This window comes from Pecten maximus, chromosome 19 (genome assembly GCF_902652985.1).
Source record: "Pecten maximus chromosome 19, xPecMax1.1, whole genome shotgun sequence".
Lineage (NCBI taxonomy): Eukaryota > Metazoa > Mollusca > Bivalvia > Pectinida > Pectinidae > Pecten > Pecten maximus.
This window is the reverse complement of record NC_047033.1, coordinates 10,070,625-10,142,713: the sequence shown is the minus strand read 5'-3', so window position 1 is coordinate 10,142,713 and position 72,089 is coordinate 10,070,625. Positions and strand designations below refer to the sequence as shown.

The 72,089-nt window shown below is 35.8% G+C and overlaps 2 protein-coding genes across 2 annotated transcripts; both read right to left on the bottom strand.

Annotated features, from left to right (window-relative positions):
* Nucleotides 1-63,235: 63,235 nt before the first annotated feature.
* LOC117318114 lies at nucleotides 63,236-64,783 on the bottom strand. Its single transcript, XM_033873116.1, has one exon. It carries the CDS (start codon nucleotides 64,781-64,783, stop codon nucleotides 63,236-63,238), a length of 1,548 nt encoding a protein of 515 aa, XP_033729007.1.
* LOC117318002 lies at nucleotides 64,765-67,403 on the bottom strand. Its single transcript, XM_033872972.1, has 2 exons — nucleotides 67,282-67,403; nucleotides 64,765-65,957 (listed from the first exon to the last, which is right to left on the bottom strand). The coding sequence occupies exon 2, from the start codon at nucleotides 65,943-65,945 to the stop codon at nucleotides 64,794-64,796; it is 1,152 nt and encodes a 383-aa protein (XP_033728863.1). The 5' UTR covers nucleotides 65,946-65,957; nucleotides 67,282-67,403; the 3' UTR covers nucleotides 64,765-64,793.
* Between the last annotated feature and the right edge of the window lie 4,686 nt (nucleotides 67,404-72,089).

The following is a 72,089-nucleotide window of genomic DNA, read 5'->3' as shown; positions in this document are numbered from 1 at the left end:
CATAACCTTATATTCGGTAGATATGTCTTTATATGCGGTAGATATGTCTTTATATTCGGTAGACACTTCCTTATATTTATATTTCTATTCGGTAGTTATGTCCTTATATTGCGGTTACGTTGTTCAATGTTTATGTTACGCTGAATTTCACATCATTTATCAATAACAAATGTGCGTATACTTATTTTTCGAGAGGATTTGGAAAAATTTAGTTTCGAGTTATATACTTATATCTGTTGTGTATATTCATATGATATTTCGAGTATGCTGTTTAATTCAATTGATATGTCAACAGATCTGTTGTTATTCGGTTCTGACATGCTTTCTGAAAACGAAAACCGTACTTATTTTGATTAGTCTAATACTTTCTTGGCCATAGTAAACGTGTTGATTAATTAATTCAGCTTATAGACGATTAACCCTAACATCTTGTTGGTATTGTGATACTATGTTGACATGGTTCACCGCGTCCCCACCAGCAAGGAGTTTAAAGCTCGGAATTACAGGAGTCGGGATCTGTGATGTGGTACAAGTGTAAAGAAAGAACAGACATTCATGGTACGGTGCTATTTGTGTAGTGAGTTTCTGGATGTGTCTAGCGGTCTGCGGTGTACTCGGTCAATTGGCTATCAGCATGCAAACTAATGAATAGGTTATTTTTGATATGTAATTTACTGATAAAGTTGATTAGTTATTACAGCACAGGTGCAAAAACTATTTTCCTTATGTTAAATGTAATGTATTTCAATATTCTAAGTCTATCGAAGCTAGCAATCTGTTGTTATATTTGTTTACATTATCTGTAATTGTATACATGTATACATATGAATATGTTAATCAGTAATATAGTCATTAACTCTGATACTTGAAGTTTATTTGTTACACATGCAGCACGTTTTGTGTATATGTGCAGCCACAAAAAAAACAACAACAAAAAAAAAACCAAAAAAAAAAAAAACAAAAACAAACATGCGGGTACAATGACTTCATAATATGACAAATGTATTTGGTAAATTTTATCTTATAGCTATTTTTTACATGGTCACATTATCATCAATTGTCCTTATTATTTTCGGTCATGTATATTCATTTAAGCATTTATGTTATACGGGAAAAGACGGATTATAAGTTTTATACTTGTGTCTTATCCCATTTGTGTTTTGACAAATAAAATATGTTTAAATCAAAATGCATTTATCTAAAAAAAAAAAAAAAAAAAAAAAACGGAGGAAAAAAACCCCAAAATAAACCCAAAAAACACAAAAAAAGTTTCGATGTATGGAAAACCTACTCATATCTTCATTACATTTGTCTCTATGGACAATATCAGATATTTTTGCACTTATAATGACGAATTCGAATCAGCTAAAATGTCAGCTACAAAATGGCCGACTAAGAAACCTTGAAACAACACCCCACAAATGTTATGTATTGCTGTCGTTCGGGCCTGGCTTCCGGTTTCATTTAAGTGACCACCGTACAGAGGATGTTTATGAACGGAGGACGGAAACGGACTCCAATCCTCTGTCGTCAAGGGGGACCTTTAAAGCGGGATCAGCATATGGTATTTATTTAGTACAAATTGTTTTACGGCGGAATCTAACATCCGGTAGTCATAGCAACGATGACGAAGTGAGGCCGATATATTTTTTTTTGCTTCCGAGATGGATTTTCCGTCGATGTTGCTGCAATAAAATGCTGCAGATTTCATCAAGTTGATGACTTAAAGCACCATCTACCGAAGACTGAACCCGTTCGTGTTATTGAATTATAAACATAACTGTTTAAAATAGACCAAAAAAATCAAGTCCGTCTGCGAAAACAGAGAGAACTCTTCCGGTGTTGTTCTTTGCCTGTTGCCTGGCGACCGCACGAGCTGGCCGGGGGAGACAGAACACTTGTTTACACCGTGCAAATAGGTGACATCTTATCTTTTGTTTGATTTGCGTAGCCAGACGCACTCCCTTGAATCCCTTTTTTCTGTGATATTTTTTCATATTTGTTTCCACATACTAAAGTTAATGCGTTCTTTTAATGAGCGGTATTTGTTAATAAACAGAGTTAGATGATGTACATCAGTATTTAAACTTTTTAACTCAATAGTAATTGAAACTATGTAGCGTATAAAAACATACTGCAACGCATGCATTTGAAAAACGTGCTTTCACCTGAAGGCAACGAGGGTGGGTGGGGGAGGGGGTGGGGGTTAGGTACATTGTAAGTTGTAAGTGGAGGGAAGCCAGCTGTCTTTTCTAGGGTGCCTCAGCTTCGCGACCCTCGGCTGTTCGCAAATACACTCATCCACATTCGCTTTCGCTACACGTCTTGTGTTTCGTCGTTATGAAAGTAAAAATGTTCATTTTTTTTCATTATCTAAAAATATCTCACTCTTTGGTGTTTTCTGTAAATATGAATAATGTGTACAAGTTGAGTTAAACTGATTCCTTCTGATGGCCCAGAGGGATCACCATTTGGTTACCATGTCGACGGGATATTTAATTCCGGTTTTGTTGACCAATAAACGTACAGCAGACAGGAAACAAACAATGATAGATAAAATATATTTCGTTAGGAAATGACAAGTGGGTGTATTTCCTGTCACGAATGCCGAAATAAATATTGCAAGGAACAGTAACGATATTAGTTAGACATGGCGGTTATAGACGATATCAAATCGAACATAACACTAACGTCTAGACAGATAGAATGACTTAATAACAATCCATGAAATAACAGTGACATGTGCTAAAGTGAAATACTGATAGTGGTACTGTTGTCCACCCCAAACCTGCTAATTTGTCCGGGTTCGTGATTATAAAGATTCAACTATAATTTCATGTAGTGCTAAATCCCATTGCTGACAAACGCACTAACGTCGTCTGGGTTCCCGATCCTCCGGGTGTCTATCTCATTTACGCTTGCACGCAATGGTCAAGATAGCGATGACCACAGAGTAGATCCTGGTCAACATGGATTTGGTGTACTGCTACTTAAATTATAATATGTATTCAAATGTATTTTTATGTTCCTAAAGTCCGTTGTTTTCTGTATAACACAAAATCGGCTAACAAAATTTAACAGGAAACTCGTTTTGAAATGAATCCTCAATGCTGTGCTTAAGATTTTTTTCCTAACTATCAAATTTGAAAATAATTTAAGCTACAATTTCTATGATGACCTGTCCTGCAGGTAGCTGCAGGTAGGGTTTACCTGCTTTCCAAATTGCATGATTCATTAGAGACGACTAAACTTTGGATCTTAAATTTTCTCTTTATTCGAAGGCACTTTCTTCTTCCTAATGATTCTTTAACCGCTGTCTCACTTCTGGGAGCGTCGGCTAAGTAACCAAAGGTGAAGATCCGGGGTGTGTGGTTCCACGCTCCCTATCCATGTCGGTTTTGGGGTTTTCTGGAATCCAAGAAACTCACCGGTCGGTGCTGGTGGTGGTTGTGTACTTGACCAAGACACTATTACCTTTATTGGCGACAGTTTAGTCTTGGGGATTTGTTTTAATCAATAGTTTAGTACTGAATTTTGTATTTTTGTAACTAAAGTACATAATTTGCACAAAGCTTTATTACATGCACAGACACTAGGTTGAATTAAGATCCTAACTATTTAGCTGTTCAGCTCGGAAACGTTAAACGTCGATAGACTTGTTTTTTTGTCCCGCCTGCGGCGTTATAAATATTTCACTTTAAACTTTAACAGTTTATATCCGTTACTCAAAAAGTCTAAATCCAAGTTCAACCAAACTTGGCGTATAGTTAGACCACTTAGCGGACATTTTATTATATCCCCCTCCATTTACAGAATATCATCCAGACTTTGTGGTCCAGTGACTCTGGACATTAGGGCATATGGACTATAATAATTGTGTTTAGATCAGCTTCTCAAAACGTGTTACTCTAATCGAACCAGGACAATAGCTGTATTGCAGTCTAGGTGTCTCGACACACCCTGCAGATTACAATGCTTCTCCAACTGATTTGCAAATATGACTATAGCTAAAGTGAAATTAATAATATAATATATCAGATTTATTATCTTTACACCTTTACACCAGAATGAGTGATTTTCGGTGTAACAATGACTATTATTAAGGTGAATTTTGAGAATTTTTGGGTTTGAGATTTGATGTTTTTTCTGTTCCGAGTTCCTTTTAAGAAAAACTAGGAATTGGTTCCTATTTCCGTTTTGCTTTTTTTTACTCAGAACTCGGAATAACTTCAGACTCTCGGGGGATAGTGATGTTTTGGAAAAACTAAAACTTATTGTACTGACAGAGCAGGCCCAGCGGGACATATAATAGCATTTCAATCTTGTGTTGACATCGGTTCTGTATTTAACATACATACGATTTACAAACATAATTACATTAAGTACATACAGTACCTGTTGCTTACCTGTACGTAGATAATTACACAATTGAATAAATGCGCATGTGGATCTTGATTTTTTATCTAAGGTTATTCTTCTCTTACATACTTGAAGATGCCATATGTAAGTTTTCATTTAACAAAATTACATTCATGTAGCGTTATTAAGAAGAAGAATGGTTCCTGGTAGGGGACATCGCATCCTCAGACTTCCATTAACGCCAAGCACCTCTGGGAGTACTGACACAAACGACTATTTTTGTTGCAGACTCTTCCTGAAATACACGAAAACACCAGAAACTAATTACAGACGCGTCAGTTAAACTGGAAATTAAAACAAATACACATGACAAATATAAGCATATATTTAACACGTAATTCTCCTTCAAAATAAATCTTGTTTTAGTGTCATGTTTTTTTTGACGAAATTCTGTCGGCGATGGAATTAAAATCCTGTAAAATTAAAAAAAATCTACGACTGTAAGAGAAAGCCGTTGGAGTCAAGCGTACTTCGTAAAAGTGATGTGCAACGGCTTATCTGCAAAAGTGCAAAAATATTGTGATGGAAGTGCAGCCAAACTTTCCGAGCCTGAAAAGATCATGGAATCAAATCGAACCTGGAAGAAACTTTTACATAAAAACAGCAATATTAAGATATCAGCAGTATTTTCTCATAATGAAATATGGTAAATTGTCGATGAAGGATTTTTTTAGTTTTTTTTTTTTGTGTTTTTTTTTTAAGCCTATTGGAAATCATAATTTTTAAGAAATATGCGAACGCTTGGAATGAACGCTAAATCCGACTATGCATACAGTGAAATCTCGTTCATCCCGGATTAGAAAGAAGGAAGTGCCTAGTAATGATGTAGAACATTAATATATTTTGAATTTATAACGTTGGAATAAGGTTGAAGTTCGCCCCTTTGAATATCCAGCGTCATTTTGAGCAGCTTCCCGAGAAATGCAAACCGACACGGGCAAGGAGAGTAGAACCACGCACTTCGGATATTTACCTTGGGTTGACCTGTCGCGGCCTAGAACTTTAAATGAGAATATTCGGATTCGAGAAATTTCTGTCTCGTCTGTGACGAGAAGACTCAAAAGCGAGACTGTAGTGTTACTTTCTCGGCTTCGATTATCACAGCATCGTCGTCGTGGTCGTGGTCGTGGTCGTAAGATTTTCGTTTCAAAATGGATATTACGCATTTAGACTGCTTCCATACAGTCACTCTGAGATTTGTTTCATTGTTTTAGGAAACGATAAAGATTTTTTTTATGGTTTGCATAATAAGCACTTTATGATAACATCAGCATCCGGTTTAAGATGGAAGACCTTTGGTTTGGGACAAAGTAACTTGATAGAATATTTCGACATTTTTGGTTAATCTCATTGAGAAATGGCAAGATTTATTGAGCGAATAGAAAGTGTATCTAAGGGTAACATGGTCCATATCCTGTTTCACACTTTGATGACATGGTATTGTTCATTACTGAGATCAACTTTGCATTTCCATGACTTGACGAAACAGAGGACATTTACCCTTTCATATACCATGGCTTTAATCTCACTGCACTCTGTTTCCTTCGGTTTTTGATCCAGTTCCCTAATTAATTTATCAACGAAGAATGTTTTAAACGATAAAACCATGTTTATTTTATGTAAAAGGAAAGCAATATAAATACACAAACACTTATATATCAGATTTAAGAGAAAAAGAGGGGCCGACTGTCTTTAACTAGTCAATAACTGTTCCATGGAAGCCACCCAGAAATAGATCGTTTGTTACCTAGTGACAGTTATTCTGAGAAATTGTCTGCCGCTGACGTAATTAGTCCTCAGACACGTTTTACTGCGTTTGTCCTGCTAACATTGAGTCTGTTAGTGGTTATTTATCATTTAAAACGCTCCGCTAATTATTTCCGTTTGGCTATAAATAGTTTTTCAGCAATTAGATGTGCACTTCCTGTTCCACTGTTTTATGGTAAGATTTTGGACTGTACAAATGACACATGATATTAGCATCGTTTAAAACAAATTGAGAGTTATATCTAAATGAGCCAGAAACGAGAATTGGGTACAGTAGAAACAAAATTAATTATATGGCATCATACATCTGTTCCGTCCTTCTAGGATTCATAATTGATGTTAGGGACATCCTACAGCTGTTTCGTCCTTCTAGGATTCGTCAGTGATATAAGGGCCAATACATCTGTTCCGTCCTTCTAGGACTCGTCATTGATGTTAGGGACATCCTACAGCTGTTTCGTCCTTCTAGGACTCGTCAGTGATGTTAGGGACATCCTACAGCTGTTTCGTCCTTCTAGGACTCGTCAGTGATATAAGGGCCAATACAGTTGTTTCATCGTTCTAGGACTCGTCAGTCATGTTAGGGGCAATGCAGCTGTTTTGTCCTTCTAGGACTCGTCAGTGATGTTAGGGCCAATGCAGCTGTTTCGTCCTTCTAGGACTCGTCAGTGATGCATAGGGCTTAAGGTGACCATAGAAACCGCCGGTAACAGATTAAAAATGTCAAAATCTTCATTTTTGAATATTATTGTTGTCTAATATTTTAATGAATAAATATTTACTCGCGAGATAACAATAAATATCAAATACTTTCAAAAACGTACTTTCCAAGTGTTACTAGAAATATACTGCGTAAACGGACATATTCTCAGGGATTTTTATTTGTTATTTTGACCATTATGGATACCAGTCCACTTCCAGCGAAGCCTGAGATTATTCAGAACACGTTTGGGCTCGTGTTTCTGACACTATTATCGAAATCTTCTTCAGATGGTTTCTGATTTTCTTGACAAATTAACGTCGTGATAAAGACGGACATGATTGAAATAAGAAAGGAAATCAATTTTGACTAATACAATACACCACCTATTCAGTATATCGGTGTAAGTATCACAGAGCTGTGATTATTTCCTTTTCGATGAACCAGTAAAAATCTAGATGGTATATATAAAGCAACAAATAACTACTCGGATTTGAGGAATATTTATCAAAACGTTCTTGTCATCCAAGTAAAAAGTAAATATGTAACCTCACTGGCGATATTACATATACACAAACAACAAAGCCCAATGACATGATAACAAAATAAAAATCAAATTAAGAATTGATTTGGGCAAAATACAAAGAAAAATATAAATTGGCATGGAGACTCATGGAAAAGTATTAAGGGAGGGAATAGGATCAGGTGCTTCGTAATGTTAACCGTCTTCTGCTTCATCGATGGCACCCGTCGTGCACAGCTAGGTCAAATCCTAGATGATTAACAATTGGGTTGCAATTGATAACAAATGAACTACTAAGCATATCAACAAGCATCAAACATGTCTGATGTCGTCATATCGCACACGGAAATAGACTTTGTCGAACATAAAAGTTCCACGTCGTCATCATCATCCTGTATCTATTGAAACCTTGTTTGTTAATGTCAGCAGTCGACATCTGCAACGGAAATCGTGACAATCGAAGCGAAACCTTTCCCAAAATAAGGACATCTTAAGAAGACGAAGTAATCCGAATGAGAATGCAGCACATACGTTGGTCTGTTGTTGTCTTTGTCATAGAAACTCGACAGCGTTTGCCATTTTGTTTTTAATAATTATAGGATTTTCAGGGGGGAAAATGAAACTCGATTCTATATATAAAGCATCTCCAATGTACCAGCCATTTCATTAAAACTCTGGAATCATCAGAATTCCAATTAAAATACGATATATTTGATCTTCCTCTTTTGATGTCAGAAAATACAATTATTGAACGACATCGAGATCTGGTGTTTATTGAATAAACGAGAATAAACGAATACACGAGAAATAGCCAATAGCTAAAACTGTAATTAAAATACTAAAAAAATGGTTAAATGAAGAAAACAAAGTTGTATTTGTGTTAAGGTTTCTGTTCCTGATTGTCTGTGGAGTAGTTCTTGATAATTATTACCGTAGGAAGCAAAACAACATAGAAATGTAGAAATCCTACAGTATATTGTAAGTGACATACATGATCTCAAACAATATCTAGCGCTGCAACATCACGTATCAATACAAGAATTTATGAAAAAAGTTAATAAAAATGCTGATAATTAAAATTCTGCAGTTTAAATTTTCTTCAGATATCTAAAGGAGAAATGTTAATCGTACTAAGAAATATTCAAGAGTTTCATTGACTTGCAATTAAGATAGAAGTTATGATCCCAAAATAGTCACATTTAAAATGCATTCTATGAGGAAACAAATGTTGTTGATTAAAAAGCAATTACTATTGCAAATCACGTTTACGAAATGTTAATGAAATATTTAGATTATTAGCAGAGCACATGTACAGCAATGCATAAGCTTTTAATATGTGTGGACCGTATTGACAGATTTCTTCAATGTTTAAACTGTACACCTACTGAATTATTTACTTTGTACTTTTTATAGACTGTGCTTTACGAAATATATTCCTTCTGTTCACTGTAAAAGAGAAGCCATCATACGATCACCTGCCATTTCCCAATAACGATCGAAATAAGCCAAATTGCAGATGCACTTTTCCTCCAAAAAATAGGTTTTAAAGGAACATATAACACCAATGGACAATGACATATCTAAAGAGACTTCAGAAATAGACTTGCCACTTCTGTTCGAAAACATAAAAAATAAAAGGATCATTATAGGAGAGTGCATTGACAAATTTTAATCAGCAGAATAACGTGTAATTATAGAAATCATTTGCCTCCACCTGTCAATAAATCCGGATTAGGACACCCTCAGGGGTTAGCAATACGCCTAGAGTTTAGCTTTTTTTTAGATATTTCAGTGCATGTTTAATAATTCAGGAACACTGCAAATAACGCCAACTTCATAAAGGTAAACAATATTTTTTGTCTGTGTGTGTGTGTGTTTTTTTTTTTTCTTTGTTTTTTTTCCCTAAGGTATCTCGGCTAACATTTACGGAGTCAGGCTGACTATATATATATATGAATACATTGTTTGCATACAGTGTACCTCGCTCCACAGACGGTGAAAACCCCCCAGAGAATTACCGCATTGGAACGAAACTGTAGTTGTAACAAAAAAGAATGGCTATGCGGGGCCAAAATATAATCGCACGAACTTGAGGCTATTAAAAATGTAGAAGGTATAAGACCAGACGTTCATAAAGATTAAGCGTCCTCTGCTTCATGAATGATACCCGCCAGGAAAATATAGGTCAAACCCGGAAAAGTCGCATTCTCTAAATGAAAAAATAAGGTTGGCGGCGGAACCAATAGACATATTAACAGACATAAATCATGATTGACGTCATATCGAACAAATAAATAGTATATTTAACAATCGGACAAGAAGTCGACTATAACAATTCCCAAAGGTCTTCATCAAACTATAGTAGAAACTGCTGAATAGAACATTTAGATATAAATTTAGTGATTAATCAAATCTAAATGCAGAGTATGGCAAAATTAATGACCAGCGGGTAGCAATTTAACTCGTTAAACAATATACCCGATTCCAGTCTCTTGATGCTAACAAAGACGTCCCACTGAAATATGCATGTAAATGTTACTTTTGTATATTTGCCGCCAATATGTCCCTTTTGTCTGTATCAGAATTATCATAACTTCAGCACAGGCTATTAGTCAATCCATATCATTTTCAAAGCACGTGTAGGTGATCATGCCAATGAAGCCGAAAACGCTTGCTCTTCCAGAACGTCTGGTTTTTATTACATTTTTAGGCTTTCACAAGGGTCTTGATGGAAATCGTTATTGGTTTGAGCTCATTTTGAGTTTTATTATCCTACAGCTATGTGCATAGATTGGAAATAAGATATCGATGTTGTCAAATGATATTTTAAAATTACACGACATTGACCATTTCTAATATAAGTTTTTTTTAATTTCTTTTCATGCGGCTTTCGACTTCCTGTTCCGACATTAGGTAAGTGATTTTTTATTTATTTTGTTCTCATTGTATAGTATACTGCAATCTCTTTAAAAAATCATCACAAGCCGAGGCTGGGGCAACATTGACCCTGCTCTGAGATGGAAAATGGTCTCTAATGTGGAGTGTACGCGTGGTTTATGGAAGACCAATCTGGTTGTTTTGACATAAAATCGAGAGGAGGAAGACGCTTATCCTTTCGAAACGCAGGACCTTCAGGTGACCCATTATCTGTGGATATACTGATACATGACTTTTTACCATGAAGAACATAACAACTATACATGTACATATGCGATACAAACAAAAGCGACGGAAATACACTCAAAATATATATTCGGAAAATATTTACTGCTGAATGTCTTGCCATTACTTGTGAATTACCTGTTCTTCCACAATAGGTTGGTGTTAATCAAGGCATATAATCATTTTAACTGTTGAATAACAAACAGTATATACCACACGCCAAAATATACTCTAAATGCGTTTTGCTTGGTTGACACAGTGACCGTTGACCGAAACTATTTTTTAAACACGTGGTTCAATGGGTTTTGATTGGCTACCACTTGAAGGCCGCTTTACAGAGTGGGGCAAAAAGTAGTTCGCAACTGTTTTTGTGATCATCTTATATTTTATATTGATTTCTATCAAATTATTGCTTTGAAAAATAAGAAACTTGCTAATTATTTGTTATAACTGACAATACGTTATAATATACCCACACATTTATGAAATTGTCAGTTTTGCTTATTACTTAGCGGCATTTTACTTTAGATCATATCCTTACACCCACGTGATATTATGTAACACACGTTGACAAAAAACAGGTCAATTCATCCTCAGAATATCTTTTCTATTATGGTAAAAACAGGTCACACAAGCTCGTGGTTGTTGTGTATGGTATTTCTTTTTCTCTCGGTACTTATTTCCCCAACGTTACAAAAACACTCGCTATAATAAGGTTTTTTATTTAACTTTTGAAAAATAACTAACTTGAGTGATATAAATACAATATACAGCAACCACTCGCTGTGTAACTTCTATTTAATTCGTTGATACCTTTAAGTAACCCATCTGTTAGCTTATTGCAACATGACATATCATGAAGACGAAATAAACTCCTATATACAATAAATGTTGGTCATATCAGGCGTCCGGGGTTCGATTCCCTCACACAATAAGACTTCTCGCACGCTTCCATCCGGGCCAACAAGAGTAATTAATATAAGTTAATTTTTTTTTTCATAATTGTTTTAAATTGAATAAAGTTTACATCAACAAATAAAAAAAATAATCTTCAGAAAATACCTGTCGCCAAAATTATCAAAAAGTAATCAAACCTGCCTTGTTTGTCTGGGGTATCAAATTCCTTTTTGACATTTCTTGTTAATGTTTTACTCATTTCCGAGATGTTGTGTTAGAAGTTATATAATATTTGCTATGAGGTAATAAAAAGGGCAGAACGCAATTCAGTCTGATTATAAGCAATTGGAGATCATGCGACAAGGGGAATATAATCAGAATAGTATAGATTGCTTCCTGTTGCCAGACATGTAGGCCTCCTTACGTTCAGGAATAATATTAAATTTTCATTCCCTAGCATACCTGCATTTATTGTCTTTGTATCTAGATTCTGTTTGTTGTGAGAAATGTCGTATTAGATGTAATGATTATCGTTTACATTGTATATAGTTGTTAATTGTATCGTTGTATTGCTGTGTTCTAGTTTTGTCGTGTAAGAATTGTGTGATGTAGAAGTTGTTTTGTGTATAAATTGTGATTTATATTTTTCGCGTTCTATTTCTATTTTAATCCGCGAGGAGCGCCAATTGTAAATTTAAGTAATTCGCGATTAACAGTACGAAAGTAAGAACTCTGTTATACGGCCAATTGGGAAAAAAATCAATCGGACTTAGGAAATTAATATCAACATTTCTTATTGATAGCTACCTATCAGGCTACATATCTATTTTCTCGCTTCATAACATACTGGCCAATCAGTGGCTGTCAGATATTTTATCCTTGGCTCAACTTTCTATACACAGGGGCTGTTTTAAAAATCTATGTTTTCAATTGGTTGGTTGTTCCCTAATAAGGCCAAACTACCGGTTACTGTTATAGGAGTATTGCGGGTATGGTGGAGTTCGTGACTCTTACAGTTCAACTTTCGTTAATTTAAAGTCATTTCTAGATGCCCGATCGCAAAATCATGTTTTTGCGAATAAATCTGAAGAGGTTAGTTCGCAAAAATACTTACATTATAAGATAACTTGTATGTTATATGTACACATGTTTTGCTGGGGTTCGATTCCCATAACCTTCCAATATCAGAAAGTTGATACATCTAAATTCATTCTTAGATAACCTAATGCCCCCTCAGCAGCAAATATCGGCAAAGTATGGAGGGACATAATCAGTCCCTTTCGACATTCAAGAAAGTGGAATCAACTCAAAAACGTGAGAGACCACATGTCTTATGCTGAACTTGCCAATTTAGCATGTAAGAGAGTATATTAGCGCCTGTAAAAGACAACATCAAAGGCACTTTTAGAGGAGCCACAGAGCTTTGGCGAGCGGAGGACTTCCCAAAGGAAAACACGTCTGTCCATACAGCTTCGGCAGATCTCAAATGACGTGTCTGTTCACGACTCTGCAAACTTCAGAGCTGTATTCGGGTGCATAAAATAGTCCTAGATACATCTGTCCTGGTGCCAACGGGGACAATTACTCTCTTTGTTAGATTTATTTTCAGTTTCTTTGTGTTTTATATTTACTGTACCGTTGTGAATAAGTCGGTTGGTGTTATTTGTATGGTGTTTTCTTTTTATTTGCCTTTTGTTGTACATAAATTATGTTCTCTATAAGGTGTGTTGTACTTTATATGTGATATGTAGTTTTGTATTCTGTAAAGGGTTATACAAACGACACACACGATATCAACACCTTTTAAAACAAATTCAAGATCAGACATAGCAGATACAGAGTCATACTGAATTAAACTGCTCCGTACGGCTGGTTGTCCTTCTAGGACTCGTCAGTTTCGTGTTGATACATACGAGGCGACCTAAAATCGAAATACAATGTAAACTTTATTCATTTTACAACGATTGCGAAATAAGCTAAATCAACTTTCATGTTAGTCACTCTTGATGACCCGGATGGAAGCGCGCGAGGAGTCCTACTGCGGAAGGACACCAGAGTATCCGGGGAAACCCACGTGGTAGGGCAGTTGACCCCATATGTTTTCACATCCGATCGGGAAGTCGAACCCCGGCCGCTTACGTGAAAAGCAAGTCTGTTACCACTGTGCCATCCGACTACCCATCATATGTCAAGACTTTTTGTTTCGTTGTATATACGTTTCGTATTTTGTATAAGTTTGTCCTGTTCCGTTTTAGTTGTGTTGCATTGTGTATAACATCTGTACAAGTTGTTGCATATTCTGTACAACTGGTTGTCCGTTGATTCATATGATGTTCCATTGAAATAACTTCTGTTCAGCAAACACTGACCAATCAAACGGCGTGTTACATCTCCGCATAAATAGAACGTCGTTTAACTAACTAACTAAATGTTGTTAAGTAGATTTACACGTGAAGTTATAATTGATTTGACATTATGTATAATTTACATTGATTTTACGAAGGTAATTGACAGTTGTTGATTTCCATGTCGATTTCATATACACAGATATCGCTTCATTCGGTGTATTGTAAGTTAGATTAAACATCCATAACAGGTATGAAAGGGTCTCGTGCCTCTCATTACCAATTTCTGGGTCCGAGCTTTTAGTATGAGCAAACATCAATTTTGAAAGTTACTTTCTAAAGAAATATCGAACAAAATGTTTTATTTGGATTTAAATGACTCGATACATTCAATGCGTCTAAAATGCCTTGACAGAATATTCCTGGAAATGATTACAATATCGCTGTATATGAATAACTCCATTACACGGTCCATGGATAACAAGGAAGCGTTTTCCTAAAATTGAAGACGATATTTCAAAAGTATAGTTATCTTGACGGTATCGATTCCAACAGTAAAATAGATTGTGTCACAAAGAAAAAAGTGTACTAGTTCATTTTGCTGGATTTAAAATATAGGTTAATTTCCTAAAGACATCAGTAAACTACCCTATCAACATGTTGAATGAGAATTAACTTAAGTGAAAAGATAACAATGCATTGTATTACTTTTAGTAGCGTTGTTATAAATAGAAAAAAAAAACTATAATTGGAATTATTTATATGCCAATATTTACTTGCCATATTGATCGCCACACCAAACTGCTACCCATACAGACGCTTTTTACCTTTTTGTTTGCACACTAGTGGAAATCGTAAAGCTTGAATATAGCCAACGAATAAAATGGATGGTGATGACGACGCCATTATGATTATTCCCTGAGTTCTACGTTTTTAACCATAGTCAGCCTTTTCGACACGTCAAAAATATAAGTATTTATTTTATAAATAGGTATTCTGATCAAAACACATTCTTGCGGGAAAGGATGATTATTATACTTACATACAAATAGTAACAAATGGCTGGATTTTTTTTTCTTGTTTTCACCGATTGGTCTATAAAGTTTATGACGTCATCCAGGATGCTAATGATTATTTAAACACTACCTGGGCTTGTGTATTCCAAAATTGATAACTTTTTTAGTATTTACGTTTGATTAGATTTCATATTTTGATCTGCATTTTGATCAGCATTTTGATCAATCCACGTGGTACTAGTCAGCGCAATATCAACAGGCGCAGTGATGCACGTGTCACCATTTTTTCTGCTCGTAGATCAGGACAAACGATTCATTGTGAATGTCCCTGGTTGATACGTCTAGTAATTATACAGTCGGGCCTATAATACGCGTCTCCGTTCGTGTGTGTCAATTTCAGCGTTGTGTGAGGTTGTTTCAGAATGAAATGGATACGTAACCCTGGAGATATGAATCAATCAACTGGCCGGCAACACTAATGAGGATTTGGTTTTCCCTATTATTACCTAGACCACGTGTTGATAGTCTTGCGATTGTCTGATAATGTTAACCACCCTAAAATCAGTGATGTATATATCAGCATATACTTCTACTTTAAGGTATGGGTGCAGTCTACATGCAATAAAATGCAATGTATTATCTATATTTGTCCTCATTTAATTAACCGTGTAGGGATTATGTTTTCAAGAAAAAAAAAATAGAATGAGTTTTCCTTGTAGCTGATATGGCATCACAATATGATACTTTAAAGGAAGCCCCAGACACCTAGATTGATAATATCTTTGAATATGGTTTCAATTGCGGATACAGCATATGTCAGATAATGAATATAGAATTGTACTATACAGCTATTTGGTCCTTCTAACGCTCGCCAATGGTACAATTGAGACCGAAAATGTACCGATCAGGTTGTCAATCTGGAAGCCAATCGAGGAGGGGAAAATGGGACAACAAAGAAGGCCTTAACAACCATTGCCTATATGTCGACGAGGTGTCAATGTGAGAACAGGAGAAATGTATATATCATCATCTGTAAACGATAATGATTTCCCCATATATAAAGGTTTAAGATGTACTACAGTCACGCGCATTGTGTCACCAATATCTTTTTATGCCATCATTCACGTGACACAGCGCTTGCTTTCTCATTTACAAAATACGAAAATATATTACGAGGGAGTTTTACCATTAGTGCTTTAGAATGGCAACATCCGTCTTCATTCGAGTTTGCAATGTCACACAGATAGTAAAAGCGAAATGATGTTCCTAATGTTCGTATTATATAAATGAACTTTAGATAACACGTCATGTTATGCCATTGTAATCGACCACTGGTGTATAATGGGCAGGGGCAGGAAGTGAAGGGGCGACTTTATAGACCTTTGAACAAATAGATCCATGGTCAATGTCCTTTTATCATTTTAGGTCATTATCACGTTTCAAAATCAGGTCATGTTCTGTTGCAAGAATGTCTTTATTTTGAGTTTGATCCAGAAAAGATGTGTATATCTTATGAAGGAAGTTAAGGAATAACTTTTATTTAAGAACTTGAGCCTGAATGTCACATACATACATGTATATGTATGTATTATGTACAACATTTCAGCTTTGAGGTTGTTATATTGTGTCGACTTCCCAGGATTAATATCAGTTAATGGGTATCACGTGGTACCGATATATGTATCCGAAGAGGATAGGTTAATGGCATTCATTTTATGAATCGACAAAATAGAATCTGCAGTGTCGAGATATTACACGTTTCGCGTTATGTGAAGTTCAGAACTAATCTAGTTGATTGGCAACAGCACGTGCCTGAAACCTTGTTGTCGATTGTCATCACCGGATCCAATGGATAAGTTATTGACTGTAGAGCTTTTTATCAACATTTGTTGACTCACTTCTGACACCATGTAATTAAAACCTTGATGATGGTTTGTACGCTTTGGATCTCGCCTAAACTCATCAGACACGCAATTCATTTCGTGAAAACCCAGGTGTTAATTACAGATGACGTATAGACGCCTCTGAAAAGGCATAGAGCATTAGGGATTTTTAGTGCTCTTTCCCTATGAGCATAAGAACAGTCTGTGTTGTTATTTGTTGATGAACGCAATAAGTCGCAAAATATAAACCATTCTGTTACAGTTTGATTTGAACGATATTACGTTTATAAGGTCATATCCATTCAACGAAAACCTGCCTTACAAGGCAACCGGTATAATTATAAGAAAACCTGTCTATCAAGACCACTTGTTTATAAGATGGTATGTCTTTAAATATCATTTGTATAAAAAAACTTTTCTCTCCTGCAAGGTCACATGTACATAAGAAAACATATCAATAAAGTACATCTGTTTTTGATTAGCAATGAAACACATTCCGGTGTATTTGAATCCCTATATATTACGACCACCTGACTATTAAGGCCCGTTTAACTATTCTATTTGATAGACAGGGTTGTCTGTAAATCCAATTGAATAATTCCATCACCAGTACGTCTAATTGTTCACTGTGTTTCGTTGGAAACTTGTTCGATGAATCATATAGCGTTTATTTAAATGTGAATGCATCCTCAATATTTTCCTAAATGAAAATATAAATAGCTCTTGTAGCATGGATTTACTAGAACGGGACATAAACGTCCGGTATATGACTGATGATAACTGACGAAGTTTATTTGATTTTCTTTCATCCTAAACACTTCTATCGATTCTATATGAACCTGTGGCACATGTGATAATATCGTCTGCTATCGATGCAAATCTAATAGTGTTTTACTGCTCATTGTCTATACAATTATCCTATGGCGCGGACCAACGCATTCTAACTGGCTTCTAAATACGCAACCTAAAGCGTCAAAGCGGTTGACACATCAGGAATGAACGATAATTATATTTATGAAGCCAGCTCTTCTATTACACGGTATATATAAATACAAATTTATATATACAGTGTACATATCTATATATTATATATACCTATTCCATCAGTCTGCATTAGAGATGCCTATTGTCTAATCAGCGATCACTCATTTGGAACACGCCAGATAGTGTGGTATTTTACGCTATTCCATATCAACCTGAATGTGCTGTTTTCGTTGGTTCCAGTACAGAAGGGATCATTGGAACGCAGCTTTAAGTATAAGCTAGTGGTTTTGTGAGTATGACAATGTATGAAAATGACAATGGTAAATAGAACATTTCAATATCAAAAGTAATAGTGTACAAGAGTCTAAATAAGGAAAATTAAAGCCTAAACAGATGTTTAAATATAGAATGAGGGGTATGATAACGATATTGATATAGCAATACCGTGTACCTACACTTGTACTTCTGTTGAAATTGATAAAAGAATTCTGACATATCTGTCTTCATAATAATATTATGTATTAAATATAAATAATTGAATAAAAAATCTATGAATTCATTGCTTATACTAAAATAAATGATTAGTTTCGCAAATGTATCAAGGAAGATTTATTTACAAATATATTTAGAGTAAAACTCAAAAAATAAAAGCCGTAAAAATAAGCGAACGTCGTTGTGACTGGCCATCCGGATATAAAAATATAGGGATAGAGAAAACATAGTCTGGAAAGGAAACCCACTAGGATCAAACAAAAGGCTCAAGTCCAGAATAGTGATTTGTGATCTTCCTTTCCAACCTATATGACGTCAATACTGTAGTTAGAACCATTAAGAACCATTAAGGTCTTCATATATACATTGTATATATGTGTGTTTAATGAATTGTCAGCCTATTTTGATTCCAATATAGTAGTAGAATGCTAATCACGATAACGTTACATTGATTCACGCTGCCTGAACATCTACTGCCAGCATCACGGGCCTGTACTATTTGTTCACACTGTCGTGACAGGAGAGGATCACCCTTTCGAGTTGTCCAGATAAAAGTTTGTCAAGCTATAACTTTAGCTGTTAGGCTTACTAAGACTGGACATTCTAGATAAGTGGCTTTTTTATATATATAACCGCTGCCGGTATATCAGCGACAAGCGAGACTGAGAGCGTTGGTATTGACCGAATTATAATCTATTTAAAACCTAATGCATTTACAAAAGGTTAATCAAAGTGACGGCGGTGAACAGGTCATTTTACATGGATCGTTACTGTGGACAACAGACCACGAGCAAACATTGTAGCTATAGGTGATTAATTAAATTCACGACACAATCTGATAATCAGAAGCAATGATCAGTTTGTGCTGGGTATAACGTTCTCTGATTTAAACAGATTGGTGTTGGTTTCAGTGGGAGAAGACTTGGATTTTCCATTGTGATAATTAAGTTGTGTTGTGGATAACACTCAGGGATGTGTCATAATGTTGTGCGTCAATGACATTTCTGTTTCTGTGAGAAACTAATTGTGCGACAGCGACAATAATTATATTTAAGGTTACAGACAGATTGGTTGTTAAAAAGTGGCTTGTTGATGGTGAGACCATTAAATTATTTTGATTAAGTTTAATGTGGTCAGATTGAGATTTCAGTCTTTCGCCGTACTGTTGCTGAACACGGCCCCTGTGTTTGTATTTGTATTTCATGAACATAACTGAGAAAAGAAGCCATTGAAATATATTGACCTTTCTCTGTCGTGAGATGCAATTAGTCATTGCATTACAAATATGCAGAATTGATAGATAACGTTGATTGGGGTTGACATTTACACCTACTGTATATGTGACCACATGAATGTCTTCGACAAGATCTGCAAGTGAACAGATAAGCATTCGTCAGAAGGAGGTCACAGAAATGGGAAAAGGCGAGAACAGCGGTAATGGCCAGTTATAGAGCAGCTAGTTACGGTAATCACAATTTGTGGTTCCACGACGAGAATGACTAATGAGTCAGGCAAACAGCAATAAGATCGATTGTCTATCCACTTATGTCGCTGATTGACCTCCAGACACCTGTACCAGGTGTTCATTAATCACGTGATTTCCGTTACTGTTGTCACATGCTTTCTTTATATCGGGACTGTGAATTGTCAGGAATTTTTTTGAAGTGACATTTTCTGGTCTGGATATATCTAGTCTTTCACGCCAGACGCCACCGATGTCTTCCGTGAATAATGATGTCTACCATTATCATGAATTCGTCAATTCATACATCGACTACTTTTGTCTGCTATGTTGATTCAACAATTTTCCTTCAGTAACTTTTTAGGAATGACGTTACCGTAACAATTAATTTTGAAAACAATACGTTCACCATCTACTAGTTTCTAATTTACATTTTATCGCCAGAAAATATATAAAGTGCGGATTGTGTATAAGAAGAAATAAACATACAATCAACAAACTTAGGATGACGTCTTTAATGGTGGAATTTGTAAGCTGCAATGCTTAAATGCAATCGTCTCTAGCCATTCTGCAGTGTCATTATCGCAAAACCATAAATTTGTGTAAAGATGGTTCTGACATTTGAAAACGCAATTTGAAGATAACAAGTCCGGAATTTAAGTGATCCCATCAGTTGCTTTGGATTTAAACATCATTCCAAGAGTTGACATTTACCAATGAATGTCACTTGATAGCACCCCGTGCACATTATTTTAAAAGTGGATTAAACGCGTCGACGTGCGTCGGGTATGTGAAATACCCCTACGTCCGAAAACGGATATAATCAGTTGGTATATATTCCTTTTCAATTGAATTCTTTTGTTTCTTTCCATATGTCACAAATAACTTCCGTAATTGATATCTTTGATCTAGAGATATATACATTTTATATTATCATGTTATAGAATTGATTATAAGATAAAATAACTAACTCAAGATGTACTGATAACTAACATTATCACAGGCTTTGATTATGTGAAAAATCGGTAAAATATTGATCCGCTTATCCAAGCTCAACCGAACAATCGATATCGAAACACCTGAAAAGCACATGTTTTGTTACTTAATCTGATCCTAGAGATCAATTGTTAATAACTCAAATAATTGTTGAAAAGCCAATAATATACAAATTGTTCGGATGAGATATCTTATTTACATAAACGTTTAATGTGTCCTCATTATTATATATCAACGGCAAATAACCATTTTAAAGCGATCGTTAGTAATGTGGGAGATGGCGAGGGTAAATCAACAGCGGCACAAATATTGAATTAATTTTGTTAGCGCATTAACTTCTTGACGGGTTTTGAAAATGCGACAATTCAGGAAATGTAAAAGTTTGTATGAAAACAACTGTGACTTGATTACAAAATCAAATGTGAAAGTTATATCAGTATTCGAGATACAAGTTTATACTTCACTTTCTAGATCAATATATAATTTAAATTATAAGATGTACATTTAAAACGGCTTAGCTTAGAATTATTCGACACACAATTAACATTATTGCAGCGGAGAATAAAAATCTATTAAAGCTGTTCTATAATCGCAATCCTTATTTAATTGTGCGGATATCGTTAGTTTGATTTGTTACTTTAGGTAAATCATTCCATTGTAAGCGTAAGTGATACAAAGAGCACTTTTCGAATATATATAACACCGTTTTGATTATGATATCTGTTAAAGTTTAAAGGAAAGAAATCGAAAATATTATTTTTCCTTTCAACGAATAAGGCAATTTTCACTATTCGGAAATACAGTATTACTATTCACAGTAGGAAATAAAAACATCGTTAAGCTTTCTCAAAGCAGCAATAACTTAAATATCAAAGTTAGGAGAAAACCTTTGTCTTAACAAGGAATGATACATTTACTAATTTAACAGGCTCCTTAAAGGACACTATCGGAAATACAAGTAGAATAAATGGGCTGTTTCTTAATTAAAGAAGAAAAAATCAAACCAGCAAATACCATTACGTCTTTTAAGTAGCCGTGTGCAATTTCAGTTGAAGAATCGTCTTTACAGAAAAAAAAGCCCCAGCAATTTTCCTTACATGCGTTATTTAGAATTGTCCATGGTGACAAATCAATGCCATAAAACTACGAACGTTGCCCTTCCCTTCACCGCTCAATACCTGTAATGTTTTCTGGGATATTAGATCTCAGTGAAATGGCCGGGTCTTTGATACGGAGGTCCATATGAGACATGGCATGGCATTAGCAGTTTATTAAGTGTATTTTTCCGATCAAACACATGGACTGCCTTTGACCGGAAGTTGTCCCTGATTTCTTTTGTGAATGTAGTCCTTGAATCAGTATTTCGCTATAGATAAATAAGTCTTCCAAGTTATTTTAAGCAATTTGATTTGTCGACGTCTAGGGACGTCCATTACGTGTGGGTCCTACTCGTGAATTGACATGGTTAACGTTTTTTCTGTGTCACGGTAACAAATTCAATTCAACTGTCAACAGCAATTACAAAGATTATATAGATATATACACACACCTTGTATGCAATTATCGGATTAGCAATTTGCTTTGTTGTGTTTGAACGAAGATAATTCAAGCGGGTTCAACACAAATTTGTGATTTTTTTTTTCATTTCCTGAAATAGTGTATTAGTTTATGAAACTGCGAGAATATTTTTTGTGTGAAACTGATTCGAAGCGTATGACCTTGATGAAAGCACAAACCATACAGCATGCGCCATCTACGAGAGAAAGATTCGCTTACCGGTATATCTTAGCGGCGTGCATAGAGATATCGATACTACACGAGGAGCTAAGCAGCTCATGAAGTGCTAGCTACCACAGGGGCCGTCATGTATCACAGCAAGACTCAACAGGTGACACGTCTAGCGTACAAGTCTCTCCGTTATCGGTGCCCACTGGTGTGCATTGTAATAACTGCAAAGGTCTAGGAATCCAACTGAGATTTATCTAATGTTGCCGTTTGTTTTTATATGTCTAGAACTCACCAGGCAACTGGAAAATTAATCAGTGTTTGAATAATTTTCTCAAAATATTTTGGATATCGGAATATTTAACGGAAGCGGATTATGTATATGTATAAAAACGCTATTTTTGATAATATTTTGAATAACTTGTGATACCTTGAAAGTGAAATATATATTTTGATAATATTTAGACCTTAAGTGGTAGATCAGCAACAGGATTAGGATTAATAGTCTTGAGAACCGTAATGGATAGCTTCAACATGTTCCTGGACCTTTTTTTTCTGGAATCGAACCCTCTATCACACTATTGAAATCGGAGCGGAACTTATAATGGATTACATCAACGTCCAAAAGTGGCCTTATTGTGATATTAGCGAAAATGAGCAGATTTTCAATCTTGGATTTTGCAGAGCTGCAAAGTAGTGAAATGCACCATATTCTTGCATTCTTCATTGTTAAAAGTGACTATAAATAAACTATTTAACGCATTTGGTATTACGAAACCTGCCTTAACAGGAGATTGTCGTCGTGCTATGAAAACTGATTATCAGTGCACCGAATGCCTGTTGTCTAGTGAAAAACTTAAACTAAATATCAGTGCGTCAAATGTATGTTGTCTGGTGGAAAACTTAAAAAACTGAATACCGTTGCGTCAAGTCCATGTATTATGGTGGAAAACCAGGAAAAGATAACATACAAGTTATGATGACAATCTCTATTCAGAAATAAGACGATCCAAACTTTATTGATGCAGATGAGACGTTTGCGAGGCTTACGGGTTTTAATAAAAACTAATGTGTCACATGAAATTGAATACATTGACATCATTGCCTGCACATGACAGCATTTTATCAAGAATAATATTTCTTGCGAAATAACATGCGTGCAAGCATTTCTGTTGAGTATCAGCATCACGCGAAACAGTGAGGAATTTTCAAATTGTTTTGGAGGAATAACGTCCTTCAATGATTCAGTTAAGGTCGTACAATTGACCAAATCTGTTATAGGAAAATTATTTAAGGTTGTGTCTCAGTGTTTAGAATCCTAGTGACGTTTTCACAATATCCTAAACCGACCATTAACAGTTATCGCTAATCAAAAATCTTTTTTTCCTGCCACTGTGCGCTGTCCCCTGGGTTTGAAGCTGATTCTAGGAGAACATCGAGAGGCTGCAATACAAAATGTTATAAGTGCATAGATAGATTTCTGTGGAGAATTTGTACAAATGAAGCCAGTGCAGTTGTAATTACATTGGCAACTAGTATCTGTAAAGAAAATCATATCATTTCAGTGCACGACTGCCTTCAACTCTTTCTCCGCTGATGAAATATTTTCCATTTGGATTATAAACAAGTAAAAATATGTTGGAAGTATAAAAGGATGTCAGATGGAAGATGGAATATTTTGAGAAATATGTGCTATTAAATCAGACACCAATCTCTAAATTGATGACAAACATGGAATATTAGACTGGCCATTTTTATTGGATAGAATTACAAGATAAATCAAATGCCTGAATCAAAGCATTGAAGCTCATTTCTTTTCCATATTCCACTGCTGTACATGCAGTGTCAAAAGTGTTTGTTTTGAGCTTATTTAATCTGTGTGGAGTTGGTGACAAATGTCACTGCTTAAATGAAGCTTTGACAAAACAAACAGGTTCAATATATTACCATACCATATGATACAAATGAAAAGACATGCAACTTCAATAGAGAAACAAAAAACAACAACAACCAGAATTCACTTTTGCAACGAATATTAACCATCTGGTTACTATGACAACAGTTTTACACTCAAGACTTGTCAGCTTCCCTTGCTATTCTTTTGAGATATACATCACATTTAATGAAACCCTATCTGGAATATGAAATTGTTATAAATGTTGTGTGGCTAGTGTCGTATTAAAAAATGAAATTGATGGAGCTTTACCGACTTCCAAATCTACTCTAATCAGACTGAAATCTTGAACAAAAAGTGCATCGTTTGTGAGAAAATTATTCATACGTTATAGAAATATTACCCCGCCGGTGACACCAAGGAAGCATTGATTTGCAAAACTCATATAAACCCATCTTGTGGCATGTGGAACTAATAGAATAGCGTTACCTAGTGATCAAATCCGTAGCTATAGCAACTACTGATACACACGACACCGGTCGTGACTTTCAGAGCAAATAACACCCATTCAATTATCGAACACGGTGTATGTTTCCAATACTTTGATTTATAATCATTCAACAATTTAGAAACGGATATCTGTCCTGCTAGTGTCTCTCTCATATCGGTCATTGCTTTCAGCAAAACGCAGGAAACCATTTCGAATCTCTTCCGTGACGTTACCTTTCATTAACTCTGAACCAGGTAATAGACATACGCCTGGCGCTTACTTCCGGAACCTGTTTGCGCAGAGGACCAAATTTCGTATGACTAATAGCAGGTCCAAAAGGCTCGATGATCATTAAGTGATTGTGAGAATCGAATTTCACACCATTTCAGTGAGATTATGTTTCGCTTTGCATCAAACAAGAGTTAATGAAATATATTTTAATGCGAAAGCCTCGTATGTAGCAGCAATATTCTGACTGCGGTATCACAGAGACCGTTCAAAGACAGTAATGCCTTCAAGCGCTTTTAAAGGAGTTTTCATTGACTAAATTTATGAGTCGGAAACTTGAAAATGAAAATTAACAAATGCTATTTAAAGTCACCATGAGATTTGGAGTAAGTTGTTATGTTACTCATGCACGCGCTTAAGGGAAATCAACTTCATGCACGTGCTCATGTGAAGACCTCTTGGTGATGTTTTCTCCTATAGATCAAGCTGAGAGTTTATGGTTCAATAACACGCTGAAGGTTCCCGCTCACTGTCTGTTTGACCGAGTTTGAATTAAGCACGCATTGATTTTGGAGAGCACACGCTACGATAAACATACCTACTAAATAGGTTACATATATTGTATTTATTTTACAAAACTGCTGACTAAATACATCCCCATTTCAATTTGAAGACAATAAATCCAGCGTTAAACGATTTTAGAACTAATGAAATAATCACAGCGAGAAATGTATGATGAATATATTTCATAGATTCAGAAAACAATACACAAAATCTAAATTAAAAAAAAATATCAGTCAGACTTTGTTTTACGGCCGTACTTGTCACTTCCTATTTTGTCGATATTACATCCGTATAAACCAAACTCATAAAATCCTAAATCGTTGAGACATTGGGCAGTGGAGGCTTTGTCGGCGATATCGTGTGTACAGGCACATTTCGATTAGACTTGTCACATTGGTAGTCTATTTAAAGATCTTATTATGTACGAGTGCCAGGAACGGAAATAAAAACACTATAAATCGGAAGTGCACTGCCACAAAATGGATTAGAGATATTTATTATATTTGACAGTGGAAGATTATCTTGGAAAAAAGAGATATTTCAAAATCTGCCTTCGTTTTCATACTTATAGCATTCTATTCAGACTTTGTATACAATTGTATGAAATGGTGAAAACAGAAGAGGTTAATTGTATGTATGAACAGTGTAATACATTCTGTGATTCTTGAAGATGAATTTTATAATTGTCGCTGGATAATTCTATGGAGATTGATTCACTTCTTAAGGAAAATGTGTGGAAAAAATTGTCGTGATTTAAATATGTAGTCTATGATATTCTCATATGTTTTGTGAAGCATGCAAATTGGATACCTTTTTATCAGTGCGTGATTTCTGCTACTTCGACATGTGACGTCACAATGCATTACTGTGCATGTGACTACATCGATTTGTTTTGTGTCGTCGTCACCTGACCTTTTACGTCATAAAATGGCGGCCTATGACCTAAGGAAGTTACGCCGGGCTGCGCTGACGAAGGAACGAAATTGCCCCGTCAGCGGAAATGTAGATGAAGCATTTCAAGCGTTCGAGGTAATTTTAATATTTTGTACCGTTTTTGTTACATAAAGTGCTCAAACGACGAAGTCCTCATTCAGCATTTTCGCAACAATCACTACATAGTTACGTAATCACGACAAAGCATTGCAAGAACAAATTATAATGCTTAACAAAGGCTCCGAATTTTGAGCACTTTTTCAGAAATGTTTTAACAATATGAAAATCATTTGTATACAGTAAATTTAGGTCAGGTACAATTCAATTCATCTGCGAGGAAGAGTATATTGAATCAGTGTCCCTGAAAATCGAACGAGCCTTCAGGAAAGAGGTATCATATCAACTCATTGAATGAGCTTGATGTTTGCATATATCGTTGACACGAATGTAAGATATTATTTATCACACAAAGCAAGAGGAATTCACTTTTGACATTTTTATACAGATTTCCCATATAAAGTATTCACATGATACAGTAAAGACAACTTTCACACATACTTACCTATACAGACTACATATACATGTATATTGTCTGAAAAATAACAAAAAAACAAGACTATGCCGCTATGGATTTCTGCCCTTTCAGGCTTCTTCAGGCGACTGAACATGTATATATGTATATATATATTGTATATGTCAAAAATGTTGTAGGTGACAGAGTGCAAGTCATGCCTTGGATTGTCAATTACTATTTTTTGATATATACATATATATATAGAAGGTGAATAATACATGTATAACTTTGTGTTTCAGATCCGTTGACAAAATGCATGAAACAATTCTTTTCTCTCTTTTGATCAAAAAGATTTTTAAAAGCCTCCATTAACGAACTAAAACAATTACGAAATATACAAAATTTGATCTGTGGGAACTTTCATCAGGGACCTATCACCCATGACATCGACCTGGTAGAATTTAAAGAGGCGAGCACTGTGACTCCTACACAGGACTGGGTAGAGGGTGTTACCTTGATGCAAAGAGGTATATGCCAAAACTAGTATTTCTATCGCAATATTTTATTTGATAAATCAATGTCGATACTGACGTCAGAATCAACAGTGTTTTACCAACCAACGTGTTACCAGATAGGATGTACATGTAATTGCATTCATTAAAACATGCGATATAACATATTCGAATATTCCAAGTAGCATTGCTGCAGTGCGTTCTGTGATGCTTATACAATTTAGCAAGAGTTTACCGTTTATTACACCGAGAACGCAATACTCGTATAGAAAGCTCTCGCTAGATTTAGCCTGACATTGTGTCCTTAGACATTTCCGGGATGTTACCTAACGTAGGTCGGAGACGGCTTATGTATTGAGGTCTGGCGTGATAGCCTGGCTGTTGTTTATGGAGTACAGACAGCCAGCAAAGTAGCCACACTTTCAATAGCTAAATAGACAAGACAATAGTCACAGAGTACTGTCAACTTACTCTTAAATAACATGTCATTTTCAATCCTTGCACGATGGGGTAGGGTATCCCCCATCTATTCAGTAAGTGGTAAACAACTAACTAACTAACTAACTAACTGACTGATTAATTGTCTTTAGGAGACGTCCTCATGGTACGCGGATAGATACATGATATCCGCTCATTGTTTATACAGAGATTACACAACGAGTGGTTGTTGTATATATTTCTTTTACTCGAGTTATTTATTTTTCAAAATTTACAAAAACAAGAGTTTTAGCGAGAGTGAAAGAAATACCATTTACAACAGCCACGAGATGTGTGACCTTTTTCTGCCACAATAGAAAAGCTTTTCTGAAAGGACCTATTTGAGTCAACTTGTGTTATTTTCATAATATCAGTAAGGGGTGTAAGGATATGACCTAAATTAAAATCCCGCTAATTAATATCCAAAACTGACCTTTTCGGAAATATGTGCATATACTACAATTTATTGTTAATCGTAACAAATAATTCGCATGTTTATTACCTTGATAGGAATCGACCTAAAAAACATAACCATCACAAAAACTACTTCGCGCCCCCCTGAAGCGGCCTCCAATTATTGGCCAAACAAAACCCATTGAACGCTGTGATTAAGAAATAGTCCCAGTCAAAGGGTCAGCGTGTCAATCATTCTAAACGCTTTTACAGTTTATTCCTTAAGTGGTATAAACTGTTTTCAGCAGTTGTAATGATTAATTCATATCTTTGTACTTGAATAACACCGACATATTGTGGTGGAATGTATGATACATGCACATAAGTTTACAATGGCTGTTGCGCGGAAGTCGATCCCAAATAATGAAAGAAAATACGTTTAAATTAAGCAAATGTAATACCGTGACATAGTCCATGCATATTCATCAAACCTCTCCAACAATTTTTCCATTATAAACCTTGGACGAGAAAGGCTACATTCTTCTCTCAAACCATACCTGAGTGGAACAAGCTTCCTCCAGTTATCGCCTTCAGGCACACAACAGATTCTTTCAAGTCAGCTCTTTGCCTTCACCATACCATTAATGATGTTTGTTACAAAAATAAATAAATAAATAAATAAATAAACAAATCCTTCTGGTTCCATCTCCTTCTCTGACAGTTACCTTTAGATTGTTGAAGTACCCTTTAGGTGTAGAAAAACTTACCATTGTCATTTTATGGCTTTTGTACTAATCAGCTGATGAGAAATTTAGTCACGTGACTCTGGGATTAACCCAATATGGAATTCATGTGACTGAATCAAATAATTAATTGATAACAGGAATTGTGATTAACGTATCTTCGTCTTACTGTGAAATTATCTTGGTCATTTATCCACGTTGGTATTATATAACAATATAGCTTCTTCTGATGCCGGCTTATTTTCGAGTTATGTTTATCACTTTCAAATCATTCTTATTTTCGAGATTAAGAATGTCCACTTTATTTTCATAACCTATGTCATTGTTATAAGGTTGTACTCGTTCTTTGTATCCAACCAAGTTCGTGAGTTGTGTTTCTAGTGGTAGCAAATTGTTGCTTTCACACACAAGATTATTGACAATTTGATATCCATTGAGAAACTTCCAATACATGGAAATAGAAAAATATCCACTTGTTGTCATAGGCATGCTTATAACTTCACATTCTACAGATTTACAAATTTATGGCATATTCATTTATGTATATATTTAATATATTTTTATTTTGTTCAGCATTTTTTTCGTCTTTTTCTCGTTTTCCGCCAATACCAATAACACCTGTGTTGTCACATGAACATAGTGTATTCATACTCAAATCACTTGTCTTTCTTATCTACCAGAGCATACTTTCAATCCTGCATGATTCCATTATCAATGAATGTATGTTTTTTTTTATTAATATGTTAACAATAATCATGCGAAATCATTTCAATCCATATTAGTGACAATAACTGTTATTTTTGCCTTGGTTAATATCATAATGGCAAAATAATCTAAACATCGGTCTCTTTCAATCAGTTTATTTAATGCGCCAAAAGTCGTTTCCAGAACGTAAGCACAATCGTTACTGGTGAGAAATTCGCCACATATAGAATCGTCATTGCGGAAGAACGATTTAGTCTAATAAAGATTTTTCGAAGAAAGCTTTTTACTTTGTGATGACGAATGTCTCATAGCGGTCTCGTTTGGTAATATTTACTACATGTTTCGGCTGTTAAGCTTTTAACTGTTATGGGTTTTAATGAAGCGCGACTTTCTCCTAATGTCGAGTTTTCCGTTTTGCGTCTTTCTTGATGGCGCTGCGTGAACTCAGCCCTAGTATAGATTGTCCGAGGTTCAGTAATGAACAGGTTTTTTTTTTACATCAATAAAAAGATAATGTAAGACTATTTGTAACTTTTATTCCAAATCTCCTCAGTTAGGGAAAAAAAGACTATTTTTTTAAATGCGTGGAAAATGCAATGGATTTCGTTGAAAGTGAAGTCAAGCTGACAGTGCTCAATGTAACTATGTACATTGTAGTTTCCATATCAAGGCTGCCCAGCCCAGTGTCAGCTTAACGACAATCACGTTTACATTTTTTGCTCAAAAACATTCTACAAATTATTGAAAATCATAACTCTCTTTAAATTGCTATCATGAATGAGGTATATGCAAGTTGATACTAAAAGACAATCACTTTACATAGAGCGTACATGTATATTTCGATATAACATATTATTTTGAATTGAAGATTTACGTACATATATTTTCTCACAAGATGAATCGTTTGATTGAATTTACAAAGTCTGAATGTAGAAAAGGTGAAAAAGAATAATAAGCCACAAACTTCAATCGTTTTCCTATATTGGTTCTTAAAAAGCAAGTACATTTCCTTGAAAATCTTTTTGACTTTCTTAAATGTCTTCAGACAACGCCACAGATTAATTGTGTGCCGATAAACTATAAAGATAATAAAAGACAATATAATAAGGTCTAAAAACAATATATTTTCCATTATCAGACGCAAAACAATAAGTCACAAAATCTCGTGCCAGGGGAAAATGTAATTTCGGTGCATGTTTATATAAGGATCTGTCCAGCAATGTTTTGGTGAGTGACGTCCTGATGTGTGGGTGATTTAGGATCTCTCCACATACTAGTATTACCCAACTTAAATTCTTGACCAAAAGACCAATTTCATGATGGCATGCAAGCTACCTAGGCGACATGTTGAAAATATCATATCAATATAAGTGCAATGGTACCTCTTACCATGTTCTTCAGTTTAATGGTTCCAATGGTACATTGCAGAGTGTCAAACCCATCTCTGGATTTGTTCAGTTATAATTTTTTTCTCTAGTCGAGTGTAGAGTAAGGAAGTATTTGTTTTTACTTTCATAGAAGGCCTGATCAATCGAAGCGAATATCAGAACAGTAAACAGGGACAAAAACAATTCGTTATTAGAATATAAGGTGTTTGCTTTCAAAGGAGGCCTGATTCATCGAAGCAAGATAGCAAGAAATCAATTGATCATATCGGTAGGATATGACCCATAGTAATTGAAATCAAGTACAATGTATACTAAAGAGTCAGTCTTTATAACAATTTATTGCAAAGCAATATGATAAGTTTTATGTTTTCGATTTCCCAAATTCAATATTCCATTTCTAGACAATGACATTCCTGCTTCACGAACTTTCTGAGTTAAATTGTCACAGTTCTATATCCTAGGGATTGTTTCCAATATTACAATTTTTGTAATAGATATCAACGCTGATGCAAACAGGATTTCTAGAGGTGGTTTCAAATGGTTTTATCTTCCTTGTACTATTTTAATGATTGTCTTGTGTACCATTATATTTGTTAATGATTTTCTCCTGTTGTATCGAATTAGAGTTAATTGTGGACACGTTGGTTTCGCTTCTTACTTTTGAATATTCAGCTAGAGCTGCATTGTGATATAGGCCATCTACAGAACCGCCCGTCCAGAGGCCAATACTGTAATCCAATACGACTACAATCAGATGTTTATACCTTGTGTGTGCTTTTTACAATTGTTTACCATTCATTCCAGCTTTACCCATCAAGAGGTAGCGAGTTTTACATTACTTCCAAATACAGGATATCATATCATGTTAAATGTTGGATATGACGCGACTCTTAAAGTGTTTAATCAGTTCCATATTGAATTAATAGGAGTGTGAGATTCTATTCTAATATAACTCATTATTTATGAGCAAATATGCGAAATTTCCCATTGAGACAGGCTGAATTCGATTTAAACTGATTTTTTGGGGGGTTTTTTTTGTTTGTTTGTTATTGTTTGTTTGTGTTTTGTTGTTGTTGTTTTTTTGTTGTTTTTTTGTTTGTTTTTGTTTTTGTTTTTGTGTTTTTTGTTTGTTTTGTTTTTTTGTCCAATTGCGATGAGTCGTTGATGTGATCCAGATACCCGTATGCAGTAAGCGCGTAGGTAACTCCGATGGCGTCATTGCTTTACCGATTTCATTTTTTAATCAAATTGTCATAAAATTTCATACACGTGGCCACAGCATCACATTTTGTAGGATTTTGTGTTTCAACTATCTTGGGTAAAAAATGAGGTCACCATTATCATAAAGCTAATTTCGACGCCATCCCTCCACTACTGATATCAGTTTTAATCTGATTATCATGAAACGGCATAGACTTGGTCGCAACATAATCATCATTTAGGATTTGGTGCAACGACCATCTGGGGAAAAAATAAGTTGATTGTATTTATAAATAGAATTTTGACGTCCTTGACCTACTGACTTTCCATGAAACTTCATAACTTCTTTCATTTTCGTTGGCTCTCAGACGCGAAGGGATTAGAATGACGTCTTGTCTTTTGGTTTCACTGACGAGTCCTAGCAGGACGAACGGCTGTATGATGTCCCTACATCACTGACGAGTTCTAGTAGGACGAACGGCTGTATGATGTCTTTAACATCACTGACGATTCCTAGAAGGCCGAAACAGCTGTATGATGTCCTTAACATCACTGACGAGATCTAGCAGGACGAAGGGCTGTATGATGTCCTTAACATCACTGATGAGAACTAGAAAAACAAAACAGCTTTACAATGTCCCTAGCATCACTGACGAGATCTAGCAGGACTAAATGACGTCATTAACATCGCTGACGAGTCCAAGGACGCGATATCTGTGTGATGTCGATAAAATCACTGACGAGTCCTACACTGACGAAACAGCTGTATGATGTCCCTAACATCACTGATGAAACAGCAGTATGATGTCCCTAACATCACTGATGAAACAGCTGTATGATGTCCCTAACATCACTGACGAGTCCTACATTGACGAAACAGCTGTATGATGTCCCTAACATCACTGACGAGTCCTACATTGACGAAACAGCTGTATGATGTCCCTAACATCACTGATGAAACAGCTGTATGATATCCCTAACATTACTGACGAGTCCCACAATGACGAAACAGCTGAATGATGTCCCTAACATCACTGACGAGTCCTACATTGACGAAACAGCTGTATGATGTCCCTAATATCACTGACGAGTCCTACATTCACGAAACAGCTGTATGATGTCTCTAACATCACTGATGAAACAGCTGTATGATATCCCTAACATCACTGACGAGTACCACATTGACGAAACAGCTGTATGATGTCCCTGATATCACTGATGAAACAGCTGTACGGTGTCCCTAACATCACTGACGAGTCCTACACTGATGAAACAGCTGTATGATGTCCCTAACATCACTGATGAAACAGCAGTATGATGTCCCTAACATCACTGATGAAACAGCTGTATGATGTCCCTAACATCACTGACGAGTCCTACATTGACGAAACAGCTGTATGATGTCTCTAACATCACTGATGAAACAGCTGTATGATATCCCTAACATCACTGACGAGTCCTACATTGACGAAACAGCTGTATGATGTCCCTAACATCACTGACGAGTCCTACATTGACGAAACAGCAGTATGATGTCCCTAACATCACTGATGAAACAGCTGTATGATGGCCCTAACATTACTGACGAGTCCTACACTGATGAAACAGCTGTATGATATCCCTAACATCACTGACAAGTCCTACATTGATGAAACAGCTGTACGGTGTCCCTAACATCACTGACGAGTCCTACACTGATGAAACAGCTGTATGATGTCCCTAATACACTGATGAAACAGCTGTATTATGTCCCTAATACACTGATGAAACAGCTGTATGATGTCCTTAACATCACTGACGAGTCCTACACTGATGAAACAGCTGTATGATGTCCCTAATACACTGATGAAACAGCTGTATGATGTCCCTAATACACTGATGAAACAGCTGTATGATGTCCTTAACATCACTGACGAGTCCTACATTGACGAAACAGCTGTATGATGTCCCTAACATCACTGACGAGTCCTACATTGACGAAACAGCTGTATGATGTCCCTAACATCACTGATGAAACAGCTGTATGATACCCCTAACATTACTGACGAGTCCTACATTGACGAAACAGCTGTATGATGTCCCTAACATCACTGACGAGTCCTACATTGACGAAACAGCTGTATGATGTCCATAACATCACTGACGAGTCCTACATTGACGAAACAGCTGTATGACGTCCCTAACATCACTGACGAGTCCTACACTGATGAAACAGCTGTATGATGTCTCTAACATCACTGACGAGTCCTACATTGACGAAACAGCTGTATGATGTCCCTAACATCACTGACGAGTCCTACACTGATGAAACAGCTGTATGATGTCTCTAACATCACTGATGAATCAGCTGTATGATATCCCTAACATCACTGACGAGTCCTACATTGATGAAACAGCTGTACGGTGTCCCTAACATCACTGACGAGTCCTACACTGATGAAACAGCTGTATGATGTCTCTAACATCACTGATGAAACAGCTGAATGATGTCTCTAACATCACTGATGAAACAGCTGTATGATATCCCTAACATCACTGACGAGTCCTACATTGACGAAACAGCTGTATGATATCCCTAACATCACTGACGAGTCCTACATTGAGGAAACAGCTGTATGATGTCCCTAACATCACTGACGAGTCCTACATTGACGAAACAGCTGTATGATGTCCCTAACATCACTGACGAGTCCTACACTGATGAAACAGCTGTATGATGTCTCTAACATCACTGATGAAACAGCTGTATGATGTCTCTAACATCACTGATGAAACAGCTGTATGATGTCCCTAACATCACTGATGAAACAGCTGTATGATGTCCCTAACATTACTGACGAGTCATACACTGATGAAACAGCTGTATGATGTCTCTAACATCACTGATGAAAGAGCTGTATGATGTCTCTAACATCACTGATGAAACAGCTGTATGATGTCCCTAACATCACTGATGAAACAGCTGTATGATATCCCGAACCTCACTGACGAGTCCTACATTGACGAAACAGCTGTATGATGTCTCTAACATCACTAATGAAACAGCTGTATGATATCCCTAACATCACTGACGAGTCCTACATTGACCAATCAGCTGTATGATATCCCTAACATCACTGACGAGTCCTACACTGATGAAACAGCTGTACGGTGTCCCTAACATCACTGACGAGTCCTACACTGATGAAACAGCTGTATGATGTCTCTAACATCACTGATGAAACAGCAGTATGATGTCCCTAACATCACTGATGAAACAGCTGTATGTTGTCCCTAACATTACTGACGAGTCCTACACTGATGAAACAGCTGTATGATGTCCCTAACATCACTGATGAAACAGCTGTATGATATCCCTAACATCACTGACGAGTCCTACATTGACGAAACAGCTGTATGATGTCCATAACATCACTGACGAGTCCTACACTGATGAAACAGCTGTATGATGTCCCTAACATCACTGATGAAACAGCTGTATGATATCCCTAACATCACTGACGAGTCCTACATTGACGAAACAGCTGTATGATGTCCATTACATCACTGACGAGTCCTACACTGATGAAACAGCTGTATGATGTTTCTAACATCACTGATGAAACAGCAGTATGATGTCCCTAACATCACTGATGAAACAGCTGTATGATGTCCCTAACATCACTGATGAAACAGCTGTATGACGTCCCTAACATCACTGACGAGTCCCACACAGACGAAACAGCTGTATGATGTCCCTAACATCACTGACGAGTCCCACACAGACGAAACAGCTGTATGACGTCCCTAACATCACTGACGAGTCCCACACAGACGAAACAGCTGTATGATGTCCCTAACATCACTGATGAAACAGCTGTATGATGCAGTTTTAGATCTTTGTCTTGTACATGATTTTCGGAACTCCATGTAGCACCTCATATGAAAGGAACTAGGAAAATATCTCCAATACAGCAGACATCTTAGAAATGTTTACTGTAGACTTTGCATACATTTTATCAGAATACGAGTTTTGGTGTCCCAAAATTAATCGTCGACAAACGTTTGTTGACCAGTTTTTAGTATTTTCCCCACTTTTTTAAGTACACGCTTGCTCAATATAACTGTCAAGCTGGTATAAATTGTTCTATGGCGTTGTTACTTATCACTCTTATTAGTTTTATTTCATTCTCACTTGTACGTCAATCTCAATCAAGACGTTTACTTAGTTTGACGTCTAATCTTTTTCTGTCTGTCTATTTTTTCAATCTTCCTCACTTTATTTTCCCTAGAGACACCAGTCTTCTTTTGACGCTGTGGCGAAGACGATAAAAATCGAAGTTTTTTTCCCCAAACAAATCAATTTGGATAATGCACACCTGTATTGTAAGCTGCTCGGTACATTGGGGTACATGATAGCATACACCTGTATAGATTGATTAGGTTGAGTTTGATAGGATAATAACAAATTGTTTGGAAAATTATCAGCAAACTGAGTATTGATGCTATATTGAGGCCATTCTTTATCTGGACTTGCCTCAGGATGTGTTACTTTGTTGCTACTTGAAAGACATTTCTTTATTTCTAAAAATCGTATTACTTTGTACATATTATCAGAATCGCTCAACGTTTTGTTAAATTAATCATTTGAAATGGCACATGTTACCCTGTCAATAAACAGTGATAGCTCAGTCGGTTAGAGCGTCGGCCACGTAACCCCAAGTGGAGATCCAAGGTGCGTGGTTCGAAACTTCCAACCGGTGGCGGTTTGTGTTTATTGACAAGACGAGAAACGGGCCACTGTGCTATCGTGGCTGTGTCCACGGGTAAGACACTTTACACTAATTGCATTGGATCTCTCGTACATGTATGCTGTTCATTGAGGTAGCCACTAGCTACTACATGGCTACTTTGTATCAGAATTATCATGGAAGTTAGAGATAAACCGTTCAGATGTAGCTACCTCTGGTGTTGTTTTGATAACGTGGCATTAAAACGATTCCTGGAAGAGCCTCTACTTAATTTCATGTGAATACAATCCACTATAAACGAATGTGTGTGACATACAGATGGACAATTCGTCTTTAATCAACTCTGAAGCGTAAATGAATGAAATACGCAAAACATCAATTGAAGAAAGGGGTTCTCAGAAAGCCTTGAAGCATCCTAATTTATCAATCATTATCTCACAACTCTCATAGAGATTGAAAAACACACAATGACAGATTAATGCACCACAAAACAAGAGGGTTTTGTAGCGTTGCTGGGCCAACGCGACTTAAATTGAATTACAGTTTTCCTGATCATAATGACAATTTGTTTCCCTGTGTTTGAGAACATTACCGATATCCGCTCGAGAGTTTCGCAACGTCCTGGTACGTCCAGCGTTGTAACCGCGTCGTTCGTACGTGCTATGCGCGTGTGAAAACATGATAGATAGGATAAACCTATCCGCTACCTGTCACTCGACAAGGAAAAGCACGTGACCTACCCTTAATTGTATCTACGTTCAGAGCAGAAAGGTAATTAACAAGAAAATGCAGCAAAGCTGCTGGATAGATTCATTAAAAAAAACCTTCAAAGACATGTATGTAAATCATGTAGTTGTTTTATGTATCACTAATGACTAATCTCATGAGATATTTACCATTCCAAATTTTAGTGTCCTACGTATACTCGGACGTCTTTAAAGCCACATACTCCCGAACAACCTAAAATTCTAGTTGTACACATGCATTAATGGCAATCCAAGATGCTCATTCACGCTCTCCTAACATTAAAATGACCACTGGCTTGGACGCTTGACCGATGGTGTCCTTGAGACATCAGAGTATAAAAATAACTCTCCGCATTTCTATTTATAGCGAGATTTGTCACGGAGCCGAGACCCAGGCTATACCATTGTGGACTGCACATAAACTACACACATGGCCGTTGTTTACATATCGAGCATACATAAACTTTGCCTAATAATGCTTTCATTTAAACATATTAACAGAATATTCGCACAATACCCAGGTAACTGAACAAAATAAACAAACATAGTTAACATTTAAATCCTTTATTCTATAATGTAGCAATATGCAAACAACACATTGATAAAATCTTAGATCAATGAAGTTGACAATGTTCAAAAGCTAACCAGCAATCCAATAGACGTCCGGAAAAATCGGAATTCAAGTCTATTCCTTTTTCTTCTTTTCCTTTCCTAAGAAAATACTTGGGTTTTGCCGATTCCACACACTTTTGTGTCTGTTTTTGGCAGAATCTGTCTGCATTTTTGCAGTTCCACCATTTTATATGGACTGTAAAACCCGCCGTTGCATTGTGGGGCTATTTTCAGAGAAACTTGGTCCAGCAACCAGTTATTATTTTGGGGGATTCCCCGTATACTTTCATAAATACACATTTTCTTTCAGTTTCTGATTCACATCAATCTGTTAGGTATATATGCATCAAGTCCGAAAACTGTAAAAAGCTCAAAATATAAACATTGATATATGTTTCTTCGTGGGTATGTGGCTTTAAGTGTATGTCCATCCTGTAATTACAGTTACTTATCTTTTTTGAATTTTTAACTTTGCAAGCATATAAGTGTTATAGTTTAAAGATAAAAATATTAATTTCAAATGATACAAAATTACTCTTTTGATTAATTATCCTTTTAAAATGACTAATCAATAGTGAAAGTATTTCAGTTCTAAACTGTGTATTACCTTAATTTACTAATTATCAAGGATTCTTGCATGGTGTGGTTCATGGAAAGCAATTCTCACAAGTAGATATAAATAATTCCTCCTTTCCTCACAAATTAATTTCGTCAGCACAACCATTAAGCCATTGAATCAATCCATTTAACTAAAACTATCGAAAATTCATTTCGACAATCATAAAACTTTCACTAGCTAAATTTATAACCATCCATTAAAGCTATATATTTAAGAATGGACTAGTATAAAGGCAAATTTTCATAAGCAACAATATTTATCAATATTACATATCCCTTAACAGCATATGCACAAATCCATTTGATAAGGTACTATCACTATCTGCATAGAGAAATCAAGTCCAAATACATGTAGCTACATGTACACCCACTGGCAAAAAAGTGTATAAGGTATATATACTGTATAATCCATCATAACTATTGACAGAATGGATTAAAGCAAATTTCTATTAGAAACAACTGGATATTTATGTAAACCATTGTTGATGCCTGCAGCAATCTTTACAAAAATACTATGTGAGTTTATGATTACATCAGTCAACTGTTGTAAACGCGAGATTGAGGAAGTTGTCAATTCTTCAATTGATGCAACACTACGTATTATAAACTCAATATTCAAATCTTCTGGTTGCTGATAGAAATTGAAGTTATTTGCTCTAGAATATACCCGATTTAGATATCCATTCTCCAATACACCAAAATGCAACAAAAACAACAGTCAAGAACTTCTGGAACAACGAAATTGCCGTCTGTTGACTCCAGTAGTAATGTTCTGTGATGCACACATGATTATTTTCAATGTAAAAAGAATTGTCAGTGTTAGACATTTTAATTAATAATTGTATCTAACAAAGAGTCTGGATGAACATTTTCCCCCGCACTTTCTTGCTAGTTATTATTTCAATAAATAATCTATATTCAAATTACCGCAACTGAGCCTTCCGAACAGTGTATGTAAACATAAATATGATTGGTTCAGTATCACTTCATTCAATAAACTTTATCAATGAACGTTTAAGTCAGCACAAATAGTCTTCTTTCTTACCTGAATAGTCCATGCTATCATTATTTAGATGTAAGTTGCATAAGAAGACCAAAATTAGCTGATATAAACACTTATAAACGAACTTACCTTTCAAATTGTTGCAAAACAAACTCTTTCCTCTCGGTCGCCGAGCGTCTGCTTCCACTTGGCAACCATGATACCTTGTCGATTTCCGGCCTAATCTCGAACCAACTCCAACTGTCCGACAGATATTTCTACTAAAATACTATAGAACTTCAACTACGCATTTACTTTTATTATAAAATATCTATTGTATGAGAATTCTCTCGATTTTAGCACTTGAAATCAGTTTATTTATTTTTTATTCATAAAACCCGCGAGATCTCGAAAACCGCGATTTCCGGTTTACTGTTACTTCCGTTTTAGAGGGGCAAAAACAGATTAAAAGCCTCTCGGCAAAGACCGGCCTCCGGCCGATCTTTGCCAAGCGCGCTTCGCGTGCTGAGGCTTTAAAAAAAATCGAATATTGAATTTATCTCGATATATTATTTGCAAACGTAATTAATTATACAACGTCCAAATGCATTATCATTACAGATAATAATTTCCGTTTGTTTTTATCTACGCTTACATTCAAATTTATACAGTTTCTATCTTCAATTAGACAAACATTGCTTCTGATTAAAGGAAACTTGGTATAAAATAATGATAAATTATTGTGTTAAAGTCTCTGTTCATGTTTTATTAAACTTCTCACGTTTACAGCGGGAAATCAAACTAATTGTTTCATAAAATAATGCTCGAGGCATGCATTTATTTTATTGATATGTTGGCGTAATTGGTAGCGGAGTTGAAGATATCATATTTCTGTTTGTTTGTAATACGTTTCTGCTATCTTTACTAACTGTGTATGGTTACAGCCCTGCATACACGAAGGCCAAAATGGATGTATTAGCAAGGAGGGTATTAGAAAACTAAAACGGTAATAAAAAAGAAAACAGCATTGTGTATTCGAAATGTTGGGATGGGTACAACAGATATTCATTGTTTCCTCTGATATCAAGATGATAACAGGGCGGTCGGTTGGCACAATGGTTACACACTTGCTTTTCACTTTAGCGGCCGTTGTTTGATTCACCGATCGAGCGTGAAAAGGACGTGCATGGGTCACCTTCCCGACCATGTAGGTTTTATCCGGGTATTCCGTTTCCTCTCACATTAAAACTTGTCGCGCGCTTCCATCCGGGTACTCTGGTTTCCTCTCACAGTTAGACCCATAGATAGCGCGCGTCTAGTCTAGTCTGGCGTTGGTTAGTCCAGTAATTTCTCTTCTTAAATGTATATAAAAAAGAATTCAAGAATAAGGTAGATGCTTTAAATAAGCGAGGGAGTGTACTTATGCATGTTTTAATCTAGGATCTTCTTTCGGCGCATGCGATGTTCACACCATTTTGTACTGTTGGCCTGGAGATGTTAACTCCGTACTATATACCTATATTGTTTGTCAAGTTGCGAGTACGTCAGATAGATTAAAGTCGTCGTGTAGAGTGGTCGAGACATAGAAGTTTGTATGCTAATATTGATCTCGAATTAATTTCGATTATTATGATTATCATTAATTACAAGCCCCTGTGATCGAGGGGATGACTATATTCGTCATAGTCGTTCCGATTGGCATGGAACCTAATGTGAATGTTCTCAACCATCACCTCTTATACGAGTTTGTGTATATACCAACTGGGGTAAAAAAATGAGGTCACTGTTGCTATAAATAGAAGATTACATTAAAAGTTCATAAACTTGTTATTTTCTGATTAGTTTTTAGTGTGCGATGATGAATTGATATTATCTGTGATATTTTGTTATCAGAGAATACTTTTGTTTACAGAGTTGCAGTATATGTAGCTGTCTATCATTAGATGTTGTATTTTCATCGCAAGGTTCAACACAGGAATCCGACCCTCTGCAGGGAAAGTAAAATTACATATATCTTAATAGATATTTAATTCAATACTAAATCGCCATATACTGTGACCAGTCATGCGAAGCAGGGTTTGAGTTGGTTTGGTTTGTTTGTTTTTTTTAACGTCCTATTAATTGATTTTTTTTCATGAAGTTCATTAATTAAACAAATCCAAGCGGTTCGTTTATATCGTCGGATACGGTTGATTACACTACGCTACACTCTGCTTGATTAGTGTAGTGTGGCGTAGTGAAATCAACCGTATCCGACGATGATAGGGCCCCAGTTTTTGAGGACGTTATAACACGGCCAAACAAACATCGGGAAACAATTCAATTCAACTTCACTAGCACTCTCTTTAATTACAGATAATGTGATGGGCAAACATGAACAAAATAAAAATATTTACATCAATCTTAATAAACTCTGACTGCGAACAAATTAGCATATACGCAGTGAAAAAAAGGCTCAGCGGATTAGTAAGCGCGGCAATCGGTAACATTATGACGTAGTCTATTTGTGACGTTATCGGAACGTCATTTAGACGGTGCCGTTTGGAAAGGACAGATCAACGCAATTTAAGCTTTTTCTCGTGTTACCCGATGATTTCTGCATGAAAAATTAATGTCAAGTGAGTATTCTGTCAAAATGACAAAATCTAAATGGGTGCATAGTTAACTTGTTCACGAGGTAAGCTAACAACAAATGGCTGAAGCGTACAGTTCCTAGAGAACATTTGACCACATCACTACTAAATCTGTGTCAATACTCGCTGTGCTTGACAACAATAGTTAATCTGAGACGGAAATTGTGGATTGTGAATATATCGATTAATCAAAAACGTAAAAGGTATTAAGCAAAAATGTTGAGTTGTTTCTTTTAATTAAGGATTGAATCTAGATTTGGTCGATTTCATGGGGTCATGAATTGAGTTGCTCTTGAGAGAAATTCAACATGAACTTCGCAGTTCATGTTGAATTTCAATCATGAATTGAGTTGCTCTTGAGAGAAATTCAACATGAACTTCGCAGTTCATGTTGAATTTCTCTCAAGAGCAACTCAATTCATGACTCCATGAAATCGACCAATTCTAGATTCAATCCTTATATTTCAATTTTTTTTTCGAATAAAAAAGTCGGTCTAGATATTAATATCGTGTAGCTTGTGCAAGTCTAAATGCGGAAAAGCCCGAGGAGTTCCGGATTGTGCATGTCTGGTCGGTCGAGTAAAATAGTCCGCTATTTTAGGATTGAAAAACAGTATTACTTTGTCAAAATAAAAGTATTTAGCATATCTGGTCTTTCATAAAATACAAGAATACATTATAAATTTGATAATTTTAATAATTATTCGATGCTTATAACAGCAATGTAGAAAAAGTGAAATAGTTCCGCGGAAGGATTTTAACCATGTATTCATACGCACTGTTTGGTAGTTTCATTGAGTCAAACTTGAGTAGAAATTGAAATTGTTAAGGATTGAATCTTTATTTGGTCGATTTCATGGGGTCATGAATTGAGTTGCTCTTGAGACAAATTTAATGAACTGCGAAGCAGTTCAACATCGCAGTTCATGTTGAATTTGTCTCAAGAGCAACTCAATTCATGACCCCATGAAATCGACCAAATCAAGATTCAATCCTTATATTTCAATTGTTTGGTGTTTTTTTTTTAATAGAAAAGTCGGCCTAGAAGCTTGTGCAAGTCCAAATGGGGAAAAGCCCGAGGAGTTCCGTATTGTGCATGTCTAGTCGGTCGAGGAAAATAGTCCGCAATTTTAGGATTAAAAACAGCATTATTTTGTCAAAATAGAAGTATCAAGCATATCTGGTCTTTCATAAAATACTAGAATATATTATCAATTTGATAATTTTAATAATTGTTCTATGTTTATAACAACAATGTATAAAAAGTGAAATAGTTCCGCGGAAGGATTTTAACCATGTATTCATACGCACTGTTCAGTGTTAATCTGGTCAAATTCATGAGCAAATGAAACAGATTAAGTTTGGTAGTTTCATTGAGTCCAACTTGAGTAGAAATTGAAATATTTTTGTATGAATACTGGTATCTTTACGTAGATTAACAGGAACTATATCATCTTAGCAACTACGACTGCCGTAGTTACCAACGTCGCAACACACCCTGAAATTTATTTTCTTCGTACTGTAACTAAAGGATTTGTTTGATGTTTATATAAGGATTGTACCTCGTTTTGACTGCGTATACGGTAGTATGCCCGCAGTTGGCAAAGAACCTTTTCTTATGGTAGACCATAGGAAATGTTCGTTGCCAACTGCGGGCATACTACCGTATACGCAGTCAAAATGAGGTACAATCCTTATATAACATTAAAAGGTATACAGAATACTAAACTTAAAGCGGGCATGTCTTCCTCAGCTGAAATCACCCAGGTTTGGGTTAAGGATATCCGCAAACTGGAGATAGAACTTGGATCTAACAGATTGATGGGGCAAAGGAAAAGGACCTCAATTCATCAAGTGAACTACAGTTTTGTTGATAATCTACCTTTAGTTATTTCAAGGTCATGTATACATAATCTTAGTTAGCTTTTAAGATTAAAGTCGTGTAGATTAGGTTATACTTCTCTGCTGTAGTCATATTTAATCGGGTTTTATAAAATCAATCTATACAACTGCTGTGATTTAAACTGGTGTAACGTTACTTATTTCTCTTCACAAACTTAGGCGTACGGAGAAAAACATATTTGCAACAATGTACAAAGCAAATTTGATGCATATGGAACACAAATTATGAGACTTTTTGAAATATAATTTTGATATATATCTACGTAAATTCCTTAACTTTTTGATATTTTGTGTGTTCATTATTTCTGAAAATAATAACATTTGACAATTCATATGCATACTTATCTTTATATCGTTTTCTTTCTGTATTCAAAAAAGACATTTCAATAGATAATGAAATTTATCACCAAGTTCGTGTGTGTTACAATAGGGAAAAATTCTATTTTGATATTCAATATCATCCCATCTCCAAGTTGCCACTATAAATTTATAATAACAAGTTCTAAATTTACACAATAACATTCGCTCATTGTCATTTGATAATTCTAAATATTTTTCAAAATCACAATTATATTTTATATATTCTATAGAAACAAGAAACGCCGTGTTTACTCTGTCTGAAAATTAATTTGTCTTTTTTAAAGTTGCTACACTGTACATAAATAGTGGATTTGAATTACATCACAGTGTACCTATTTTCGTTGTATAAACGGGTGGATAATATCACATCAATATTAATTGGTAAATTACTGTCAAATATTTTCCATGCTTTTGAAACATGACGAGCAATAACTTTGATTGTTAGAATATCTGATTATTATAAGAATTTGTTTATTGAATATATTCCAATCTATTAGCTTACTTTTGATTGTGGTGGTGTTTAAAAGATAAAACAATTGAAGAAAATATTAACCTCGGACATCTTGCGACTCAGAACCATTCCACTTGTACGTAGCAGCGTCACCAAAAAAGATAGAACGCAATCAAGGAAACACTGGATAGGCTGCCTCTCCGCAAGGCTACACGCTTCGAAAGCACAAAAGTACACGTGCTTGTCAATCAACGGGGTTGCAAATAGAGGCTTATAGTTGATGACTCAATGATTCCCATAGTTGGCAGGGCCGCGATAGCTCAGTTGGTTTGCTAGAACGCCGACCACGTGACCTCAGGTGAAGATCCGAGTTGCGTGGTTCGAAGTTCCGTGGCGGTGTCCTTTTGTGTTTCATGAAAAGCTGAGAAATCGACAAGTCTATGCTCTCGTAGTTATGTCCCTTATAAAATGCTTTACCCATATTGCTCTTGATGGCATGTGACGGGCCTCCCGTATGTCGTTGAGTGAGGTAGTCACCAACTACTTCAACTTACGTGAAACCCCGCCTCTAAATGGCACTGTCTGTTCATTGGGCTTTTAACTCAACAAACAAACAGACAAACAATCAAACCTCCGTAGTTGAGGCATTCGTTAAGGCGAGGTAACAATCGTAAAGCTAGGGTCGATAATGATAATAAACTACACAGTAACCAGTGTATGCCCATCCCCTGTAACTAGCGGGTTTGAGAGAAGTCATGGCTACACCTCTTTGTCATTCATGCCGGCATTAATTTGTCGTTAGAAGCAGTAACGTCACAGACAGACGCCCACAGCTAGAAGCTCGGTGATAGGTATTGAATGACTTACTTTTTTGTAACTGTTCTGCACTACATTGCCTGTATCAGTTATCACCATATATTTACATTTACACTGCAGCCCCACTATATAACTTTACCAAGCTCACTTGGAAGTTATGAGTCCATAACTTCCAAATCTTTATTATGACGTCATTATTATAGTGACGTCATAATTGTCACGTCGGCGATAACGAAAAATGGCTGTTGAAAAGGCTGTTCCGTCTTTGACGATAATAAGTTGTTCATTCATTATCAGAGTAAAATTCCTGGATATAGTCTTTCAAATTCGTTGTCAAATGTAAATATAAGCATTGAACTGCTTTCATTTGGAAGTTATAGGCTGATGAATGCCAACTGGACAAAGGCAAATTCAACATGAAGCGCTAGCACGCGTCATGTTGAATTTGCCTTTGTCCAGTTGGCATTCATCAGCCCATAACTTCCAAATGAAAGCAGTTCAATGCTTAAATGTGTGAAAACAAACTGTTAAGGCTCACCTAAATAGCAAATACAATGAATCTCACAAACCTATAGCTCACTACAATGAAAAATGGGCAACTTTATCGATTGTTAATATGTATCATGGCAAATCCCGGGCCTTGTTGTTGACATGTAATTTGTTAATATGCTTAAGAAAAATCTTGCTAACAATGCATTTTTCATTGAACACAATTAGCTCATTTGCATTATTTGTGTAATATTATTCACAACCGCCATTTGCATTTCAATGACAAAACAAAATTAGTGTTTATGCATATATAAAGTCAAATTCAGTCAAACAATTGCTTCTATTGTGTTAATTGTTTGTAACATGAGCATGATAGATGCTGATTTTGTTTATGTACTTTAACGAACGATTTTACTAGTATAATGTTACATACATGTAGATTTTCCAATAACCCACGCTCGTGCCAATAATACACGGTCGGGAGTCACGGCTGTAACAATTTTATGTATCTAATATTCACCCGTTTCATTAAAGGTGACTATAGCCGAGTGGGCTAATGGGTTAGTCTTTCATTAATTTTTATCACGACGCGAGTTCAAATCCTACGGAGGCCCACCTTTTTTTTTTTTCTTTTTTTTTTTATCCTTTTTTTAATTTCAAAATCAATGCCATATGAAAGATGCTCTTGATCGTAGTACTGTATTGCCTGTATATTTCATCAACAAATAATGCAATACTCAAGAAATAAATTACAAGGTTTTCTCAGGGTTTCTTTGCTATTTTTCTATTAGAAAGAGGTCGATCTAAGAACCAAACAGTACATGGTAGAATAAAATAATCAACTTTGACTCGTGTATTGTTGCAGGATATACAACTCGGACTCGGATATTTTGCAATTTTAATTAATAACTCAGGCCTGCGGCCTTCGTTATTAATTCAATTGCAAAATATACTCGTCCTCGTTGTATATCCTGCAATAATACACGAATCATTGTTAATTATTTCTTAAATAATACATGGTTTTAAACTAATCAAAACTGGCCTTGCATAGCAAACATGGTAGAATTAATGATATGCAGTAAGCAACACAATGTTATCCAATTCTATGAAGTGTTTAATATATCTGCTATAATAGAATTATTTTTGCTTGAGTTTAAAGTTATCAGAACAATATAAATATATATATATATAGATATGATAAAGGATTGTGATATATTATGGTTTATTATGCCTTACATCTCCATGTGACTGTACCCAGAGTTTCGTTCCTTACACTCAAATTCAATCGCTTAATAATCTGAACAACCTTTGGCACATTCCATGAACGAGAAACACATTGGGACCAATCGGCATTTCCCGTAAACGAGGAAATATATTCTAGTTTGCGGAAAGTGCCGAAGGTTCCTGATTGATTCAAGCGCTACCCCAACGATGGAAGACGTACATGTAGGCGTGGTGTTCCGATTGATTTAATCCCTACCCACTGTTGTCGTTCTTCCTTTCAAAAGACTTCATGGGAAACATCGGCACTTTCCGTAAACGAGGAAATATGCTCTCGTTTACCGAAAGTGCCGAATGTTCCTGATTGAGACTAAGGTGAGGTGTTCCGATTGATTCAATCTCTAAACAAAATTGTCATTCCTTCTTCTCTGTAGACTTTTATTTGTACAGAATCTATTTTTTTTAATCATGATGTTTTAAGGCAGGTTATTACTTAATTGAACAATCTGTTTTATTCTCGAAAGCACTTATTTGGATCAAAGCACGTGTACACCAATCAATTACACATCATTGAGATTTTTTTGTTGAATTGCGATAATTTAAGCTACATATACTGTAAATATGTACTGTTGGGGGAATTGAAAAGCATGTTTAGGATTTTTTCTTCTATATTACCCCTTTGAAAATCTCCATATTTTATCCAGATGTCAGAGCAATGTGTTATTTCGCTTATATATAAGACATTTAATCTGATTAAAATACAGATCATCACTTCGATGACATTGTATGATGATGATCTGGATTTTAATCAGATTAATAAAATGTTATGTCTTAAAACAATTCTTATTATGATACCCTTACTCTTGTTATTCGTAAGGGTGGCTAAATTACAATGTATCTAAACTTTAAGTAATTAAGAGTGAAATCGAATTTGATTAACACAAACAACGTACAACTAGCAAAACGTTAATGAGAGTCGGCGCTTTTATTAAAAGTACGGATAAACATGGCACAACAGCTAATCCGTTAGGTTAGCTTATTAAAGTGCACGGAATCGAGGTGATTTAAAATAATTCCTAGCGACGTTTTATTTAAAATGTATTACCGATGTCCTCCCAAGGGACTGCAGTACGGGATTACTATCAGGTTTTCACGAGACGATTATATGCAAGGCTTAATTTTTGGATGTTACGTTATGAATTATGCAAGAAGTATTTAACATGATGATAAATTACGTTATACACAAAGCGCTTATTGCCTGAAAATATTTTTATATTTTATCAATTATTCGAAGCTTATATAATTGATGAAGGTGTCAAATCATCCACAAAGTCTCATTAAATTAACAAGTTAATATTATTTCGCTAAATAACAATGATTTTCAAAAGATCTTAAAAGACTCGGTGCAAGTATCGCCTCAATGTTTCCCTGGAGCATGCGCTCTGGGCGATATTGACTTTTTACTGGATTACCGCCCTTAGTTCCATTTCTCTCCACTAAACTGCATTAAGTACTAATAATACATTTGTCAGTTTCTATAAGGCAACGTTTTACTTCATGCATTTATTCCAATTTAGTGACATCACTTATTGAATAAAGACATATTAGTTTGTCTTTTAAATGGCATCATTTAATCACTTAGTTGTTTACGTAATATCACTTAATTAATCACGGTCTACGTAATATCACTTAATTAATCACGGTCTAAGTGATATCACTTAACTAATTACGGTCTACGTAATATCACTTAATTAATCACGGTCTACGTAATATCACTTAATTAATCACGGTTTACGTAATATCACTTAATTAATCACGGTCTAAGTAATATCACTTAATTAATTACGGTCTATGTAATATCACTTAACTAATTACGGTCTACGTAATATCACTTAATTAATCACGGTCTACGTAATATCACTTAATTAATCACGGTCTACGTAATATTACTTAATTAATCACGGTCTAAGTAATATCACTTAATTAATCACGGTCTACGTAATATCACTTAATTAATCACGGTCTACGTAATATCACTTAATTAATTACGGTCTACGTAATATCACTAAATTAATTACGGTCTAAGTGATATCACTTAATTAATCACGGTCTAAGTAATATCACTTAATTAATTACGGTCTATGTAATATCACTTAATTAATCACGGTCTATGTAATATCACTTATTTAATAAAGTGATATCACTTAATTAATCACGGTCTACGTGATATCACTTAATTAATCACGGTCTACATGTAAGTGATATCACTTAATTGATCACGGTCTAAGTGATATCACTTAATTAATCACGGTCTATGTAATATCACTTATTTGATAAAGTGATATCACTTAATTAATCACGGTCTAAGTGATATCACTTAATTAATCACGGTCTACGTAAAATCACTTAATTAATCACGGTCTACATGTAAGTGATATCACTTAATTAATCACGGTCTAAGTAATATCACTTAATTTATTACGGTCTACGTAATATCACTTAATTAATCACGGTCTAAGTAATATCACTTAATTAATTACGGTCTATGTAATATCACTTAACTAATTACGGTCTACGTAATATCACTAAATTAATCACGGTCTACGTAATATCACTTAATTAATCACGGTCTACGTAATATTACTTAATTAATCACGGTCTAAGTAATATCACTTAATTAATCACGGTCTATGTAATATCACTTAATTAATCACGGTCTACGTAATATCACTTAATTAATCACGGTCTACGTAATATCACTTAATTAATTACGGTCTAAGTAATATCACTTAATTAATTACGGTCTATGTAATATCACTTAATTAATCAAGGTCTATGTAATATCACTTATTTAATAAAGTGATATCACTTAATTAATCACGGTCTACGTGATATCACTTAATTAATCACGGTCTACATGTAAGTGATATCACTTAATTGATCACGGTCTAAGTGATATCACTTAATTAATCACGGTCTATGTAATATCACTTATTTGATAAAGTGATATCACTTAATTAATCACGGTCTAAGTGATATCACTTAATTAATCACGGTCTACGTAAAATCACTTAATTAATCACGGTCTACATGTAAGTGATATCACTTAATTAATCACGGTCTAAGTAATATCACTTAATTTATTACGGTCTACGTAATATCACTTAATTAATCACGGTCTAAGTAATATCACTTAATTAATTACGGTCTATGTAATATCACTTAACTAATTACGGTCTACGTAATATCACTAAATTAATCACGGTCTACGTAATATCACTTAATTAATCACGGTCTACGTAATATTACTTAATTAATCACGGTCTAAGTAATATCACTTAATTAATCACGGTCTATGTAATATCACTTAATTAATAACGGTCTAAGTGATATCACTTAATTAATCACGGTCTATGTAATATCACTTAATTAATCACGGTCTACGTAATATCACTTAATTAATCACGGTCTATGTAATATCACTTATTTAATAAAGTGATATCACTTAATTAATCACGGTCTACGTGATATCACTTAATTAATTACGGTCTAAGTGATATCACTTAATTGATCACGGTCTAAGTGATATCACTTAATTAATCACGGTCTATGTAATATCACTTATTTGATAAAGTGATATCACTTAATTAATCACGGTCTAAGTGATATCACTTAATTAATCAAGGTCTACGTAAAATCACTTAATTAATCACGGTCTACATGTAAGTGAAATCACTTAATTAATCACGGCCTATGTAATATCACTTAATTAATCACGGTCTATGTAATATCACTTAATTAATCACGGTTTGCATAATATCACTTAATTAATCACGGTCTACGTAATATCACTTAATTAATCACGGTTTATGTAATATCACTTAATTAATCACGGTCTATGTAATATCACTTAATTAATCACGGTCTACGTAATATCACTTAATTAATCACGGTCTAAGTAATATCACTTAATTAATCACGGTCTATGTAATATCACTTAATTAATCACGGTCAAAATGATATCACTGATGTATGTGTTAATAAAAACAGAGAATTATAGATGACCTCTTTTGCATTTTACATGTCATATTACGTAATTAAAAAGTGTGATATTATATTTTTGATAATATCTGTTAAATGATATCACTAAATACGGCTGGGAGAGGCTGAATATTTGCATTTTCAAGGTGAATGTCAAGTGGGTAGTACAACAAGAAATTTCTTTAATAAGGATAACCGCCAATGTTAGGTACATATCAAGGTTATTACATATAACCCAAGGCAGGGGTGATTACAAATAACCCAAGGTACATATTAGGGTTATTACATATAACCCAAGGTACATGTCAAGGTTATTACATATAACCCAAGGTACATAGTAGGGTTATTACATATAACCCAATGTGTATAGTAGGATAATTACATATAACCCAAGGTACATATTAGGGTTATTACATATAACCCAAGGTACATGTCAAGGTTATTACATATAACCCAAGTTACATAGTAGGGTTATTACATATAACCCAATGTGTATAGTAGGATAATTACATATAACCCAAGGTACATAGTAGGGTTATTACATATAACCATAGGTACATTATAAGGGTTATTACATATAACCATAGGTACATTATAAGGGTTATTACATATAACCATAGGTACATTATAAGAGTTATTACATACATTGTATAACCCAAGGTACATATTAGGGTTATTACATATAACCCAAGGTACATATTAGGGTTATTACATATAACCCAAGGTACATATTAGGGTTATTACATATAACCCAAGGTACATATTAGGGTTATTACATATAACCCAAGGTACATATTAGGGTTATAACATGTAACCCAAGGTACATATTAGGGTTATTACATATAACCAAAGGTACATATTAGGGTTATTACATGTAACCCAAGGTACATGTAAGGTTTCAAACGAGTTTTCAAAAGAAGAAATTGGTCAGTCGACCTAGAACAAACCGAAAAATGTGAAGATTAGACTAGGTAGCCAACAGTGTACGGAAACATATATCATCATGTTAACTTTCTTTTCTGATAATGCGACCAGATAGTTTAGTCCTGTCTAAACATTTATTGAAGTTTTAATACTATACACTTTTATGACACACATGCACTGTGGGAAGAACGATAACTCTCGCGTCGCTAGCAAACTCTCGTGGCAGACATTCACACGCAATATTGATTTATGAACGAGACTCGCAGTATTGTATAAACCCCGTCAATGATTAACACCAGCCTTAATAAGGTTGCTGCCACGACAACAAGGAAGTAATCGACGTGAATAGAAAAGTTTAATCAATGACCATCTGTATGCACAAAAATAATCAAATTCTTAAACATCGAAGTAATGACTGACATTCTAAAATATTCTGATTAATTGAAAGATTTTTTTTATTAGGATTTAAAAACCAATTGTTATTTTAAGATTATCCTCATCTTTCGTTGATATTTGGTATTTTTCTCGAAGTGCATAATCAAAACAAATGTCATTTGTGGACATGCCGATCAGTGTTTCGAGATTTCTTTCTGTTTTGTTTTGTTGACATTTGTTTTTTGTTTTGTTTTTGTTTTTTTGTTTTTTGTTTTTTTGTTGTTTTTGTTGTTGTTTTTTTTACTTTTTATACTTGATTTTAAAAAAATCTAGTATAACTGATGTATCCTGGGACTTTATCTATTCGTTTAAAAAAAAACACTTTCGTGTTTGAGAAACGTACCAAAACGTATGAACTGTTTTTTGGAATGGTATATTAGTATCTTTGCTCATCGAAGTCCAGACGGTTCTGAGAGTTAGCTCCCTTCGTTCATTCAAGATTTTCGGAAGATGAAATACTAAGTACTTGTACATAATTCCAGATTGTTTAGGGATTGAAAATCGGTCTGGAAAGGAAATATACTTTTTACAGGTCACCGAATTATCACTTAGTAACATTGTCTCCAAAAACGGTACTATTGTCCAACAAGAATTCGCCATTCGATATTCACTGGGTTTTATGGTTTTTTTTTTTTTTTTTAATATTTTAGTTTGTTTTTTGTTTCGTGTTTAATATTACTATTTATCTTAATTCTTTATATCATTTGTTTTGTGTTTGTGATAATATATTGTTCATCGATTCTATTTCGAAGGGGAAAAAATGTATACGATGTTGTATTTATGAAAAAGAACCGTAAATTGAAGTACATCTTTAGACTCTGTTTTTTTTTAAACTAAGCTATGTGTTGTTGACTTTTTACCGTTACCAATTTAACACTGCTAATTTAAGTTGTGAAATTCTGCAACAAAATATATGTCACAAAATTGCTTTCATTTCATTTTATTTTATTTTTTTTAGCATACCGTTGTAATAACTTAACCGTACAAAGATAACCAGATACATGATTATTGTAGATACCAATATCTGATGGAAAATGAACTTAACTTAACTATACATGCTGTTCCGACCTTCCAGGACTCGTCAGTGATGTTAGGTATACTGTACAATACAGTTGTTCCGTCCTTCTAGGACTCGTCAGTGATGCTACGTACTGTACCATACAGCTGTTCCGTCCTTCTAGGACTCGTCAGTGATGTTAGGTACTGTACCATACAGCTGTTCCATCCTTCAAGGACTCGTCAGTGATGTTTGGTACTGTACCATACAGCTGTTCCGTCCTTGTAGGACTCGTCAGTGATGTTTGGTACTGTACCATACAGCTGTTCCGTCCTTCTAGGACTCGTCAGTGATGTTCGGTACTGTACCATACAGCTGTTCCGTCCTTCTAGGACTCGTCAGTGATGTTCGGTACTGTACCATACAGCTGTTCCGTCCTTGTAGGACTCGTCAGTGATGTTCGGTACTCTACCATACAGCTGTTCCGTCCTTCTAGGACTCGTCAGTGATGTTCGGTACTGTACCATACAGCTGTTCCGTCCTTCTAGGACTCGTCAGTGATGTTCGGTACTGTACCATACAGCTGTTCCGTCCTTCTAGGACTCGTCAGTGATGCTACGTACTGTACCATACAGCTGTTTCGTCCTTCTAGGACTCGTCAGTGATGTTTGGTACTGTACCATACAGCTGTTCCGTCCTTCTAGGACTCGTCAGTGATGTTTGGTACTGTACCATACAGCTGTTCCATCCTTCTAGGACTCGTCAGTGATATTAGGTACTGTACCATACAGCTGTTCCGTCCTTCTAGGACTCGTCAGTGATGTTAGGTACTGTACCGTACAGCTGTTCCGTCCTTCTAGGACTCGTCAGTGATATTAGGTACTGTACTATACAGCTGTTCCGTCCTTCTAGGACTCGTCAGTGATATTAGGTACTGTACCATACAGCTGTTCCGTCCTTCTAGGACTCGTCAGTGATGTTTGGTACTGTACCATACAGCTGTTCCGTCCTTCTAGGACTCGTCAGTGATGTAAGGTACTGTACCATACAGCTGTTCCGTCCTTCTAGGACTCGTCAGTGATGTAAGGTACTGTACCATACAGTTGTTCCGTCCTTCTAGGACTCGTCAGTGATGTTACTTACTGTACCATACAGTTGTTCCGTCCTTCTAGGACTCGTCGGTGATGTTAGGTACTGTACCATACAGCTGTTCAGTCCTTCTAGGACTCGTCAGTGATGTTAGGTACTGTACCATACAGCTGTTCAGTCCTTCTAGGACTCGTCAGTGATGTTAGGTACTGTACCATACAGCTGTTCAGTCCTTCTAGGACTCGTCAGTGATGTTAGGTACTGTACCATACAGCTGTTCAGTCCTTCTAGGACTCGTCAGTGATGTTTGGTACTGTACCATACAGCTGTTCCGTCCTTCTATAACTCGTCAGTGATGTTTGGTACTGTACCATACAGCTGTTCCGTCCTTCTAGGACTCGTCAGTGATATTAGGTACTGTACCATACAGCTGTTCCATCCTTCTATAACTCGTCTGTGATGTAAGGTACACTGCGTCATAACGTTTCACTATACAATACGTCTGTTTGATAATTTTATGTCGATCACAGGTACTTGACACAAATCCCCCTTGTAATACACATTATGTAAGCCCATATGGTTTAGAACTGGCATGTGTCAAGGTGCTGTGTAGAGTCCTCTATTTTAATATCCATGGAAACTTGATGCCAAGGTGAGGAAAGGCCTTGATTGTATGTAATTAATATTTTGACAGACACCTCTGCTGACGTGTTTAATTAATTATCTGGCACGTATTTTCATATGGTGAAAAGTCATATAGCTCGAGTGTGATAGCATACGTGGATAGATAAATTCGAGAACGGAATTAAATATAGAGGTCTCTATTCAGGAAACTCGTTCATCCGACATTTTTTTATTTATTTGATAGCATTACCAACATTTGAGGAAAACGACATTTAAGAAGAAAAAAAACCGGTAAAAATGGAAACCTGTTGAAAGCTAATACTAACATTGGAGTAAAACAAAACAAAAACCAAGGTTGATCGCAAGGTCTTTCTGTCTCCATAGACGTCTTCAGAAGTCCGCCAGCCTAAAGACGTCTATATATGAAAGCATGCAGAAATGCCTTGTGGTTAATCTCGTATTTTGTTTTTTATTTTTCTTACATTTATCCTTGGCATTTTGGTATTATTTCACTTATTATTTTTTTTATACTTATAGGTCTTGTGCAGCGAGGTCACGAATTATCTAAACTTTAAAGCTCAAAGTTGAAACAGCAAATCATAAAATGTCATCAAATGATTTGAAGATGCTGATAAGGATCGCGTCTGTTTTTTATTTATATTTCGGTTACTCTATTTTTCATGGAGAATATAAATAAATAATAAGACAAATAAAATATTTATTACACTCGCTTTTTGTGCTGCACGTCCTCACCAATGAAATCTATTCGTTAATCCGATAGTTCCGACGAGTCAAAACGTTGTCTTCCTTTGTAATATATATAAATTCAAATGGATATAAGATTTACCATTTTGGTTCATTATAGTTTATTGTGTACACATACTTTATGATATATTTTACGCTAATATGATAAGTCAAAACTGCCCTTTAATTACCTTCCACCCGGGGTTATACCTACGTAAATCTACACAGGTAGCGATTTTCTTTTAGTTTAGTTTAGTTTCTTTCCTTGAACATTGACTTTCCGGTTAAGATGTATTCGGATTAACGGGATTCCATTGTACAAGTACTATCATGCAGGGCCATTTTTTGGTGAATTAATTAAAAACTGAGGTCAACGAGTTACTAGATAAAGTACGGTACATTATTTAACATGTTCTTATTAATAGCCTGTTATTCCCTCTATATTGTGTAATAGGTTTTTAGTCAAATAAGTCGTAGCAAATCGATACAGCTATTCTTTCCACTTCAAAACCAGACTGTTTTTCAGATAAAAAATTCTTAAAGGGATCTGAAATATGTTAAAAGAGATAAAAGTTTTAGGGTTCATTTTCTTACGAATATACAACCGTGTAGGCATGTATTGATTATTTTCCGTGACGTGTTCTCTCAAAAACGGATCTCCCCCGGCGAGAGCCTCCTTGCCGTGAGCTCATGTCGTTGAGAAACTCTGCTTCGTTCCTATTGATGTATATAGTTGTGGATTCAATGTAGCGATTCTAGAATTCTAAATGTTAGGAATTTTAAAAGCTACTGGTGTTTGGTTGACTCTGCTTATTGTTAAATAGGTAAAATATTGATGTTAAAGTATCGATTTGAACCGGTTCTCCGGTATTTTTTTTTTTTTCAATTGAGTGAAACAGAAATCGACATGACTTGTCAATAACAAAGCTTTAATTGATATAATGGTATCGGAGAAATATGCTTACAAACCACTAGCTATGGAGGATTCAGGAAAGCACCTGATGACAGACGGTCAGGTAAATATAGATATATTTAAGTACCTTGATACCTTACGGCAGATACTTCTAATTTGCTTTTCAATTTACCTTTAATTTACGTGTTTACGTCAAGTACCTGTGACTTGTATGTCTGGTTATAAATATTCATGAATGCATGTTTTATAACAGTAATGAAGCAATAAATAGCATGAAAACATTCTGATATTTTGGGTGGTGCATATAAAAAATATTTAAGTCGTTTTCTTTTTTATGTTGTTATGATTCTTTTGGTCGAAGGGTTAATTATTATGTATGTTAAAACATTATACGCAAGGTAATGTTTGAAAGAGTCCGATTTTTTTTTATATAACTTAATGTTTCGAATACTAATAACGGAATTAATATCAAAGATAACACACAACTGATGTATGATTTAACATTAAAGAGATCATAATTACTTCGTGGACAAAAAGATACATAATTAATTGATACAGATTAGGATTTACTGTTTTGTTTTAAATTCAGATTACAATAATAATGAATATATTTCACCAGATTCCAAAGAAAATATCTGTACCGTATAATTCATCCCCTGCTAACTCTGTGTACATTTATCCATCGTACATAAAAATCTACGTGTGTGATATTCAGATTTTATTCAAATTCATTCTGAATTTGTGAACGAACTCATATTTACATTAACCCCGAAAAACAACAGCACGTCATGTCGCTTGTCCAGCAAACTTGAAAATATTGAATCCATACAACTCCTTTTATTTTCTTCAAATATATTTGGGTTGTCTCCCTTTGTCAAGGCATGAACACAGGGACTTGGTACATTCATACGTCATTTGTATTACTATAGATTATAAACAAGAGGCCAATTTTTTAGCATTTGGTAATTATAGTTTGTTTGTCTGAACGCTGCAGCCTTATAGCTGACCAATGAAGAGGCCGTTGTATAGATACTTTTATAATGGAACTTTAATCCAGCATTTGCGGGTCAAAATGGCCTTAGAAATCGACAAGCCGTCATAAGAAATTACATGTTAAATGATTTAAATCAAAAGTTATCTAAAGTGCATATTATCTGTGCATCTAGACCCATATTTTGTAAGTATATTTCTAAATGGACCCATTTTGGCACTGCCCTTCGGGCCCTTAGGTTGTCAACCCCGTTAAATTGAATCAGTCACCTAGGGATGTTATCTTTGTAAAATGAGCGATTACATATGATAATATCCATAGTCAGGAAAGTGGTATGAAATTCCTTTCCGATTAAAACACACAATCTGAAATTTACTGAAAATATCGCTGTTGAGATCTTGTCGTGAGTGCTATTCATTTAATGTGATGACACAATCTAATTCAGATCCTTATTATTACTCCGTTTCAAAGAGGATCTGACAACATCCAGGTAAGGGGGCCGCGGTGGCCGAGTGGTTAAGGTGTCCCGACACTTTAACACTAGCCCTCCACCTCTGGGTTGCGAGTTCGAAACCTACGTGGGGCAGTTGCCAGGTACTGACCGTAGGCCGGTGGTTTTTCTCCGGGTACTCCGGCTTTCCTCCACCTCCAAAACCTGGCACGTCCTTAAATGACCCTGGCTGTTAATAGGACGTTAAACAAAAACAAACAAACCAAACATCCAGGTAACCTTTACGATTAACAAATCAAATTACTGCCTTCAGAATGGCTAATGTGCATATAACTTGCGTACGCAGATCTGGTACAACCAACATCGCAACTGTAATTTCATCATCAATCAAAAATCGATAACTGAAGAAAATCAATAATTGATCACCAACGAATGATCTGTTTTGAACGATTGCTACAAAGGTTATGATGTATCACAGTATTATCGGATTACAACCTAAAATTATTTTCTTGTACCATATATGATTATTGTTATTTCTATAGCTGTCGTCGTCCAGATGATGTTAATATATTTGTACGTTTTCGTGGTGGACATTTTGAGTATCTGCATGTTCAAAATACGTATTGTACTATTCAAAATACGACTTTTGCCTAGGCAATAATCGAAACAAAATTATTTTTGCCTAGGCAAAAATTGAATATTGCCTAGACTGAAATATTTTTGCCTAAGCAATATTCGATTTTTGCCTAGGCAAAAATATTTAATCATGACATCCTTCCCGCGCCATAAGAAATGAACACAAACTTTCCCAACTTATCACAGACCTTATCTTCAATAAATCGATTTGTATGCGATAGATTATAATATTCTATCTAGGCATAGCAAATTTAGTCAAACCGATTGTTTAGGCAACTGATATATATAGTCCTCGATCTTGGCTGTAATTCAGGGAAATATAAGGGACATACACGGAGAAAATGACGGAACTTTCTAATAAAGGACAAACATGTACATAGAGAAAATGATGTAACTATCTTATAACGGGGACATACATAGAGAAAATGATGTAACTATCTTATAACGGGGACATACATAGAGAAAATGATGTAACTATCTTACAAGGGACATACACAGATAAAATGATGTAACTATCTTATAAGGGACATACACAGAGAAAATGATGTAACTATCTTTTTTGCCTCCACTGTAATAAAACTCTCTTCAAATTTATGACAACTGCTTATCCCCCTCCCTTTTACAAATCGATTTGTTATTTGACATGTTACCTCCATGTTGTAGAGCTCTGTTTGCTGCATGGTCTCCTTCTAAACACGTGTACCAAATAAAAAACCAGCAAGACAAATGTGTGGCGATAAATTGGCTCACTTTTTTAGGAGTGGCCGCAATTATTTTATTTAATTTTTCATTCTTTTATGTTGATAATGATAATTGAAAAGATTTTGATTATTAATAGTATTTCTTTGAATTCTTTGTATGAATAACACCTTATACAGCAAAGGTGAGCGGAAGATAGATAAGTCCGCTTTACAAAATTACAACATTAGTTAACTCTACAAAGCACCATAACATAATGGCAAAATATCTCACATACAAAACATTTCTCGCATACAAAACATTTCTCACGTACAAAACATTGCTCACATACCAAACATTAAACAGGTAAATCTATCATGTACATGCAATAAAATATGGGAGGGATGGGAGGGTAAGCAGTAGATTTGTGAAATTCGCTGACAAGATTTAGATTCTTCCAAATTAAAATGGCGACCGTCCGAAAATTTTTTCTCAATGCTGGGATGCCTAATTAGAATTGACCAATGAGAGGTGACCTTTGCTCTATGACCCCGGATGTGACGCTTACCATATAAGGGTCACGGGGCGTGGTTTATTGTTATCGAACTATTGGTAATAAAATTCTGCCAGTTAGTGCAAAAACATGTTTGTTTGCTACAAACTATAATTTTTGCCTCCACTGTAATAAAACTCTCTTCAAATTTATGACAACTGCTTATCCCCCTCCCTTTTACAAATCGATTTGTTATTTGACATGTTACCTCCATGTTGTAGAGCTCTGTTTGCTGCATGGTCTCCTTCTAAACACGTGTACCAAATAAAAAACCAGCAAGACAAATGTGTGGCGATAAATTGGCTCACTTTTTTAGGAGTGGCCGCAATTATTTTATTTAATTTTTCATTCTTTTATGTTGATAATGATAATTGAAAAGATTTTGATTATTAATAGTATTTCTTTGAATTCTTTGTATGAATAACACCTTATACAGCAAAGGTGAGCGGAAGATAGATAAGTCCGCCAAAATGACAATATATAAAAGATATATATTGTCATCCGCCACCCGAAACAGCATGGAGAGTAACATGTCTATAATGACATTTTCAATAATAAAACAAAATAAATAAAATCATGTTGTTTGACCAGAAAAATTGTCCAGATTTATTTTGACACAGGGACCCACGCGCCTGTGACTGAACAGGATTAAACATGATATTGTTTCAAAACATTTTCAAAGTATAAAACTAGTAACAAAATAAACAAAATAATATGTTTGGCATTAAAATTGTCCCGCTTAATTATTGGCACAGGGACCCACGCGCCTGTGACTTAACTGGATTAAGACTTTATATAGTTTGGTAGACTTAAATTAAACACCGCCTGATATAATGTAAGATAGAATACACAATCATATAACTTTCAGATAGACATAGGGACCCACGCGCCTATGTTACCAAACTGGTATTTATCAAGTAGTGTCTAAGCAAAAGCGATCAAACCTACAAAAATAAACGAGTTACAGTTCTAACACACAAGTGTACTTGGAAAATTTGATGACTCAAAACTTACATGTCATTCTAAATTAACTACGTGTAGGGACCCACGCGCCTACACCTATCAATTTGATTGCCTTAACATATATATAAATGTATATACATGTATATAAGGAATTGACCTGTCTTAGAATACCACAGGGACCCACGCGCCTGCAGTCTGTAATACATGTATATACTAAAGATCTAACACAAGTTTCATTAGTTTTATTCCAACACCTGCTATGTCCCAAGAGTCAGGTGATTGTAAACTGTATTCATAGGCGTTGCCATTAACGAGGACTGTATAAGGGAACAGATCGAATATATCTTTTAAAAGCATCTGATTTCCACCTTCCCAACAGCCTAATTTGAGCATCGGTCATGCCTCTCTCTGCTGCTAGAGTAGCCCCACCTATTCTGAAAGAGTGTCCTTTATACAGGGAACTATCCAGCTCACAAAATCTGAGACAGCGACGGACTGTTGAGTCAAAGGTATGACGTACAACAGGTTGTTTGTCTTTGTTGATGTACAGAGACCCAGGGCTAGACCCCCGGACAGCTAAATACTCTATCAAAGCATTAACTGGGCATATTCCACAACTTCCCTCAAGACTGGACACTCTGACACTATGAATCTGATTGTCACAATTGTGTTTAAAATTAGAGAAATTAATTTCTATACTGGATGGATTTCCTTTGTGGTATGCGATATTAATGTCAGAAATTCTGAGAACATTTTTGACAGCCAAAGGTGTGGTGTAAACTAGTTCGCCTATGCGAGCTAAGCCATAAAAGGCTAGTGTAAAAATAGAGCGATACAAATGCTGATCATAGCTGTTGGGACATAAAAAAGATATTGAAGATACTAGCTGATTAAGGATTGGTTCAGTGATGGGAAGACGCGTGTCGTATGTTGGTGTAGTTTTAGATGCACCTTTTAGGAGTTTCTTAACCAGAAACGACTTTGTGGGATCTGAATGACCGGATATATTGTGAATATAAGCTATTGCGGACAAATGTGAAGTAATTGTTGATGGTGATAGACCCTTTTCATGACAATTAGCTACATACAGTGCAACTGTTGCATACGTGAGTGGAAGGCGAGCCTGGGTGTTTAGTGTTGATAGACAAAAACTGTTTAAGTCCGACAAAATTTTGTTATAAGCTCGTTCTGTAGATGGCGCCAGACAAGCGGTCATTAATTTGGTTAATGTAGCAGGTAAAGTTCCTGATCCAATAGTGCCTGCACTGGAGTTGGCTCTGGGGAGGCTGATGGACACAATTTTTTGAACTTCTCTACCTGTAAACGAGACAAGGCGTCGGCTAGCAAGTTGTCATGACCTCTAACATGTACGCATTTAAACAGAATATTGTACTGAAGGCAGGACAAAACTAACTTGCGAATAAGCCGCATAATAAATGGGTCTCGAGCAGATTGTTTATTAATGACCGGAACCAAAGCCTGGTTGTCAGTAAAAAACCAAATGCATTTATTTTTGAGTTGATCACCCCAAGCAAGAATAGCCAACACAATGGGATAGAGTTCTAAAATAGCTATATTAACCCGTTTTTCCTTTACTTTAGGGACCCAAGTTCCACAGAACCACTGGTTTTGGTATAGACCCCCAAAACCTATGAAGGACGAGTCTGTGAAAAAATTGATGTTGTTACTAAACAACCATCTTTCGTCTAAGAAAAACTGAGAACCATTAAAACCCTGTAAAAACTCCTCCCACATAATGAGGTCAGCCTTAGCTGCCATTGTAAGTCGAAGAAGATGAAAGGACTTGTGAACTCCAATGGTTAAATCAATAAGGCGGCGCAAGAACGCACGACCTGGCAATACTACAGTTGTAGCAAATTGTAATGTTCCTATGAGGGACTGTAATTCTTTCAATGTGACCTTTTTGCGTGTTTTAAAGCGAGTGATTAGTTCACTGCATTTAACTAATTTATCTTTAGGGAGCCTAGCTTCCATGTTGACAGAGTCCAAAGTAATGCCTAGGAATGGTAAGACCTGGGCTGGCCCAAAGGTTTTTTCGGGAGCTAATGGAATACCTATGAATGAACACATATCTTGAAAAGAATTAAGTATAGCTTCACATTCTGATTTAGTTCTGGCAATGAAAAGAAAATCGTCTAGAACATGAACCACACCAGGGGACCTGAATTTGGATGCAACGACCCATTCAAGGGCTGTACTAAGCTCTTCAAATATTTTGCAGCTTTCAGATAAACCCATAGGTAAGCACTTGTCAAAATATAATTTTCCTTCCCATTGTAAACCCAACATCTTTCTGTCATCTGGGTGGATGGGTACTATTCTAAAAGCTGACTCGATATCCGTCTTAGCTAAAAAACATCCCTGTCCCAACTGTTTAATTTTTCCTATAGCATCAGCTATGGTGGCATATTGGACAGTTGATGATTCTGGGCTGATTCCATCATTGATTGAAAAGCCTTTTGGGTGACTAAGGTGATGGATCATGCGAAATTTACCAGGTTCTTTCTTAGGGACAACGCCTATGGGACTAGTATGATAATCATTGTATGGTGGGGTAATAAATGGTCCTGCTATACGCCCAGCCTTAAGTTCTTTTTGTAATTTGTCTTTGATAATGTGAGGAAACTCTTTTGCGGATTTTAGGTTCTGACAAGTGGGCTTAAATTCTCCCCCATCATAATGAATGCGAAACCCTTCCTTAAATCCCTGAACAAGATATTGCTTTTTCTCATTATCATAGCCTTCTAACATAACTGCTAGTCTATCGGCGATGATAGGGGTGACGACTTCTGAAGTTACCACGTGTTCTTGGTGAGTATGGTTGATAACGACCTGATGGGGCTTGAAAATTGAATCGTTGGGGACGAAAATTTGGTGTCACACCAAAATGTGAACGTGGGGCTTGGGAAGAGCCATGGCAGGTACCTGGGTGGTGATTACCCTGACATGTGGTACACCCATGAAAATGTTGACATCCCCCTTCTGGACCCGGACACGGTTTTCCTTCTAAAAATTTAAAACAAAAACCCTTGGGGTGTGGAACAGATAAATGCTTTGCTGAGGTCGAACTTTGTCCTACTTTGCGTATAATGGCTTCGTGCCATAGCTCCCATTCGACTCTTTCCCAGCCCTGATCCCCATTTGTGGCCTGTAACCTTCTAAAGGAGCAGTCATAAAACTGCCAATCTGCACCCTTACTTGCTAATTTTCTAATAATTGACATGTATTTAAGGAGACTGGCAAATTTCTCTGGTTTCTTTTCACAGTATATGGTTGCATATATGTGGAAATTATTGGTCCATTGATCCAAGGACAGTGTCTTTGTCCTATGTTTGGGCACCCACTGCACCACAGGAGCCCCAGCAATGTACTTTATTACTTGTTCAAAGCTCTCGTGATCTTTCTTGTCAATCATTGAGATTTCAATGAATTCACCAGCCCAAATTTTGTCCTTAATAGGTTGAGCTACTAGTGCTGGCAGTGGGATTGCTGTAGACCTGAATGGCACATAATCACTGTCATTAGCTGGGGCGACCTGTGACACAGTAGCTGCCACATCTATGGCAGTCCGTAACACTGTATCCTCACCAACGGCTTCGTCCATTTGTGGCATTGAGCCAGAGGCCTGACCGGTTGCAGTTGCTGCTGGCCCTTGCTGTTCAACGGCTGGTGTAGCAGTTGTGTTGTTTGTTATTTGGGGGAAAATCTGCCTACAAGCAGCTTCAACCCCTTGCTGTACGGCCCTCTGTATCAGCTGTTCTACCTCAGCTTCCGGTATGAGTCTGCCCTGTTGTAGATTGACTGGCTGTGGCCCATCAGGAGCAGTCAAATCATCATCATTGGTTGTTGCTGCCAACCGAGGCCGGGAAGGTATTGTGGCATGATTTCGTGCCGCCTTTCTTTTTGGAGGCATGCTTTGTGATTTCTGAAGTGACAGTGTGAGGGACAAATGTAGAATTGATATGTAATTTGGTTACTATTAATCAATAAAATTGATCTTATGACATTGACATTGGTATTGTCACCCCGATAACATACTAAAACACAAGACACCAATACATGTCACAAAACTTTGACACAAATACATGTCATCATTATATAATTACCTTGACACAAATACATGTCAAAACCATAACGACACAAATACATGTCAAAACAACTATGACACAACTACATGTCAAATTTGAACAGCCTGACAGACAGGGAGAACACATCATTTATACCGACTGCCTACAAGTAGGTAGCATTGGCAATAGTGAATACAAAGTAAACACCAATGTGAACCCACGCTGCTGTACAATGCTTAATACATGTTTAAGAGTTTTACTGAAGCCAAATGGTGCTATCACAACAATTTTTTTTTTTTTTTTTTTTATAATAAACATGCTATCAACTTCAATATTATTACACTGTATGAATGACTTTTAACAGGAAATAGTATATACATGATAATAACAATACATAAACCCTGTTATATGATATATAATTTAATTAATTATTAAAAACAACAATTAACAGTTAACTTTGGTAATATAGGTCAATGGTATGCCATGGTCTATAATGTCAGTTGATGTGATAAGGGGAGTAACTCTATTAAAACGTCCCGATAATTCATAGCTAAAATTAGCATTGCGGGGCACTGTCACATCCTTTCAGTCCAAATAAAACAGCACCTCGTACCGATTTAAAATAAGGCTGTTGACGTCGGAAATGAACACCGTCACTGTCATACAACTTGGACAAGTCTTTCATGCGATCATGACGCCAAAATTTGCAAAACACGCTGCCCGAAAGGGTAGCATGGAGTCTGTCATTCATTTCTCTCACACGCTGATTATACGTAGTCACGTCGACATCACCTTTGTGGGCACGAGTTCTCTGTCGAGAAAAGAGACCCAACACAACTACATAACGCACAAAAGGGGCAGCAAACAATTGTTCTAACAGCAGAGTCAGATTTTTCATAACAACGTCAGGGTTCTGCTCCGGACCACTAATGTCATTCCCAGCTATCTGAAGGCAAATCACATCTGGGCGATAAAAATAAACGTCATCTAAATGTCGACGAAGCCTGTCAATGGTGCCACCCGAGTAACCAACAAGCTGAATAGAGTGCGAGTCTGAACGAAAACCTAAATTGTTATGGTCTGGTTGGTCATCACAGAACTGACCCAGTCGTCGAACGAGACTATGCCCCCACACTAAAACAGTCTTGCGTGACATTGTCGTAATAGAATTGCGTTACTTACAATAACGGTAGATATATTGGAAAAAACAAGTACTCTCCTGGTATGATTGATATTCCGATTGTCCTCCGATCGAAGTTTGTTTCAAAACATATAGGCCGCCATGATTGTTTTGTTTCTGGATCGTTGATTCCAACGCCTGGGAAGCTTCCAAGGTACAAAACCTTTCACTAAAAACGTCTCGTAATACCTCGAATTGAGCACAGAACTGCAGTTATCACCATACACAATAAAAAAGCAAGTCTGTAAGCAGTAGATTTGTGAAATTCGCTGACAAGATTTAGATTCTTCCAAATTAAAATGGCGACCGTCCGAAAATTTTTTCTCAATGCTGGGATGCCTAATTAGAATTGACCAATGAGAGGTGACCTTTGCTCTATGACCCCGGATGTGACGCTTACCATATAAGGGTCACGGGGCGTGGTTTATTGTTATCGAACTATTGGTAATAAAATTCTGCCAGTTAGTGCAAAAACATGTTTGTTTGCTACAAACTATAATATAACGGGGACATACATAGAGAAAATGATGTAACCATCTTAAAATGGACATACACAGAGAATCTCGGCCCAACGATGCCGCCGAGTGGGAGGTATAGCTCGTATTTCACCGTTGTTACTAAAAATAGACATTAAAACTTAATTTTTCTTAAATTAAAAGAATTCCAGTTGATATCGAATATTGTGATTGTTATCAACACAGCAGCTACATAATACCTATAATCTGACATCACAACATACAGCCATAAATGCACAGTTAGGCTTAAAATCTGTTTACAAGATGCAAAGCAGCAAATTTTTCGACCGCTGGCTATAGTTCTCGGGGCTATAAATAGCCCCAGAGAACTAACGTCATTATGACAGTACACAATAGTAGCTGTTACTGGTATTGCTGGCTATGCGACTGAACACGAATCATTTGTGTTCAATTTGTTCTGTGTTACAATAATGTGTCAGATGACGTCATGTCAGAATAATATTTCTCTCGGTTATCGATAAACTGGTTATGATTTGTTATTCTACCATGTTTGCTATGCAACGACAGTTTTGATTGGTTTAAAATCATGTATTATTTTCCAATAATACACGCTCGTGTCAATAATACACGCTCGTGAGTCACGGCTGTTACAATCTTTCCCCTCCGAAATCGTGCATTTGTAAACAAACATGGCGGCGCCAAAACGTTTGAACGTCGGAGACCGTGTATTTTACAACGGAGAAATTTAGCAGATTGTTAATTTCTATCCACCCAGAGCAGACTTTGCTTAACAATATGTTGTAAGGTCTATTTCCACAGGCAACCTCTGGAGAGCATATCTACATGAATTACTTGCCGACATCCCCGAAAGTTATCGAAACGGCTTGGAATTGACGTCAGCTTTTGAATATTAATTAGCACGCGCGCCTTATCGTTTCTTGTGAATTGTAACAGCCATGTAGCGACACATTTCCAGGGGTTTCGTTGCCGTTTTTCTATTAGGAAGAGGTAGATCTCAGAACTAAACAGTACATGGTAGAATAGAAATAATCAACTTTTGACTCGTGTATTGTTGCAGGATATACAACTCGGACTCGGATATTTTGCAATTTTAATTAATAACTCGGGCCTGCGGCCTTCGTTATTAATTTAATTGCACAATATCCTCGTCCTCGTTGTATATCCTGCAGCAATACACGAATCATCGTTAATTATTTCTTAAGTAATAAATATGGCGGAATGTTCAGATGTACATTTCACATCTCGATCCCGTCTGATAAGGCAGATTAGATATATGAAGATTTGTTTTAGATATAACTGCGTCCGATGAACAGATTCACGGATACACATTAAGCGTTGTATTACTGCCAACATAAAAAAGTGACCCTATCAACAAACAGTATTCGTGTTTCACTGTCACTGCACAGATGTCGTGAAAACATGTCCAGGGTGACATTTAGGGGAAATTACAAAGATTATAAGATGTTTAATGGAAATATCCGATGGGCAGTGATAATGCTGTATCGTATGGCAGTGATAATGCTGTATTGTATGACAGTGGTAATGCTGTATCGTATGGCAGTGATAATGCTGTATTGTATGACAGTGATAATGCTGTATTGTATGACAGTGATAATGCTGTATTGTATGACAGTGATAATGCTGTATTGTATGACAGTGGTAATGCTGTATTGTATGACAGTGGTAATGCTGTATTGTATGACAGTGATAATGCTGTATTGTATGACAGTGATAATGCTGTATTGTATGACAGTGGTAATGTTGTATTGTATGACAGTGATAATGCTGTATTGTATGACAGTGGTAATGCTGTATTGTATTGTTGTATTAGTAATGACCTTTCAGCGTCTCTATAAATGATAAATGTACAAAGTAGTAATTGAACGACTGACTTGGAAGATTCCTGAGGGTGTGAAATTCAAAATTCGTTTGTGCAAAGTTTTTGTCACATCAACTTTTTTTTTTCTTTGTCTAAATTCCCCACATCTTTCGTTAAGGTATATTGTACTACTTCCGGTATTAAAGATATAGTATACTACTTCCGGTGTTAAAGGTTTACTGTACTACTTCCGCTGTTTATGTTATACTGTACTTCTTCCGGCGTTAAAGCTATATTGTACTACTTCCGGTGTTAAACGTTTACTGTACTACTTCCGGCGTTAACGCTTATTGTACTGCTTACGGTATTTGTGTTATACTGCAATACTCCCGTTGTTAAAGGTATACTGTACTACTTCCTGTGTTAAAGGTATACTGTACTACTTCCGGTGTTAAAGGTATACTGTACTACTTCCGGTATTAACACCACGAGCGCCATCAGTGGTTTGAAAGGACAAGGAATAGGATAATTAAGGAAATGCTATTCTACAAGTTGGAGAGATCCACTGTCATTTCCTGTTATTTCCATATGTATAATTATTGTAAATTGTACATGTACCTGACTTTTCATTTTTTTTCACTACCGTTAAATGATTTATCTATTTATATATTTTTTGATATATTTTTATCAGACATCCAATAACCATAGCTGTCGCAAAGACGCTAAAGCGAAAAACAAAGAACTTTCGTGATAAAATAGCATATTGTTTGGACGCAACTACAAGACAATCCATACGGGATACAGGGTTCAAACCGATGCAATAAATTTTATTTCCGACCTAAACAAAAGCATTCTACCGGTTAGGTAATTTTCTACGGCACTATTTGTTTGACTATAGAACACAGCCTGCAATAAAAATCATTCGGTTCGCAACTCACATCCAATGAAAAGAATCGAATCGCTTATTTCAATGTTGTATGCAGAAACATTATATACACTGTTTCAACAATATACAATGGGGTATAGACGAAATCTGTTTTCGTCTTACCAGAATGCTTTAAAACCACATATATTTCAGGTTGTTTAGAGTAACAGTTTATTTATGACCACACTTAACCCGAGTTTCCTCTTGCCCTGGCACCAGACTTGGATATTTTGATACCCATCCGTCAGAATGTCTGAATCTGGTGTCCGCGCCAGAGGACATCAGGACTACATCGCTTTATAACTCACATATTGGCATTGATATGAAAACTTGTTCAATTGTTTATGAAAGAAAAGAAGTCCATTAGTCGTTAAACTCGGATTTCATGATCCAGACACTGAAAAAAAACATTACAGTAATACATCTTGAAAAAATATTTTCGAAAAGACAACTAGAGTATCTTAACACTTATAAGAGCAGCCAATGCAATGTAGAAGAAATCTACAGGAAATATGACAGTTTATCAAGAGGAATAACTGTAACGGAAATATGACAGTTTATCAAGAGGAATATCTGTACCAGAAATATGACAGTTTATCGAGAGGAAAAACTGTACCGGAAATATGACGATTAATCAAGAGGAATAACTGTACCGGAAATATGACATTTTATCAAGAGGAAAAACTGTACCGGAAGCATGATTGAAAGCAAGCACGAGAATCATAATGAGAATACAGCTGGTTTAACCATACATGAATACAAACTTTACATGTGCTGCAAACCATACATAAACAGGAACTTATGGCAATACAGAAACTTCATGTTTGGTGATGAATATGTATATAATTGGAAGTACGTATGATGAGTATATGAATACCGAAAAAAAAAAGTTGTGTATGTGTGTATGCTCCGGAAGTGTAATTTAACCGGAATTGATCACAGGAAGATTTGTTCTGTATGTACATGTACCGGAATTGAAATGACATGCACCGAAAGTATGATGATAATATATACACCGGAAGTTAAAGGATAATACATGTACTGAAAGTATGGTGATAATACATGTACCGGAAGTTAGATATTAATACAAGTACTGGAAGTATGGTGATGATACATGTACCGGAAGTTAGATATTAATAAATGTACTGGAAGTATGGTGATAATACATGTACTGGAAGTTAGATATTGATACATGTACTGGAAGTATGGTGATAATACATGTACCGGAAGTTAGATATTAATACATGTACTGGAAGTATGGTGATAATACATGTACCGGAAGTTAGATATTAATACATGTACTGGAAGTATGGTGATAATACATGTACCGGAAGTTAGATATTAATAAATGTACTGGAAGTATGGTGATAATACATGTACCGGAAGTTAGATATTAATACATGTACTGGAAGTATGACGATCATACATGTACTGGATACAAGTTATAACTACGTATATACGCCTTCTCCCAATATACATTAACATAAAAAAGATCAGTGACACACAGACTTTGGTTTATGATTTATCCCGTTAAAAGTGTTCTCAACATATTTAATAATTTCAATGTCT

Excerpts from the sequence above, each read along its gene's own strand:
- LOC117318114 (XM_033873116.1), bottom strand. The coding sequence starts at position 64,783 with ATGTTAGAAGGCTATGATAATGAGAAAAAGCAATATCTTGTTCAGGGA.
- LOC117318002 (XM_033872972.1), bottom strand. The coding sequence starts at position 65,945 with ATGCCTCCAAAAAGAAAGGCGGCACGAAATCATGCCACAATACCTTCC.